This window comes from Stenella coeruleoalba, assembly GCF_951394435.1.
Source record: "Stenella coeruleoalba genome assembly, chromosome: 12".
NCBI lineage: Eukaryota > Metazoa > Chordata > Mammalia > Artiodactyla > Delphinidae > Stenella > Stenella coeruleoalba.
The window spans coordinates 82,839,196-82,909,609 of record NC_137158.1 but is presented as its reverse complement, the minus strand read 5'-3'; the positions used below and the strand labels follow the sequence as shown (position 1 = coordinate 82,909,609).

Sequence of the window (70,414 nt, the reverse complement as noted above, 5' to 3'; positions counted from 1 at the left end):
TGCAGGGGACACGGGTTCGTGCCCCAGTCCGGGAAGATCCCACATGCAGCGGGGCAGCTGGGCCCGTGAGCCATGGCCGCTGAGCATGCGCGTCCGGAGACTGTGCTCCGCAGCAGGAGAGGCCACAACAGTGAGAGGCCCGCGTTCCACAAAAAAAAAAAGAAAAAAAGATTACCTGAGGGACTTCCCTGCTGGCGCAGTGGTTAAGAATCTACCTGCCAATGCAGAGGACATGGGTTCGAGCCCTGTTCCAGGAAGATCCCACATGCCGTGGAGCAACTAAGCCCGTGTGTCACAACTACTGAGCCCATGCTCTAGAGCTTGTGAGCCACGACTACTGAGCCCACACGCCACAACTACTAAAGCCCACGCACCTAGAGTCCCGTGTTCCGCAGCAAGAGAAGGCTCCGCAATGAGAAGCCCACGCACCGCACCGAAGAGCTGTCCCCGCTCACCGCAACTACAGAAAGCCCGCGCGCAGCAATGAAGACCCAACGCAGCCAAAAGTAAATAAATAAAATACAATTTTTAAAAACTCTATAAAAAAGATTACCTGAGACCAGAATAGAGGAGTGCAAGCCCTGCACACACCCTAATCCTATCAGCCATCCCACCCTTGAACCGTTGCTGTAAAGCTCCTCATCAAATCCTCCCCAGTTGGGACACATAGTTTTTCGAGGGCAGGAGCCAGCTCTGTCCCCCTTCGCCTGGCAAAGCAATAAAGCTATTCTTTTCTACTTCACCCAAAACTCTGTCTCTGAGACTTGATTCGGCACCGGTGCACAGAGGCTGAGCTTTCGGCGTCAGAGCCAAGACACAACCAAGCTACAGAGCAGGAGAAGGAAGGATTTGTTACTTGCAACAACCAAGGGAAACACCGGGGTCTTTCCCAAAGCAGTGCTTCTCTGAACAGCAAAACTGGGGGAGCTTTAAGCGAAGGGTATACGCACATTCATGAAGGAGCTTGGGTGGCTGACTAAGTCCAGGCTTCAGTTGACTGAAGTCATGAGTGTCAGAAAAGGTCAACATCGTCATCCACTAGGTTCCAGTGGATCTGGTGGTTGAGTGCTTCCGGCTAATCTGTATCATTGAAACAGAACTGGGAGCCTTTACAACTGATAATGTTATCTTTGCTATTGTTACTTCCCTTGCCTGATGACAGTCGTACATTTCTTCATTCTTTTGTTCCCTCAAGATCAATGATAACTGAGACCTGTTCAAGGACAAGTATTGTGGCCATGCTTAGACCCCATAATGGCTTGGGCCAAAAATGTCTTCTCTTATGTCAAGAAAGCCATGCTTGGTTCTCTTTCTCCAGAGACTCCGTATCCTATCTGCTTACACACAAATCATTTTATTTTCATAGATCTTGCTAAAGTGATCTGTTTACTGAAGAACCCGTGGAAGTTAACATATGTTGTGATTCTAGATTCTATCTCCCAGGGCTCAGTCTCTCTGTCTGTAAAATGGGTCAGTTAAATCACGGTGCAGGTACATGACAACTTTTGCTGATTTGCGTCAAAATGGGGAAGGGATATGAGAACAATGCTATTCGATTCTTTTTTTTTTTTCTTTTTTCTTTTTTTTTGGCAGTACACGGGCCTCTCACTGTTGTGGCCTCTCCCGTTGCGGAGCACAGGCTCTGGACGCGCAGGCTCAGCGGCCATGGCTCACGGGCCCAGCCGCTCCGCGGCATGTGAGATCTTCCTGGACCAGGGCATGAACCCGTGTCCCCTGCATGGGCAGGCGGACTCTCAACCACTGCACCACCAGGGAAGCCCTATTCAATTCTTTTAAAGCTACCTTTTTTCTATGTCTAAATTCTGAGATGATTCCAACAATTTCTGGTAGCCATATCTTCCTTTTTTAAATCAGACTAATAGGAGATAATTTTGTTCTTGTTTATTTGGTTTGTTTTTTGCTTTTGAGTATCTTGCTAGCTACACTATGTCAATCATCATAGTCTGAAATTTATTTTCTTTGTCCATGAAGTACAACCAACTGGAACTGATAGACAAGCAGATTTCTTGTTCAAGTCCACAGTTCTTGTTTCCAAAAAGTCTGCATGTATCTATTTTAGCAAGTAAAGCATTTTTACCATGACCTTAGCCTCTTAGTCTTTCTCTTGTCACCCAAACCCCAGCACCCACTCTTCATCCCACCCACCACTCCTCCAAGGCACCAGATAAGCTAATCCCTGCCTGGAACATCCCTCCTATTCCGGGTCAGGCTCCTCCTTTCCCTGTAAATTCAGGACTTGCCTACTTTACAAACATTTCCTGAATTGTTCCACCCTATTCCAGTCACTGTAATCTAAGTGATTATAGCCTGATAGCATGAACACAGAGAAATGATTCCAATGCATATTACAAAGCATAGACTGTTGAACATGTGTTTCTCTTTTTCTCATCAGCAAAGCCTCTGTCCACCTAATACCCTGTAACTACCTCCCCAAAGTTAATAAATCAGAGCATTTAGGACTGGAAGAAGTCTTGGCAGCTAAGTGACTTGCCCAAGGTCACAAAGCTGGTTCCAGGAAGAACAGCCTCCTGCCTCTTCCTGTCAGGGTCGGTGACATTGACCACACCCCCATCCCATCAGGAATTCCTGGGAGAACCTCTGCTGGCTTTAATATCAACTTAACGCTTACTGGCTGATTTCAGAATCTAACCAGGAGACACTTGGCACTCAGATAAAGAGCTCTCTTAGAGATTGGCTACAGCAGTTTCCTAGAAATCGCTGTGCCCAGAATTAATCATATCTCTCTGAACTAGCCATTTCCAAGGCATGGTCTTGGCTAAGACCTTGAAATCACCACCCTCCCGACTCCATAGCTGTTAATGGTCTGCCTTATAGATAGGACTTTGATGTCTAGTAATTTCAGAAGCACATTAATCCATTTCAGCACGCTTATTTTGAACCACAGTGCCTCAGGTGCACACACTTCTCACCGTAAACATCTTATTCCTTTATATGCTCTGACTTCCACCACCAAACATGGATTTTATTTTAGTTACTTCAATTTGAGATAAAGTGCAACTTTGTTTAGACTGTAAAATACATCAAAATTGGCCTTTAGAGATTAACTTTTTTTAAACATCTTTATTGGAGTATAATTGTTTTACAGTAGTGTGTCAGTTTCTGCTTTATAACAAACTGAATCAGCTATACATATACATATATCCCCATACCTCCTCCCTCTTGCGTTTCTCTCCCACCCTCCCTATCCCACCCCTCTAGGTGGTCACAAAGCACCGAGCTGATCCAATAGAGATTAGCTTTAATGATGAATTTAGTAACTCTTTCAAAGAAAAGACCTCAAAAATGCCAGTGTGACTCTGTCTCTGCAGGGTGAGTGGGTCTCAGCTGTCCTCATCCATCGCTGGCTGGGGGTGGGGTGGTGGGGGTGGGCAGCAGCTGGTCAGATGCTGGATACCCGGCCACTGCCCTCACAGCACAGGGAAGGGGCTAGAACCCACAGGACCCCGGCAGTGAGGTTGCTCATGACCCCTCCTTCCTCCAGTCACTAGTCCGCACTCTGCAATTCCACCAGCGGCGTTTATCACATGTCCCAGCTGCACCTGAGAGCTCCCTGAGCCAACTGCTTAAGCTAAACCCTTAGGAGCCCATGAGACATGGGGGTTACTCAGCTGGCCAACATGTAGTCACCCTCCGCCTTGATGGGAAGAGAAAGCATGAAGAAGATCTCCTCCCCTCTTCCCATGGCTGCCATAGTGCTCACCCCACCCCCTTGACGGGAAAGCTGGACACTGGATGACTTTGCAAATAACTGAAGATAGGAGGATTTTGCTTGTGCACCTAGATTCCCAGCGGAGCCCCAGGATGGTGAGGAGGATTTTCAGGGAATGAGGCCTCTGTGATGTGTAAAGATAATGGAACAAAGCTACTCCTTCTCTCTGTGCCCACCCGGCTAAGCCCCATCTGTGTACAGCACACCTGACCCCTAGGGAGCTACTCTCTAGCAGGCGGAGCGGGGAACCCCAAGCCCACTTCCCAGGCTAAGATCAATTGCTGAGGCACGCGGTAAGTTTCCGGTGCTCAGTGCTGCAGGGATTTGACACACACGAGGCGTCAGGCGCTAGGCACCTGGCTGTTCCCAGGGCAAGAGATAAGTGTGGCTGCAGCAGCCAGGGACCGCTGCACACACCAGGCGTTTGAAAGGTGGCTTTTGCTCGGGAGAAGGGCGAGGGTGGTGCCGGAGGGAAAGCACGAGGCTGGAAGGAGCCGGGCCGGCGGAGGGAGCTACTGGAGCAGGTGGGGTCCCTGCATCCCCGGTGGAGGGTGTGCTCTCTGACTGCCCATACGGGCCACGCTCCCTGTCACCTGTTTCCTTTGTGGGACACGCCCTGCCTTTCCTTTGCCCTGCTGGGATCTACCTGATCTCCGAGACCAGGGTCATAGCTCACCCCTCTGGGAAGCCCTTGCCTCGCCTCCCTCCCTGCGCACCCCCACGTCTGAACTGCCCCTGCCTGTGTCCCCAGGGCTCTCGGCATACGCGATGACAAGGACTGGCTTGCTGGTCGACCTCCCTACTAGGTCGTGAGCGCTGTCGGGCGGCACCCCGGGGGCAGCAGAGAGTCAGCATTCAAGTCCGCTGAACATGGAGCCCGATGAGGAGGGAGGAGGGGCTGAATTATGAAAGCTGAGGGGATGGGGTTCGCTCCGCCCCCTTATGGGGACCTACAAGGATTGAAAGGGAGTTTCTTGACTGGTATGGTTACTCGAGAAGAATACGCCTGCATTCCCTGGGTTCACCTGAAACCCGCCAGGGCTCCAGGGCTACCAAGGATGTCAGATGCCTCTCAGCACCTCGGTTTCCTCGTGTCAAGAGACAGTTTCTCAGGGATTGTCACAGGGTTGCTGGACATTGTTAAAGTCTTTACCTTTGACCCAGCAATCCCACCCCTGGGATCCTGTCCCATAGAAATAAGCATAAAACCCAGTCCACAGGCACACACAAGGATGCTTATTGCAGCTTTGTTTGTGGCGGTAAAACACCGAAACAAAGGGACGCCAACGAGGGGCACGTGGGCTGTTATGACGCACCCGTGCCATGCAAGGGGGAACGCCCACCTCCACGAAGTGACATGGAGTGATTTGCCCGGGATCCTGCCCAGGGAGGGTCGCAGACATGGCCCTCCCTTCCCTTGCCCTTCTCGTCCTTTCCAGAAGAACTCATCCACTTTGTGTGTGCAGGGCAGGCAACCACACCCGGGCTGCTGGGGCCAGTCAGGGTGAGAGGGCAGCTTGCAGGACAAGTCAGATTCTGAGCAGGGCATGGAGGGGGAAGCCTAGAGGCACGCTGGCCCAGGGGGAGGGTCAGGGCCTGGGTGAGCGAGGAGAGCATCTGCTTAGAGGGGATGCCCGGCGAGGGGTATCAGAGGCCCAGCCGAGAGGAGGGTCCTATGGGGGCCTGGGCTGGGGCTCAGAGCCCTGGCAGGGTGAGGCGAGAATTCCAGGAGGGCTGAGGGGGAGTCTGCCTGGGGGAACAGCCCAGATGCCTCACTGTCAGAGTTGGGAGGTACAGATAAGGACAACTCGGAACTTGGATAAACTCTTTGGGGTTAAATGGGAAGGGGAGGTACCAGTGTGAATTCATGGTCGTCAATATACATAATAAGTAAAGATTCAGATGTGTGTATGTATAGATGCGTGTGTACACGTATATACATATGTGTGTGAATATGTATACGTAGGTGTAGTTATATATGTGTGTGCGTACGTGGGTATAGATGTGAGTGTGTGCATATGTCTGTATAATCTGTAACTCTGTTGACTGGAAGCAGCCACCTCCTGCCCTTGCCGTCCCCCCATAGCAATGAGTGCATCCAATGCCCGAATCTTGGCTTTTAAATATCATTCTCTGCAAAAGGAAGAGAAGCTCCTTAGAGAAATGGCCAATTCCAGTGCCGGGGCAGGGAAAGCACAGGTGAGCCTGTAACATCGGGTATCAGAAAGCAAGAAAGTGTTCAGGTAATGAGGGGGACATGTCCAAAGGACACAGACGTGGACATCAAAGTCAATCATGAGAGTTAACAAATGATAAGCCATTACATACAAAAGGGATCTATGAGTCCGTCTAATATAAATAAATGAGTGAACTGAAAGTTGAAGAACAAGATGCTTGCATAGTGTCAACTATTTATTAACTACAAGGAGAAAAAGTGACTGCTAAAACAGATACTGGCAGCACCACTTGACCAGCCATCAAACTGTGTGTCATCAGCAACGATGAGTAGAACCTGAGCACCACCGATAGGCTCCCACGGGAAGAGCCCATCATTTCTGTACTATTCCTGCCAAAGATGACAAGGAAGCACACTCCGAAGTGTTCAGAGCCGATGGTACATCACGTTGGCAATTTTTGTCTCAAATGGATCAAAGTTTCAAAAAAAAAAATAATGAACAGGTATTTTGCATCGTACTTGCAACTTTTCCATAAGATTTAAGGAGTGATGCAAAGCAAGACGTTGAAAACCCGTGAAATATGATCCTAATTGTGTAGAGCAATGACAGCCCCTCACCTCTGTACGTGCGTGTGTCTCTCTTTGACTACACGAGTACAGAGAGAAATAAGAACTCCCACGAAGTACGTTGTACACAGTGACCTTGGGTGGAGCCAGGAGCAGAGAGAGGGAGTCAAGCATAAGGAGAATAAGGAAAAGACTAACTTAAAAATGATAAAAACCTTTCAGTCATTCACTTAATGTAAAATAATGTGTGTATCGATCTGCCGGGGCGGCCAAAGCAAAATTCCACAGACTGCGTGGCTTAAACCACAGACTTATTTTCTCGCAATTCTGGGGGTCAGAAGTCCAAGGTCACGGTGTGGGCAGGGTGGGTTTCACTCTGAGACCTCTCCTGGACTTGCAGACGGCCACCTTCTCGCTGGGTCCTCCCTCGCATGGTCTTCCTTAGACGTGCACACATGCGCATCCCTGGACTCTCTTTAAGTGTCCAGATTTCCTCTTCTGAGAACACCAGTCACACTGGATTAGGGACCACGCTAACAGCCTCATTTTAACTTCATTGCTTTTTTAAAGGCTCCGTCTCCAAGTACAGTCACATCCTGAGCTACTAAGGTTAGCAATTTGGGAGGGACTTGATCCAGCCCATGTCAGCGTGAACATATACGTGTGCACACGTGTGTATATGTATATGTGTATACGTTTGTGGACGTATATGTAAAAGCCTAGACCGATCATCCTGTGTGTTCCCAGTCGCAGCAAACATCCACTGTGACTTGTTCTGAATTTCTTGTTGAGGACATTTGGTGACCCTTGCTCTTTAAAAAAATATTTTTATAGGGTTGTGTGTTTCCTGAGTTTTCTTAATTCCAGTCAAAAGCAATTCTGTTGCTTCATTTTAGGTTAACCCAGTCTTGGGAAATGACATGGGTTCGGGTAATCCTCTCTGATAACAGGATGTTTATGAAATGCTACACAGAGTCCTCTTCCCTTTGGGGTCAAATGATCAGAGATCAAACTGTCTTTTCAAGACAGTTCCACTTCTCATGGAGTATATATGTTTGTCCCTATCATTTCTTTGTCTCATATACTGTTCTGTGGCTTCATCAAGACATTTCATCTCCCCACCCGCAGTGGGGAAGTTCCCCACTTCCTTTTCTTTCCCTTACACTTTTTGGTTTCAGCTAATTCAGTCTATGCATTTGGAATTGTCTTCTCTCATAACGAAGACCCACATACCCATATTGAATGAACAGTCCAACACCACCTCAAGAAAGAAAAGACACACCATCTCCAGAGCCTGGTTTCGAAAAAGAACAACCTGCATTTTCTTTGGAACATCCATTGCGCATTTGGTGCTGTGGCTTCTCAATTCCCGTGTTGTCAGGCCTACAGAGATGTGGGAAGTGCTTTGCTTGCTCTAGAAATACCTCAAATAAACCTTCAGGTCTCTTCTTTTTCTTTTTTCCAATCAATCTAGATGGGCTGTCAAACCACGAAGTGGACAGAAATAAGCTCCCCTTCATGGTCTGCTAGATGGAGCGAGCTGTACCAGTCATACGTGGTGTCTTTCCTCAAATCAGACACTGGGGTTGCAGGGACATAGAACAGCAGGCACCGCTGGATTCTGGGAGTTCAGCCCCTGTGGAGGGCGCAGAGCGTGCTGGCCTTGGGTTAGTGCCACTCCGCTGTTCACTCGCTACTGACCTCACCTGTCTGCCTTCTCACCTGTGTCATGGACAAGGACACTCCTCTTCTGTATTCACTGGACAGCCTGTTAGGTTCTAGGTCACATATGACTGGGCTCCGTAATGGCAGAGCCCCGTGTACATGGAAGGCAAGAGGCAGCATGTGTGTAGCAGAGATGAGGGGTTGGCTGGGAGGTGGGAGATCTGGGTGACATGTCTCCCTCGGAAGCTCCCTCTGAACCTCAGATTACTCACTGGGAAAATGGGGGTTCACGAGCCAACCTCACAGCTGTCTGCTCCACAGTTAGACCATCCAGGGGCATTCAGACAGCATTTTCCCAGAACCCTTTATTATCCTATTTCAGGGAGTAATAAGGCCATCTGCCTAGGGTTGCTGCTGTCTGCGGTGGGATGACGGGAGCAGAGCCCACCGTGCCTGGGAGGTTCGGAGCCCAGCTTTCGGAGCCCACGGATGCTCTCAGGGGCTCATTCAAGCCCCAGCCCTGCCGCACCTGAATGGCCGGCGCTGGGCTGCCGGCTCCTCTCTGCTTCGCACCAGGTGGGTGAGTACTCTGCAGACACCACCAGGTGGAGTCAACGACTCAGTCTCCCTCAGGGAGCGGATCTTCGGGACCTCTGCCCCTAAGCTGAGTGCAAGCTCCCTGCCAAGCGTGATTGTCTCGTTCAGCACGCTCCAGAAAGTGGGGGGCAGGGAGTCCCGTCCCACTGGCCCATCAGCCCAGATCAAGTTTGCAAAGCTGTGGTAGCCAGCAGTGAAGTGTCTTCACCGGCTCACAGTGGACAGTGCATGTGCTATGAATTTCTTCAATGTTCTTCTCATGCTAGGGATTCGCTCTCTCAATCATTCAAACTTTTACTGAAATCTACCCTACACTCAGCTCAGTGCTGGGGACTGTGCTCCCACAGACAAATAAGACACCGTCCTTGTCCTTAGAGAGTCCATGTTCTAGTGAGGGGTGAGCACACAGAAGGCATGGGTATCCAATAAATACTTGATTGATGTGCAGATAGAAGAGCACAGCCCACACTTTGCATGCCCCTCCCTGTTAATGTGGAATACTGACCTATTCATTAAAAAAACTTTTAGAGGCTACAGAGTGTAGCTATGGAATAATCCAGTCCAACGGACCTAAATGGGGAGCCAATCCTTGACCTTGATCCCTTGAAGCCAGGTTTCTGATCCTCTATGAGACAAGTCACTAAAGTTTTAAAACTTGTAGGTAGAAGGGCTGAATACTGGTTGTGACTGAAACTCACATTTTGGGTTCTTTTTTCTCATTGGAAAATACTTTCTTTCCCCTCTGCTCAACAAGTGAAGCCGGTAATGGCACAGATGACCATATACCTGTAGATCTTTCTGCAACACCTGTGTGCCTGAGGCCTTTGTAACAAACCCGTCACCAGGACGCCAACTTCACCTTGGAGGGCTGCGGGCTTGCGTTGCTACCCAAAAAGGAAACAGAAAGGCACCTGGTGAGAGTCTATGTCTCAGGGTTCCTACTGGCTCTGCCCCTTTCAGCTACCCCAGAAACCACCTCTTCCAGCAAGTCTTCCTGGGTCTCCTTACATAACCCGTCAGGGCCTCTTGGATTGCACGCACGTGGTTTGTATGTGCCATGAGCGTTCAAAATCATATGGGTGGTAAGAGCAGAGATTCCAGCCTCGGTGTTCTGATATATCCCATTGGTTTTTGCCTCTTTAAACTTCACGATATATATAAGGGCCCCTGTACTCATTACAATATACTCCCTTCAAACTATTCTATGTGCTTCGTATCCAGCGTGATGCTTGACTCTTGTGGGTGAAAATAGCAAAGACTGTCTTGGACATGGGGGTCTCTCCCTCCTTGCTACCCACACTTAGGTGATGCTCTCCCTGATGCTGAGACCAGGTCTTCAGCAGCCTTTGTAACTCAAAGTCTGGGGCACGCAACAAACTCCCTCTGTATTTGTTGACTAAATTCATGAATGTTTTCTATGAAGCTGGAGATTTGGTCCCCATCCCCTTTGAAGTGAGCTTTGGAGGTGATGCTGCAAAAATGGGTGGTCCTCAGCTGTCTAGGGAACTTGGCTGCACATGACCTTGGCGTCAAGCTCATTTCTTCCCCCGGGGAATTGCTCTCAGAGGGCTTTCCAGCCACAACAGAAGCAGAGATGGCAGGAGGCAGGGCAGGATTATTCCAGACTGGTGACAAATGATGAGAAAGGTCTGTGTTGTCTCTGATTTCAGGGTTGCATCAGCCTCTGATGGAGGGCTGGCTCCCTCCAGGGGATTTAGATAATGGCCCATCTTCCAAGGCAAATAAGTGGTGTGTGTTTGCAGAGCTCCTTAAAGCATTTTTTGGTGGCTTTAAGCATGCAAGTTCCCACCAGGGTCTGTCTCCGTGGAGCTGCCCTGAGTTCCAAGCATCCCTGCGTCTCCCCAGATACACAAGACTCTAAAGCAGTGAGCTTCCACTTGGAGGTTCACAGTTTGTTTGCATTGGCCATTCACACTTCCGGAGATGCGGCCAGTGCATGCCTCTTCCCATGACTTGCTGTGTGCTTAGAAACCAGCTTAGAAAGACAGCCTGGGGGAGTGGGTGGAGCGTTCTTTTCTGCCTCTGCTATGATATAAAATGTGCCATTTTGAAACAAAACGGAGCGATGCTGATACCACTTATGGGGAAAATGACAGGTAATGAAAGTGTAAAATTAGCAGAATACTGAAATTGATGACTGCTCATTATAACATGGTCACGAATGTTTCTTTCCCCTCTCCAACAGCATCTAACATTACAACAGTGACATAGCAGAGACTGTTTTATTCTCTGTACATGAAAGAATTAGATTTGTTACACCTAAAGTTCTACTCATCTCTAAGGAATTCTAGAATTTTATAGCAAAATACATTAGATAGTGAGGATATCTTAGAAGTGTGGGATTAGTATTGTTTCCTCGCCAACTCAGCATTTCATAGCGCTTCCTGGTATTCATTAAACAGAATCATAATCAAGAGAATATTAAGAGTTTCAAGTGAAACTCTTTCTATTGATTTAAATACAAACCAACTGAAAACTACAGGAAACATTTAAAAGAGACCAATGGAAAGTGTAGAGACATCAATATCTTTTCTATCAACTAGCAAAACTCAGTTATAAAGTCCGGTGTTCCCATCACAACGTCAGTAACAACAAAAACAAATAACTTGGGGAAAAACTTATTAAAAATGCACAGGGAATATATGTCTATCTCAGTAAATATGTAAATATTTACATATTTACTGAGTGACATAATTGAGTTGCATAAATTGAGAGAGAAAATATTTCTGGATGGTAAGATTGAAGAGATTAAAGTACTGTAAAACTGGCAGTTCTTCTCCCAAAGAATTGAGACGTTCTATTTGATCTCAAAGGAAATTTTAATGGTGGTTGTTTATTTTTTTTTGGAACTTGAAAAAGTTAACATAAAGTTTATCTGGAACATGGACTGAATAAATAAGAACAGTCAGTGAATAAGAATAGTGTAGGTCTTATCTACAGAAGACCCTTTCTATGATTTAGAGTAGGCTTATAGAAGTATAAACAGAAAAAATAAACAGAAGAGAGCTAAGAACCCACAACAGCTCTTAGTACACATAAGAACTCTATATTTTATGAAAGTGGCATCACAAATCAATGGTGATGGACAGTTTTTAAAGTAATGGTGCTGGCAAAATTTCTTGACATTTTGGAAAAAATAATGTTGGCTTCTTACTCACATCCCTAATAAATTCCATATGAATTAAATGATAATACAGGGAAGATAACCCCATAAAAATCACATATTTTAAAACTTTATACCCTCTCAGTAATGAGAGTCAAGGCATAAAAGCAATGGAAGAAGTAAAAGAAAAAAATCTATTTGAGTTTTGAGCACCTTTGTAGGTTAAAAGTTCTTAAAATAAAAAGGCCAAAAATAAACTGGGAAAAAATTGTTGGCACAAGTTTCCACCTTCCTAAAATGCACTGGCTTTGCCTTGGCTCTCCATTCCAAGAGAGAACAGGCTATTTCTGTGTTGGTGTGTGCTGTACTGTTCTTATTTCTGCTTTCAAGACCTCTGTGCCCATCCATCAGAGACATGGGAACACCTCGTGTGGAAATTCCACTGTTTACTTTCCGAACATCTATGTAAAATAGCTCAATACTTCTATGCTTAAGAAACTCATCATGGTAAGTGTATTCTTATAAGTGTATTACTTTAGATTTAGATTTTAAAACTAGAAATGTGACATTGTCCCTTTAAGAAAGTTTGGTTCATAAAATTCTCAGGAGGCAAAAAGTGGATTTTGAAGGAGTGAACTTCACCAAACTTCAAGTGGATACTTGATGGGAGCAAAGGACTTCATTGGGAAGGGGATATGACTCCCTTGATAGGACAAGAGGTCCCTGAACGCACATCGGTGACAGGAAGATAAGTGAGGGCAGGATTCTCCAACTTCATCAGTACCTGGCAGATATGACTTACCTAGCAAACAAAATCCATGGATAATTCATCTGTTCAGCTCCAATATAAAACCAGGATTAATTTTACTTACAGCAAATATTTATTGCATGTATATAATATAAAATCATAGCCACACGCATACATGCTTGTTAAAAGGAAATAAAATCTAGTTAATTTGTAACTTCAGCTTCTGATCAAGACGGAGTAAGAGATTTACCCTTCTGCCTGAAACAATCATTAAAAACCAAGTAAAACACATCAAACCACCATTTTCAAGGTACTGGACATCAGGCAGTGAAGAATAGTAATCCTAAGAGATGGGAAATAGGCCATGTGAGCCCTCTGATGACCCCACCTTCCTGCCATGAGAGAGTTTTCAGGCCATGGTGCAGGAACAGGGAATCCAGGTGGTGCCCAGTGGACTTCCTTAGTCAACAGAGCTCTATTAAATCAACAGAGCTGAGAGTATGGGAGAACAGGGTGCCTAGAGTTTGCAGAATAAAATACTAGAAGGAAAGTCGCATGGAGAGAGAATTCCTGAGGTCTATGGAAGGTCCTCTCAAGAATGCAGCAGAGTACTGCTAGGCACATGCACATGAGGAAACTGTGAGGCTGGGTAAAGACCTGTCTGAAAGGATGAGTGAGAAGGGTGCCTGCTACTCACACCGGGCGAGAAAGAGTGCCTGTCCCACAACAAGACAGGAAAGCATCATAATTAATGCGTCATTTTGTAGGACACTCAAAGTCATATTTTTTCAGTAACGTGGAATAATTAGCCTGAGACTAAATGCTGCTCTGTTTCAACTAAATTCTTAAAGCAAGACCTGAAAGGATGAAACTTTTTCCAAGTGAGTTAACTGCATCCCAAAACAAAGCTCAAGAATACTTAGATATGGAAAAATATTCAGCACCAAACAAAGTAAAATTCACCAAGCATGCAAAGAAACAGGACAATATCTATGAGGAGAAAAATCAACCACTCACAACCAACCCAGAACTGATTAAATGTTAGAATTAGCAAACAAGGACATAAAACAGTTATTATACCTGTACAATTGTATTTTAGATGTTCAAGAAATATTATAACTGTATAACTGTATTCTAGATGTCCAAATCAAACATTTAGAGACAAAACTACAATTATTAGATAGAAATATATGGGATGTGATTAATAACAGATTAGACATTGTAGAATAAAAGATAGTGACTTTGAAAACAGAGTGATAAAAGCTATCCAAAATAAAATACAAAAAAAAACCTCACAAAACCTTAAAAAGATGACAAAATCATCAGCAAAATATAGGACGACTTCAAATGACCGACTATATGTATATTTAGAGTCTTGCAAGAAAAGTATAAAGGGGGACACCAGAAAAACTATTTTAAAGAAATAATGAATGATATTTTTCCAAATTTGGTGAAGAGTATAAACCCATAGATCCAAAATGCTTGATCGAATATGCCTGAGCACAAAACATGAAAAAGATCACACTGGGTTACTTCATAATCAAATTTCACAAGCCACTGATAAAGAAAAAATCAGAAAAGCAGCTGGAGAAAAAAGACATGGTGTATATAGAGAGGAGCAAAGGTAAGGATGACAGCAGATTTCTTTTTGGAAACAGTGCAAGCAAGAAGATAGTGGAGCAACATCTTCAAAGTACAGGCACATCTAGGAGATATTGCAGATTCTGTTCCAGACCACCACAATAAAGCAAATCACACTAATTTTTCAGTTTCCTGGTGCATATAAATGTTATGTTTACACTACATTGTAATCTATTAAGTGTGCAATAGCAATAGTCTAAAAGAACAATGTACATACCTTAATTAAAAAATACTTTATTGCTAAAAAATGCTGTCATCTAAGGCTTCAGCAAGTTGTAATCTTTTTTGAATAGTAACATTAAAGATCACTGATCACAGATGACTCTAACAAATATAATAATAATGAAAATATTTAAAATATTGTGAGAATTACAAAAATATGACACACAGACATGAAGTGAGCAAAAGCTGTTGGAAAAATGGTGCCAATAGACTTGCTTGACATAGGGTTGCCACAAACCTTCTATTTGTAGAAAACAAAAAAACAAAAACAAAACAACAACAACAAAAAAACCCCTGCAGTATCTGCAAAGTACAATAAAGCAATAAAACGAGATATGCCTGGACTGAAAGAGAAAAAAAAAAACCTCAAGCTAAAATTCTATTTCCCAAAAAATGCCTTTCCAAAATGAAGGCAAAATTAAAACAAAAATTCTAAGTTGAAAAATTCACCTTCAGAGCCACATTACGAGAAATTTTAATGAAATCTCTTCAGGCAAAAGGAAAGTGAAAGCAAATGGAAATACAGATTCACACCAGTGTCTTTTCAAGCTTGGCACTGTTGACATTTGGAGCTGGATAATTCTTTGTTGTGGGGAAGCTTTCCTGTGCACTGTAGGATGTTTGTCAACATCCCTGGCCTCTACCCTCTAGATGCTTAATAGTAGCCTCCCTCAGTGTTGATAACCAAAAAATGTGTCCAGACATTGCCAAATGTCCCAGAGGCAAAAATTACACCCAGTAGAGAAAGGAATAAAGGGTACCAATAATAATATTACATTGGTAAATATGTAAAACTGTTATCTTATTATTTAAGTCTGTGTAAAATATTATTGACATTTTAAGCAAAAGTAATTTATCTTTAACTTTTAAAATAAACTTTTTAACTTTTAAAACTTTTAAACAAACAAAAAAATTGTTGATTTTACAAGATGTGGAGTTTAAGTAAAAATGTGTATTAACAATAGCATGAAAGCAAGGGGTTCTAATATTGTACATGCTTATGCTATATGGAAGTCATATAATAACACTTGACATATGTATACTATAAACCCTAAAGCAACCACAAAATAGCAAAGCAAAAAGTTTTAGCTAATAAGTCAACAAAAGAGACTAAATGGAATAACAACAAGCAATTAATTCAAGAGAAGGGAGAACACAGGAAAAAGGGAATAAAAAACAGATGGGATAAATAGCAAGGTGACAGACTTAAATCTAGTCATATAAATTATCACATTAAATGTAAATTATCTAAAGATCTCAGTTAAAAGGCACAGATTGTCAGGGTGCATAAATAAAGCAAAATCCAATTAAATGTTGCTTATAAGAAACACACCCTATATATAAAGAAAAAAATTGGTTAAAAGGAAAAGTATGGGTGATTTGCTAACCCTAGTCAAAAAAAAAGCTGGAGTGGATATTAATATCAAACAAAGTAAATTATAGAGCATATATATTACCAGAGGTAAAAGGGTAATTTCAATAAGATAAAGAGTTAACTTATCAAGAGAATGATCCTAAAAGTTTATGTACCTAACAATAGAACTTCAAAAAAATAAAAATGAAGAAAAAGGATAGATGTGGAAGGAGAAATACAGAAATCTACAATAATAGTAGAGATTTAAGTAGTACTTTCTCAATAATTGAACAAGTAAACAGAAACAAAATGATATTATTTAGGCACTATAGCCTTTCATTATGAACATTATCAACCAAACTGACCTAATTGTCATTTTTAGAACACTCTGCCCAACAATAGCAGACTACACATTCCTGTGTATACAAAGTGTATACAAAGTGTATACAAAGCATTTACCAAGATAGTCACATTCTGTGCCATAAAATACGTCTTGATAAATTTAAAAGAATTCAAGTCAAAGTATTTTCTCTGATCACAATGAAATTAAATTAGAAATCAATAACAAAAAGATCACTGGAAAATACCCAAATATTTGGAAATTAAATAATACATTTCTAAATATTCCATGATTCAATGAAGAAGAAACTGAAAGGAAAGTTAGGAATTATTTTGAACTGAATGAAAATGAAAGCATAATAGTCCAAATTCTGTAGAGTGACATTAAAACTGTATTTCTAGGAAAATTTGTAGCACTGAACATCTATATTTAAAAGGACATAAGGTCTCAAATCAATGACCTCAGATCGCATCTTAAGAAACCAGAAAAAGAAGAGCAAATTAAACCCAAAGTAAGCAGAAAATAGAAAATAATTTAAAAATCAGGGCAAAATCAATGAAATAGAAAACAGTAAAAGAATAGAGAAAACTAATGAAACCAAAAGCTGGTTCTCAGAGAAAATTAATAAAACTGATAAACATCTATCCAGACTGATTGGGCAAAAAGAAAAGAAAAAACACAAAGTCCAATATCAGCAGTGAGAGAGGGGACAGCACTACAGAGTCAACAGGTATTAAAAAGATAATAAAAGACTACAGTATTATGAACAACTTCATGCTTATAAATTCTGCAACTTAGATGAAATGGACAAATTCTTTGAAAGACATATAAAACCAAAACTCACTCAAGAAGAAATAAATAACCTGAATAGCCTTATATCTGTTTTTAAAATTGAATTTGTAGTTAAAACTGTCTCAATACAATTTTCAGGTCCAGGTGTTTTCACTGATGCATTCTACCAAATATTTAAGAAAGAAATAATGAAAACTGTACACAAGTTTTTCCAGAAATTCAAAAAGGAATACTTGTCAATCTATCCTATGAGACCAGCATTACCCTAATACCAAAAACATACAATGATATCACAAGAAAACTATAGATCAATATCCCACATGAATATAGATGCAAAAATTCAAAACAAAATTTTAATAAACAAAATTTGACCACCTAGCAGAAAAGATAACATATCATGACTAAGGGGAATTCATTCAAGGAATTTTTGCTTGGTTTAATATTCAAAAATCAATCAATGTAATTTACCATGTTAACAAACTAAAATTGAAAAATCTTATGATCATCTCAATAGAGGCAGAAAATCATTTAACAAAATCCAACATCCATTTGTGATTTAAAAAAAAACTCTTAGCAAATTAAGAATAGAAGGGAACTTTCTTAATCTGATAATGAGGGTCTATGAATAACCTGCGGTTATATCATAATTAATTGTGAAACACTAATTGCTTTACTCCTAAGATTAGTAACAAAACAAGATGTCTCCTCTATCCACTTCTATTCAGAATTGTACTGGAGATTCTATCCAGCTCAATCAAGCAAGAAAAAGAAATAAAAAACTACCAGACTGGAAAAGAAAAAGTAAACTTTTTATTTGCAGATGATTTGGTTGTCTATGATAGAATCTACAATTTTTTAAAACAAAACCTACTAAATTGGACTTCCCTGGTGGTACAGTGGTTAAGAATCCACCTTCCAGGGCTTCCCTGGTGGCGCAGTGGTTAAGAATCCACCTGCCAATGCAGGGGACATGGTTTCGAGCCCTGGTCCTGGAAGATCCCACATGCCCGCGGAGCAACTAAGCCCGTGCGCTACAACTACTGAGCCTGCGCTCTAGAGTCTGTGAGCCACAACTACTGAGCCCACGTGCCACAACTACTGAGCCCGTGTGCCACAACTATTGAAGCCCGCACGCCTAGAGCCCCTGCTCCACAACAAGAGAAGCCACCGCAATGAGAAGCCTGTGCACCGCAACGAAGAGTAGCCCCTGCTCACCGCAACTAGAGAAAGCCCTCGAGCAGCAACGAAGACCCAACGGAGCCAAAAATAAATAAATTAAAAAAAAAAAAAAGAATCTGCCTCTCAGTGCAGGGACACAGATTCGAGCCCTGGTCCGGGAAGATCCCACATGTCATGGAGCAACTCAGGCTGTGTACCACAACTACTGAGCCCGCATGCCACAAATACTGAAGCCAGTGCGCCTAGAGCCCATGCTCTGCAGCAAGAGAAGCAACTGCAATGAGGAAAGCCCTTGCACAGCAACGAAGACCCAACAGAGCCAAAAATAAATAAATAAATTTTTAAAAATAATTGAAGATATATACACAAACACAGAAATAAACCATTAAAAATAGCTACTAAAACTAATAACGGATTTTATCATTGTTGCAAGACACAGGATAAATATGCAAAATATGTTTATATACTAGCACCAATCAACAATTACATTTTTTTTTGGTCTTTATACATATCCTTTAATGCATCTGTGCAAGGGTTTTTCTAGGTGAGATATAACAATTGAAATTAAACATCTTTTAAAATAGCACCAACAATAAGAAATATTTAGAGAAAAATTTGACAAAAGATATGCAAGACCTCTATATTGAGAGCTTGCAAAAGAATGATGAGAAAAATTAAAGAAGACCTAAGAGAGAGAGATGCCCTTTTCGTACATTGGAAGACAATATTGTTAAAATTTTAACTTGTGCTAAATTGATCCTCAGATTCAACACAATCTCTATCAAAATTCCAGACGGCTTTTCTGTAGAATTTCACAAGCGAATTCTAGCACTCATATGGAAATGTCGAGGACCTAGAATAGGCGAAGATCTTTGAAAACGAACAAAGTTGGAGAACTAACACTACTTAATTTCAAGATCATTATACAGAATTCCCTGGAGGTCCAGTGGTTAGGACTCCACGCTTTCACTGCCGAGGGCCCGGGGTTCAATCCCTGGTCAGGGAACTAGGATCCCACAAGCCGTGTGGCATGGCCAAAAAAAAAAAAAAAAAAAATTTTATTATAAAGCTACACTAATCAAGGCAATGTGGTATTGGCATAGAGATAGCCAAATAGATCAATGGAAGAGTCCAGTGTCCAGAAATAGACCCATACACTTATGGACTACAGATTGTGACAAAGGTGGAAAGGCATTTCAGTAGAGAAAGCAGAGACTTTTCAACAAATGATGTTGGAGCAATAGGATATATCCATTTGCCAAGAAATTAACTTTGACACATACTTCACATTGGATGTAAAAATTAGCTCAAAAAGAATCATGGATTCGGTCTACACATTATCACACAGTAGATATATGACCAAAACCTAAGATTACAAAATTTGTAGAAGAAATCATCAGAGGAAATCTTTGTGATCTTGGGTAGGGCAAATATTTCTTAGATATGACATCAAAATCACCATCTATAAAAGAAAAAATTGATAAGTTGGACTTTATCAAAAATAAAAATTTCTGCTCTTTAAAAGATATTATTAAGAGAATGAGACCTGGAGAACATATTTGCAAATCATAGCTGATTAAGAACTTGCATCCAGAATGTGAAAAGAACTCCCAAAACTGAACAATAAGAAAACAAGTGATAAAAGATGGGCAAAATATTTGACCAGACACTTCGCAAAAGGAGGTAGATGGATAGCTGATAAGCAAATAAAAAGGTACAAGATTAATGTGCACTTCTGTCGGTTTTCCAGCTGAAGCAAGGTCCTGCAGGGGGCGCTGGAGAGCAGAGAGCGGGTCAGTGAGGAAAGTAGGGGATAGTGTGCGCGAGTGTGGGGTAAGGTGGGGAGACCCGAAGGTCTTATTCTAGAGCAAGAAGTAGAGCCGTGGAGGAGGAATGGTATCCCTTTGTTTGCCGGGTCGGAAATAGATTGTAAAGGGCCCTGGGGAAGTAGTGAAACCAGGTAGAGGAGCCTCGCCACAATCCCCGTGAGAAAGCATGGTGGCTTGGGCCAGGGCGGTGGCAGGGAAGGTGGTGAGAAGTGTCAGCTTCTGCTCATTTTGCCAGCTGGAGCTAATGGGTTACCTGTGTGTGCAAAAGAAATAGGAGTGAAGACTGACGTTAAGGTTTCTTGGCCTGAACAACAGGAATAAAGGACTTGCCATTAACTCAGAGCTCAGGAGTCTTAGCTTGCAAGCTTGCTTCAAAATTCCTTTCAAAACGTTGACAATGTGAGCCCGTTTTAAAAAGACTGTTAATAGAGATATTTCAAGCTTAAAACTAAAATGACTTCACTTGCTACTTGATTAGTTGTCTGTTTGAAAATTGGTAGCAGCCAAAGAAATATAAGATTAAAAAATTTGCTAGAGAAAAAAAATTGAAAATGAAACGCTCCTTTCTGGTTAATAACAGAGGGGTGGGTGGGAGAGACAGAGTCCGGTTTTAGCTGCAACTAAAATAGATCCAGTCTGGGCAAAAAGAGTGTTTTTCGGGGAGGAAACTTTAAGAAGTTCTGCATTATATAATTTAATATTCATTCAGTTGTGGCTTCTGCCACCCTGTAAATTGGTAAGCAGAGCTGCAGAGAAAAATAAGCTGGACCATCTCTGGGTCCTGACATGGGCAGCAAAGAGAAGGAGCATGGGGGTGAGAGCAGCCACCTTCGAGGGGGAAGATGCCTAAGAAGCAGAGAGCTTGGCCAGGTGCTACAGAGCTGCTGATGCCCAGTAGGCAGAGGCTGGGGCAGGGGGCTCTTTAAGGTGTGGAAGAAAAGGAGGTGCAGGAGCGAACTCCCTGCCTGTCAAGGATTCGTAGGACATGAGCTTTACTGTCCACCTGCCCCTCCCTGACCCCCAGCTACTGAGCTACTTACCCAGACTTATAAACCTGTCAGAGTCTGAATGGACTCCTCATCTTTATTTATTTTTTTAACATCTTTATTGGAGTATAATTGCTTTACAATGTCGTGTTAGTTTCTGCTTTAAAACAAAGTGAATCAGCTATACGTATACATATATCCCCATATCCCCCCCCTCTTGCGTCTCCCTCCAACCCTCCCTATCCCACCCCTCTAGGTGGTCGCAAAGCACCAACCTGATCTCACTGTGCTATGCAGCAGCTTCCCACTAGCTATCTGTTTTACATCTGGTAGTGTATATATGTCACTGCTAATCGCTCACTTCGTCCCAGCTTACCCTTCCCCCTCCCGGTGTCCTCAAGTCCATTCTCTATGTCTGCGTCTTTATTCCTGTCCTGCCCCTAGGTTCATGAGAACCATTTTTTTTTTAGATTCCATATAAATGCATTAGCATACGGTATTTGATTTTCTCTTTCTGACTTACTTTACTCTGTATGACAGACTCTAGCTCCATCCACCTCACTACAAATAACTCAATTTCATTTCATTTTATGGCTGAGTAATATTCCATTGTATATATGTGCCACATCTTCTTTATCCATTCATCTGTCGATGGACACTTAGGTTGCTTCCATGTCCTGGCTATTGTAAACAGTGCTGCAATGAACATTGTGGTATATGTCTGTTTTTGAATTATGGTTTTCTCAGGGTATATGCCCAGTAGTCGGATTGCTGGGTCATATGGTAGCTCTATTTTCAGTTTTTTTAAGGAACCTCCATACTGTTCTCCACAGTGGCTGTATCAATTTACATTCCCACCAACAGTGCAAGAGGGTTCCCTTTTCTCCACACCCGCTCCAGCATTCATTGTTTGTAGATTTTTTGATGATGGCCATTATGACCAGTGTGAGGTAATACCTCATTGTGGTTTTGATTTGCATTTCTTTAATGATTAATGACGTTGAGTATCCTTTCATATGTTTGTTGACAATTTGTATATCTTCTTTGGAGAAAAGTCTATTTAGGTCTTCCACCCATTTTTGGATTGGGTTGTTTGATTTTTTTTTTTTTTTTTTTTTGTGGTACGCGGGCCTCTCACTGCTGTGGCCTCTCCCGTTGCGGAGCACAGGCTCCGGACGCGCAGGCTCAGCGGCCATGGCTCACGGGCCCAGCTGCTCCGCGGCATGTGGGATCCTCCCGGACCAGGGCACGAACCCGCGTCCCCTGCATCGGCAGGCGGACTCCCAACCACTGCGCCACCAGGGAAGCCCTTTTTTGATATTGAGCTGCATGAGCTGCTTGTATATTTTGGAGATTAATTTTTTGTCAATTGCTTCATTGGCAAATATTGTCTCCCATTCTGAGGGTTGTCTTTTTGTCTTGTTTATGGTTTCCTTTGCTGTGGGAGAGCTTTTAAGTTTCATTAGGTCCCATTTTTTTGTTTGTTTGTTTTTAATTTTTAAATTTATTTTTTGGCTGCATTGGGTCTTTGTTGCTGCACGCAGGCTTTCTCTAGTTGTGGCGAGCAGGAGCTACTCTTTGTTGCGGTGTGTGGCCTTCTCATTGAGGTAGCTTCTCTTGTTGCGGAGCACAGGCTCTCGGTGCATGGGCTTCAGTAGTTGCGGCATGTGGGCTCAGTAGTTGTGGCTCGTGGGCTCTAGAGCGCAGGCTTGCTAGTTGTGGCGCACGGGCTTAGTTGCTCCATGGCATGTGGGATCTTCCCGGACCAGGGCTTCACCCCCTGTCCCCTGCAGTGGCAAGTGGATTCTTAACCACTGCGTCACCAGGGAAGTCCCCCATTTGTTTATTTTTGTTTTTATTTCCATTTCTCTAGGAAGTGGGTCAAAAAGGCTCTTGCTGTGATTTATGTCAGAGAGTGTTCTGCCTGTGTTGTCCTCTAAGAGTTTTATAGTGTCTGGCCTTACACTTAGGTCTTTAATCCATTTTGAGTTTATTTTAGTGTATGGTGTTAGGGAGTGTTCTAATTTCATTCTTTTACATGTAGCTGTCCACTTTTCCCAGCACCACTTATTGAAGAGGCTGTCTTTTCTCCATTGTATACACTTGCCTCCTTTATCAAAGATAAGGTGACCATTGTGCATGGGTTTACCTCTGGGCTTTCTATCCTGTTCCAGTGATCTGTATTTCTGTTTTTGTGCCAGTACCATACTGTCTTGATTACTGTAGCTTTGTAGTGTAGTCTGAAGTCTAGGAGCCTGATTCCTCCAGCTCCACTTTTCTTTCTCAAGATTGCTCTGGCTATTTGGAGTCTTTGTGTTTCCATACAAATTGTAAAATTTTTTGTTCTAGTTCTGTGAAAAATGCCATTGGTAATTTGATAGGGATTGCATTGAATCTGTAGATTGCTTTGGGTAGTATAGTCATTTTCACAATGTTGATTCTTGTAATCCAAGAACATGGTATATCTCTCCATCTGTTTGTATCATCTTTAATTTCTTACATCAGTGTCTTATAGTTTTCTGCATACAGGTCTCTTGTTTCCTTAGGTAGGTTTATTCCTAGGTATTTTATTCTTTTTGTTGCAATGGTAAAGGGGAGTGTTTCCTTAATTTCTCTTTCATATTTTTCATCGTTAGTGTATAGGAATGCAAGAGACTTCTATGCATTAATTTTGTATCCTGCTACTTTACCAAATTCATTGATTAGCTATAGTAGTTTTCTGGTAGCATCTTTAGGATTCTCTATGTATAGTATCATGTCATCTGCAAACAGTGACAGTTTTACTTCTTCTTTTCTGATTTGGATTCCTGTTATTTCTTTTTCTTCACTGATTGCCATGGCTAAAATTTCAAAAACTATGTTGAATAATAGTGGTGAGAGTGGGCAACCTTGTATTGTTCCTGATCTTAGAGGAAACGGTTTCAGTTTTTCACCATTGAGAACAATGTTGGCTGTGGGTTTGTCATATATGGTCTTTATTATGTTGAGGTAGGTTCCCTCTATGCCTACTTTCTGGAGGGTTTTTATCATAAATAGTTGTTGAATTTTGTTGAAAGCTTTTTCTGCATCTGTTGAGATGATCAAATTGTTTTAATCCTTCAGTTTGTTAATATGGTGTATCACATTGATTAATTTGCATATATTAAAGAATCCTTGCATTCCTGGGATAAACCCCACTTGATAATGGTGTATGATCCTTTTAATGTGCTGTTGGATTCTGTTTGCTAGTATTTTGTTGAGGATTTTTACATCTATGTTCATCAGTGATATTGGCCTGTAGTTTTCTTTTTTTGTGACATCTTTGGTTTTGGTATCAGGGTGATGGTAGCCTCATAGAATGAGTGTGGGTGTGTTCCTCCCTCTGCTATACTTTGGAAGAGTTTGAGAAAGATAGGTGTTAGCTCTTCTCTAAATGTTTGATAGAATTTGCCTGAGAAGCCATCTTGTTCTGGGCTTTTGATTGTTGGAAGATTTTTAATCACAGTTTCAATTTCAGTGCTTGTGATTGGTCTGTTCATATTTTCTGTTCCTTCCTGGTTCAGTCTGGGAAGGTTGTACTTTTCTAAGAATTTGTCCATTTCTTTCAGGTTGTCCATTTTATTGGCATAGAGTTGCTTGTAGTTATCGCTCATGATCTTTTGTATTCCTGCAGTGTCAGTTGTTACTTCTCCTTTTGCATTTCTAACTCTGTTGATTTGAGTCTTCTCCCTTTTTTTCTTAATGAGTCTGGCTAATGGTTTATCAATTTTGTTTATCCTCTCAAAGAACCAGCTTTTACTTTTGTTGATCTTTGCTACTGTTTCATTCATTTTTTTTCATTTATTTCTGATTTGATCTTTTTTCTAATCAATTATTTTAATTTTTTTTGGCTGCGTTGGGTTTTCATTGCTATGCGCAGGCTTTCTCTAGTTGGGGTGAGCGGGGGCTACTCTTCGTTGTGGTGCGTGGGCTTCTTATTGTCATGGCTTCTCATTGTGGATCATTGGCTCTAGGTGCGCAGGGTTCAATAGTTGTGGCATGTGAGCTCAGTAGTTGTGGCATGTGGGCTCTAGAGCTCAGGCTCAGTAGTTGTGGCATATGGGCTTAGTTGCTCTGTGGCACGTGGTATCTTCCTGGGCCAGGGCACGAAACTGTGTCCCTTGCATTGGCAGGCAGATTCTTAACCACTGCACCACCAAGGAAGCCCTGATTTGATCTTTATGATTTCTTTCCTTCTTCTAACTTTGGGGGGTGTTTTTTTTTTGTTGTTGTTCTTCTTCTTTCTCTAATTGCTTTAGGTGTGAGGTTACATTGCTTATTGGATATTTTTCTTGTTTCTTGAGGTAGGGTTGTACTGCTGTAAACTTCCCTTTTAGAACAGCTTTTGCTGCATCCCATAGGTTTTGGGTCATTGTGTTTTCATTGTCATTTGTTTCTAGGTATTTTTTTACTTCCTCTTTGATTTCTTCAGTGATCTCTAGGTTATTTAGTAGTGTATTGTTTACCCTCCATGTGTTTGTATTTTTTACAGGTTTTTTCCTGTAATTGATATCTAGTCTCACAGCGTTGTGGTCGGAAAAGATACTTGATGCAATTTCAATTTTCTTAAATTTACCAAGGCTTGATTTGTGACTCAAGATATGATTTCTCCTGGAGAATGTTCCATGAGCACTTGAGAAGAAAGTGTATTCTGCTGCTTTTGGATGGAATGTCCTATAAATATCAATTAAGTTCCTCTGGTCTGATGTGTCATTTAAAGATTGTGTTTCTGTATTTATTTTCATTTTGGATGATCTGTCCATTGGTGAAAGTGGGGTGTTAAAGTCCCTTCTGACTATTGTGTTACTGTCATTTTCCCCTTTTATGGCTGTTAGCATTTGCCTTATGTATTGAGGTGCTCCTATGTTCGGTGCATAAATATTTACAATTGTTATATCTTCTTCTTGGATCGATTCCTTGATCATAATGTAGTGTCCTTCTTTGTCTCTTGTAATCATCTTTATTTTAAAGTCTATTTTGTCTGATATGAGTATTGCTACTCCAGCTTTCTTTTCATTTCCATTTGCATGGAATATCTTTTTCTATCCCCTCACTTTCTGTCTGTATGTGCCCCTAGGTTTGAAGTGGGTCGCTTGTAGACAGTATATATATGGGTCTTGTTTTTGCATCCATTCAGCCAGTCTATGTCTTTTGGTTGGAGCATTTAATCCATTTGCATTTAAGGTAGTTATCGATATGTATGTTCCTATTACCATTTTCTTAATTGTTTTGGGTTTCTTATTGTAGGTCTTTTCCTTCTTTCGTATTTCCTGCCTAGAGAAGTTCCTTTAGCATTTGTTGTAAAGCTGGTTTGGTGGTGCTGAATTCTCTTAACTTTTGCTTATCTGTGAAGGTTTTAATTTCTCCATCGAATCTGAATGAAATCCTTGCTGGGTAGAGTAATCTTGGTTGTAGGTTTTTCCCTTTCTTCCTTTTAAATATGTCCTGCCACTCCCTTCTGGCTTGCAGAGTTTCTGCTGAAAGATCAGCTGTTAACCTTATGGGGATTCCCTTCTATGTTATTTGTTGCTTTTCCCTTACTGCTTTTAATATTTTTTCTTTGTATTTAATTTTTGATAGTGATTAATATGTGTCTTGGCGTGTTTCTCCTTGGATTTATCCTGTAAGGGACTTTCTGTGCTTCCTGGACTTGACTGACTATTTCCTTTCCCATATTAGGGAAGTTTTCAACTATAATCTCTTCAAATATTTTCTCAGACCCTCTCTTTTTCTCTTCTTCTTCTGGGTCCCCTATTATTTGAATGTTGGTCCATTTAATCTTGTCCCAGAGGCCTCTGGGACTGTCCTCAATTATTTTCATTCTTTTATCTTTTTTCTGCTCTGTGGCAGTTATTTCCACTATTCTGTCTTCCAGCTCCCTTATTCGTTCTTTTGCCTCAGTTTACTGCTATTGATTCCTGCTAGAGAATTTTTGATTTCATTTATTGTGTTGTTCATCATTGTTTGTTTGCTCTTTAGTTCTTCTAGGTCCTTGTTAAAGGTTTCTTGTATTTTCTCCATTGTATTTCCAAGATTCTGGATCATCTTTACTCTCATTACTCTGAATTCTTTTTCAGGTAGACTGCCTATTTCCTCTTCATTTGTTTGGTCTGGTGGAGTTTTACCTTGCTCCTTCATCTGCTGCATATTTCTCTGTTTTTTCACTTTGTTTAACTTACTGTGTTTGGGGTCTCCTTTTTGGAGGCTGCAGGTTCGTAGTTCCTGTTGTTTTTGGCCGCCAGAGGGTGAGTTTGGTTCAGTGGTTTACGTAGGCTTCCTGGTTGAGGGGACTGGTACCCGTATTCTGGTGAGTGGGGTTGGATCTTGTTCTTCTTGTAGGCAGGGCCACATCTGGTGGTGTGTTTTGGGGTGTCTGTGAACTTAATATGACTTTAGGCAGCCTCTCTGGTAATGGGTGGGGTTGTGTTCCTGTCTTGCTAGTTCTTTGGCATGAGGCGTCCAGCACTCCACTGGGTGGAGCTGGGTCTTAGCGTTCAGACAGAGATCTCTGGGAGAGGTCTCACTGATTGATATTACATGGGGCTGGGAGGTCTCTGGTGGTCTAATGTGCTGGACTTGGCTCTCCCACCCCAGAGGCTCAGGCCTAACACCCGGCCAGAGCACCAAGACCCTGCCAGCCACACGGCTCAGAAGAAAAGGAAGAAAAGAAAAGAAAAAAAAACTGAACAGTTAGAGCCACAAACCAAATGGTAAAAGCAAAACTAAACAGACAAAATCACACAAAGAAACATACACATACATACTCACAAAAAGGAAAAAAGTAAAATAAAATTTTAACATATATAAAAAAATAATAAAAATTTAAAAAAACAATAAAAAAATAAAAAGAGAAGAGAGCAACCAAACCAATAAACAAATCCACCAATGATAACAAGCACTAAAAACTAAACTAAGATAAACATAAAAACCGGGCACAAATCAGATGCAGAAAAACAAACCCCCCAAGACAACAGCTGCTCCCAAAGTCCACCGCCTCAATTTTGGGAATATTCTTTGTCTATTCAGGTATTCCACAGATGCAGCATTCATCAAGTTGATTGTGGGGATTTAATCTTCTGCTCCTGAGGCTGCTGGAAGAGATTTTCCTTTCTCTTCTTTGTTCGCACAGATCCTGGGGTTCAGCTTTGGTTTTGGCCCCGCCTCTGCATGTAGGTTGCCCACAGGCATCTGTTCCCACCCAGACAGGAGGGGGTTAAAGCAGCAGCTGATTAGGGCTCTCTTGCTCACTCAGGCCAGGGAGAGGGAGGGCTACAGTAGTCATAATTGGAATGTGGGGCGAGCCTGCAGCGGCAGAGGCTGGCTTGACATTGCAACAGCCTGAGGCACACCATGTGTTCTCCCTGGGAAGCTGTCCCTGGATCTCGGGACCCTGGCAGTGGCGGGCTGCACAGGCTCCTGGGGAGGTGTGGGTAGTGACCTGTGCTTGCACACAGGCTTCTTGCTTGCAGTGGCGGCAGCGTTAGCATTTCATGCCCATCTCTGTGATCTGATATGATAGCCGTGGTTCACGCCCATCTCTGGAGCTCATTTAGGCGGTGCTCTGAATCCCCCCTCCTTGAGCATCCTGAAACAGTGGTCTCTTGCCTCTTCAGCAGCTCCAGACATTTTCCCGGACTCCCTCCCAGCTAGCTGTGGTGCACTAGCCCCCTCAGGCTGTGTTCACACAGCCAACCCCAGTCCTCTCCCTGGGATCCGACCTCCGAAGCCGGAGCCTCAGCTCCCAGCCCCCACCCGCCCCGGCAGGAGAGCAGACAAGCCTCTCGGGCTTGTGAGTGCTGGTCAGCACCGATCCTCTGTGTGGGAATCCCTCCACTTTGCCCTCTGTACCCCTGTTGCTGCGCTCTCCTCCGTGGCTCTGAAGCTTCCCTCTCTGCCACCCGCAGTCTCCACCCACGAAGGGGCTTCCTAGTGTGTGGAAACATTTCCTCCTTCCCAGCTCCCTCCCAGAGGCGCAGGTCCTGTCCCTATTCTTTTGTCTCTGTTTTTTCTTTTGCCCTGCCCAGATACTTGGGGGTTTTCTTGCCTTTTGGGATGTCTGAGTTCTTCTGCCAGCATTCAGTAGGTGTTCTATAGGAGTTGTTCCACAAGTAGATGTAATTTTTTAAAATTTATTTATTTAATTTATTTTATTTTTGACTGCATTGGGTCTTTGTTGCTGCGAGCGGGCTTTCTCTAGTTGTGGAGAGCGGGGGCTACTCTTCGTTGTGGTGCATGGACCTCTCATTGCAGTGGCTTCTCTTGTTGCGGAGCACGGGCTCTAGGTGCACGGGCTTCAGTAGTTGCGGCACGCAGGCTCAGAAGTTGTGGCATGCGGGCTTAGTTGATCCATGGCATGTGGGATCTTCCCAGACCAGGGCTCAAAACCATGTCCCCTGCACTGGCAGGTGGATTCTTAACCACTGCACCACTAGGGAAGCCCCAATATGTACATGTATTTTTGATGTATTTGTGGGGAGGAAGGTGATCTCCACATCTTACTCTTCTGCCGTCTTGAAGGACCCTGACTCGTGATCTTTAGACCCTCCTTGGTCAGTGCTCGTTCTGCTATCCCATGCTGCCACATCCGGCATAGTGCTGTGCACGAAAAGGGACCAGGAGATAGTCCTTGCCTACTTGGACTTAATCACAGAAAGATTCAGTTCACAATGCAGAAGATGTAGTAATTCAGGGGAAAGAGATCAGTGGTATGTAGGGCCTCCACGCGCCCTGACCATGAAGCACTGACCCGATTATTTTCCACCCCCAGTTTTCAATCTGACTGTGGATATCTCTGGCTCCTGCACAAAAGCCAACTCAAAATTCATCACCTGGTACCATGAGGACGTCTCCCAGTACGGAAACATATTTCCTCTTACCAACTGGCAGAGTGGCAGTGTAAGCAAGTAGAGGTGCTGAGCTCTCGGGTGGCGTTAGCAGCATTCCTGAGCCATCTCCCAGAGCTGTGGGCATTTCAACAACGAGCAAGAAGCAGCACCTGCTGTGGCTGCTGGCACTGGCTGTCGGCAAGGATTTTCCCCATCAGATGCTCAGCAGTGCCGAGGGAGACTTGTGAATTTCATCACTGGCACACTGACATAAATTGGAGTTGAGCTTGAATTTCACTGGCCGTTTTCTGGCTCGGGTGGTCTTTTCCAACCACAAGCTGCTAGACTTCAAAGACAACAGCTCTGCAGAGTCAGAATCCAAGCCAGGCCTGCCAGTGACCCCAAGCAACCTGTAATTAAGGGAGCATCTCACCAGCCAGGAAGGGCTGAGTCATGGTGGTACAGTCCCCAAGGAAGAACATTCTGGGGCCTGGTTTCACTCACCCTCTGCTGTCTCACTTATTTGTCAACATGGTGAATAAGAGGCTAAAAAATGGGACCACAGGGTTTCAAACTGGATTATCTGGTTTTTTCCTTAGGTATCTGAATGTACTGACCAGAAGAAAAGATCCCAGGTAAAACTGGATGTTTTCAAGAAGTGAACTTTAACTTTGCATATATTACAACCAATTATGAAATGAACAAAAGCTGTGTAAGGATTTGCTTACCGTTTGGCAAGCATGTGGTCATCCAATCACCAGCACCATGGAAAATGATCAAACACGCAATCCTCTGGGCTTGGCTCAAGGCATTTATTTTTTCACAGGTGAAGGAGATGGAGAGAGAAATAGGTACTTTCTTAAAAAGAGAATGTGAGCTTGGAAGGAACATGTTGGTTACTTAGAATCAGCTCAATGAGTATCATTGAAATTTCCCAAAAATCTTGGTTCTTAAGTGCATTGGGGACGACTCAAAGAGTACAAGCTTGCCAAGCTGGAGTCAGTAGAAGCTACATTATTTTGAGGGTCTGAGCCCAGGCCTCTCTTGCAAGCAGGACTGAGCAGTCAACTAATACTAGCCTGGAGGTTTTACTGCAGTTTCTGTGAAAGAGCCCGAGAAGAGGCAGCAGGAGACCAGGGATGCTATTGCAGGGACTGTCTCTAACTAGCTGTGTAGCATAACATCATTTTCTCTCAGGGCCTCCACTTCTCATCTCTAAAGGAAAGGGTGTGGACCAGTAGTTCTCATCTGGGGACATTTAGCAACGTCGGGGACATTTGATCATGACTTGGAGTGGGAGGGGTGCTACTGGCATCTAGGGAGTAGGGACTAGTGATGCTGCTATGTGAGAAACCTGGTTTCCATTAGATCGGACTGGATTTCCAACAAGGCGATATGTAGCTCAAACATCTTATGGGTCTATAAATAGTTCACTATATTTCTTCCATTCCAGATCCCTTGTTTTTAAGTTGTCCCAGATTATTTATCTTCAATATAAGTAATAATTTTCATATGTTACCAAAAATATGCAGGTAAGTAGCACTTTTTTAATGCTTAAAAAAAGCAACAATAGAATAAAGGCTCCCAAGTCATTGGGAACAGCCTCCTAATCAATATTTACAATGGCAGTTGACAATGATTCCACATCTTTCCAGGGTATCATCTATGTCCCAGCAGTAAAATTAATCTTTTGAGCAGCTACCTTAATAGCTGTTTGGATGCTGTTTGCTGAATAGATGATTCATCAAATAATGTCTCTGGTGTTGAAAGAAACATGAAGCTTGGGAAAGTCCTAAACTGTGGGAACCAGCGAGGCAAGGACTTCAGCGTATGACTGTCATTGTTGGGCCCACGCACAGATTTTTAAAATAAAATAAAGCCAAAAACCTTTTCCCTACAAAATCATTTTTTCCAATAGAGCCTTTGTTTAGAAGGGCACACATTTCTTCACAGACTCCCAACCTTTCCTAAAGCCTGAGTCAGATGCACCCTCCTTGGTGTTTCTATAGAATCCCATGTAGCATTGAAATTCTTGTATTTTATTATAAATGTTTCATCTGTCTCTCTGGCCCTCTGGACTCTAGTTTCCCTGAAGAAAAGGCCTGTGCCTTGCTCATTTGTCATCCTCATCACCTAGCTACAGGAGGTATACAGTAGACACATCATAAATATTAGTTGACACTGGCCAACATGGCAGACTTAGTAGATCTCCTCCATGACGCTCCTACACAGGGATATGCTGGATAGCACCATTGCCGGTTAGAGAGCCAAGCTCCAAAGCAAGAAAGGGATCTCCCTAGAGGCTAGAGTCATAGAAGGAACTCAGAATCAGAGAGGTGGTCCTTGAGATTCGGCATGAGTTGAGTCCACAGAATGCCATAAACCCCTTGGTGCTGGGGTTTAATGCTAAGGAAGAACAGAAGTCATGGATACAAGCCCTGGAGGTGATGAGCAGCTGAAACTGAGCTCCCCAAATAAAGTTAAGGGTTGGAGAAAATTCACTCCCAGAAACACAAAAATAAGGAAATCTAAAAAATATTTTTAAATGAGTAGACTTTTACAGTTTTAAAGGTTTTAAAAGTATGGAAAGGAAGTATTTGATTGTGTGGTGCAAGAATACAGAATTACATTAAAAAAAAAAAACCAAGGAGATTGAAAAGCCGCCAAATAGAAATTCAGCCATTTAAATAAAATGCCTCAGACAAATTAAACTGCAGGGTAAGCACAGCAGAGGAGAAATACATCTGGGAACATAACAGAGACCTCAACACAGAGAAATAAAGAGATGGAAAATGTAGGCAAAAGTTAAAAGAAATGGAGGAAAGAATGAAAAACTCCAGCTTACTTATGAAGAATCCCCTTGACAGACAGCCGAGAGAATGGAGCAGAAATATATTTGAAGGAAAACTAGAGAATCTTCTTGAATAAGAACTCCTACGAGACTTCTCCCCTCACGTTGGTGGAGCTGTTGTTCTCTGACCAGGTAAGTCTGCTTGCTGATGGCGTTACTACAGTCTCAGAGACCTAGCCTAGGAGATTCTGGAAGAGAGTGGTCTACAAGGCAAATTCTCCCTGCTCCGAGACCACACCCCCAAACGTGATGTCATGTCTTATCATTCTCCGGGACTGTTCCCATCATGCTGTTATGTCTCCGACCAAGCACCCATGTAACATTAAAAGGTGTGGTTTGGTTTCTTTGCAGAGAGTAGTTAAAGCTTCTTCAGACACATGACTAGCTTGTGAGAGACGGAACAGATACACAGTAGTGGCCGGACTGTATAAAGACAGAACTTCTTCAGCCGTCAGTTCAGGGAGCCAAATAACAGCCTGCAGCAGCTGAACCAAAACAACCAGAACTTGATTAATAACCGATGGCATCTCTGTTTAGGACCCACGACAGAAAATGAAATCTGCAGCCCTAACCGATCACACGGTCGCCCTGCTTCTGGTCAGCTGCCTCCAGCTTCCCCGTGCCCGCAGCCTCCATCAGGGCATGCCTGGAGCTGTGCCTTTCTCCACTAAGAAGGCTTCCCACTCCTCTGCCTGCCCTTGAGTCTCTGCCAAAATGCAAGGGGCTGACTCCCTTGGTACAGCGAGCTCTGAGTAGAGAGCCTTTTCTTTGTCCTCCATTGCATGGATTTTGCTCATTTCCACACTTGCTCATTTTAGCTTTTCGCACAGATGAATTTTTTCCTCTAAAAATGAATTATTTCACCCTCTAAAATTAATATGAAGAAAAGAGGTAAATTCTTCAATTTAATTCTCGGTTATACACGATTTTCTTCACGCTGTGTTCCTTTCCTGCGTGCTCTGGGTAAATGAATATGGCTTGTAGGTCCCCCAATTTACTTCCAGTCCTATGAAAACCACGACCTTAAGCTGTCTGTTCTTTCTATTCCTGAATCAAAGGAACCTAAATTCTGAGACTCGATCTTGAGGAAATCTCAAATATAAACGACACTTTGATCACTTGCCATCATCTTTCATTTCAACCAGAAGTCGACAAGCCTTTCCTTCATCTTCTACTTGAAGTTGTCTTTCTTGGGAAGATGAAGAATTTCTAGAGGAATTAATTCTGTTGGAGATGTACTCGATAACTTTTCTCTTAATAAATGAGGGTCATAACCCAAAGAGATGAAAAGGACATAGATAGTAGTTGATCCAGGAACCATATACCTCACACAGCCCAGCTTGGCTCTACCTGTATTAATGTGGAAGGTTGAGAGAAAGAGGGGAGAGTTTATACGTGTTTATGCTGTGGTGATAGATCTCTAGCATACTAAGTGTTATGAGGGTCTTTGTGCATGACACAGAAGACTTTGGATTTACAGCTAGCAAATCACTAAGTCCTTAAATTATGATGTTTAAAGGTCCCTAGAGATTTAGTCTGTTCCCTTCTATTTATGGATGGGGAAATTTAGGTGGTGTCAGCCTTACCCCTCCAATATAGAATTTCTCATCGTCATTTCACCTAACGAATTTAGAGTGTATTAAAGATTGATGCCTAGATTATTTCATGAGATTAAAAAAATCATTATGAGCCAATAGATTTTTAAAATACACATGTGTTTCAATGCATTGCAGTTACGATTCTTGTTGGTGCCCCGATTGTCATGTTGTAGGTCAAAGGGAGCATCTTTACGGGGTTCCTTTGCCCTTTCGGCATGACCAGTACTCTCTTATTTTCCGACCTGACAGGATGTCCCAGCTCATCATGTTGATTTACTCCCCCGATCTGGAATCAGCAGTTTTTCCAAGGAGATGCCCCTCCCTTTCATCTGCTGCACCCCTGCTCTGAGCTGAAGTGACAAGAAAGTTAAGACGTCCTGGGCCTGTCCTCTCTAACCAGAGTTCTTTGAACCTCAGGCACAACAAAGCTTACGGCTTTGCTGTGAATTAAAAGCTCTGTTTCTGACACTTTTTTTAAAAAAGTCAGCTTGGGATTAATTGACATCAGCATTATTTATTCCCTTCGACTCTGGCACACATACCTGTGTGGAAATCCCCACCTCGTAAGCATACGAGAGGATGACAGGCAGTGTTACCCTCAGTGCTCTGGATAAGTGGTCTTAAGAAATAATAACTCGGGGGCTTCCCTAGTGACACAATGGTTGGGAATCCACCTGCCAATGCAGGGGACACAGGTTCAATCCCTGGTCCGGGAAGATCCCACATGCCGCAGAGCAACTAAGCCTGTGCGCCACAACTACTGAGCCTGTGCTCTAGAGCCTGCGAGCCACAACTACTGAAGCCCGTGCACCTAGAGCCCGCGCTCAGCAACAAGACAGGCCACAGCAATGAGAAGCCTGCACACCACAACAGAGTATCTCCCGCTCGCTGCAACTAGAGAAAGCCCGCGCACAGCAACAAAGACCCAATGCAACTGAAAAAAAAAGAAAAAAAACAAATAATAAGTCAGTTGAGGAGGAAATTGATCACTAATCCAAACTTCAAAAAAAAAAAAAGCTGAGAATTATGGAAATGAAAATTCTTAGAGATTTTTCTCTTCTCGCTCTCCAGTGGCACCCATGTAACATTAAAAGGTGTGCCTTCTAGCCAGACCAGGTTCACTATCCCTTTGAAGAAAGCAGTCCAATCAAGTTGACTCGCTCCTGGGTCTTGGTTAAATGCCCATGAAAGTTCGATTGTATTGGGTTGGCCAAAAGGTTTGTTTGTTTGTTTCCATAAGATGGGTCTAGTAGCACTCGGTTGTCTTTAAGTTCATTCAAAACAATTTTGTTAGATAGTATGTGACAGCTGTCATATCAGCGTGCATTTAAAAAAAGACATCAAAACCGGTGAATTTTTGTATAGCCATTTTAATATTGAAGATGGAAGAAAAAAAGCAACATTTTGGGCATATTATGCTTTGTTATTTCAAGAAAGGTAGAAATGCAACCAAAACACACAAAAAGATTTGTGCAGTGTACGGAGAAGGTGCTGTGACTGATCAAATGTGTCAAAAGTGATTTGCGAAGTTTTGTGCAGGAGATTTCTCGCTGGACGATGCTCCACGGTTCGGTAGACCAGTTGATCACAATCAAATCGAGACATTAATTGAGAACAATCAACGTTATACCACAAGGGATATAGCCGACAGACTCAAAATACCCAAATGAAGAGCTGAAAATCATCTGCACCAGCTTGGTTATGTTCATTGCTTTGATGTTTGGGTTCCACATAAATTAAGCAAAAAAAACCTTCTTGACCATATTTCTGCATGCGATTCAATGTAATGAAAAGGCTCTGTTTTTAAAACAAATTGTGACGGACGATGAAAAGCAGATACTGTACAATAGTGTGGAATGGAAGAGATGCTGGGGCGAGTGAAATGAACCACCACCAGCCACGCCAAAGGCCGGTCTTCATCCAAAGAAGGTGAAGTTGTATATATGGTGGGATTAGGAGTCCTCTATTATGAGCTCCTTCCGGAAAACCAAGCCATTAATTCCAACAAGCACGGCTCCCAGTTAGACCAACTGAAAGCAGGACTCGAAGAAAAGTGTCCAGAATGAGTCAACAGAAAACGCATAATCTTCCATCAGGATAACACAAGACCACATGTTTCTTTGACGACCAGGCAAAAACTGTTACAGCTTGGCTGGGGACTTCTGATTTATCCACCATTTTCACCAAACACTGTACCTTAGGATTTCCATTTATTTAGGTCTTTACAAAATCCTCTTAATGGAAAAAATTTCAATTCCCTGGAAGACTATAAAAGGCACCTGGAACAGTTCTTTGCTCAAAAAGATAAAAAGTGTTAGGAGGATGGGATTATGAAGTTGCCTGCAAAATGGCAGAAGGTAGTGGAACAAAAGGGTGAATACATTGTTCAATAAAGTTCTTGGTGAAAATGAAAAATGTGCCTTTTATTTTTACTGAAAAACTGAAGGCACTTTTTGGCCAACCCAATATTTGGACATTAATACGGAGTTTGCTTTGGCAAACAAAACCACATAAAAGTCGAGCTACCAGATTAGAGAGCTCGGGGCCTGTCCGAGCTGCAGGCTCACCCCGACTCAGAAACCAAAGGCCAAAACCAAATTCTCTGCACTATTTACATAGGAAATAGCAGTCTTTAAAGACAAGTGGTGTCTGTGAAGAAGGAAACTGTAGTTGTTAACTGCCTGAGTGTTTTAGACATTCCTTTTCCCTGAAGCGCTTCAAATGAAACCTGCGAAGTCAGCCAGGCTGCCTCGTGGTTTGGTATCAGGCACGTGTCTTGTATCTTAACATGCAGCGTTCAGGCCTTTTGGGGCCCCCAGAGCTGCCGAGAGCTGAGCTAAGAGGAGAGAGAAGGTGCTACAGGAAGGAGGGACCCCCAAAACCTCAGTCACCCCCCTCGTTCCTGCCCCTTCTAAGAAGCCACCTTGATGTCATGGCCAGTCTAACTCCACCTTCCTGGCTTAAAGGGAATAAGAACAGGACCACCATTTTGTGGGGAAAGCAGAACCAATAAGGATAAACAAGATAAGAGATTTCATCGATGAAGGAAGCCCAGGGAGAGCCGATCAGCCCTTCCTCCACGGGATGGTAACTGCAGCACGTTGACGGAGGAGCTGCCTGTCTGCTGGTGTCGGCCCACCCCGGCTTGAGAGGGTGGCATCCAGCTCTCCAGCACCCAGGGGAATCCCACCTGGAGTGGTGCTCTGGGACCCGGACTCTGCAAGTTAAGGGGAAACCAGAGCACACATCAGGATCGTCCCTGGTGGTGAGGAGAATAGAACACCTGTCACCTGCGGAGCGGGGGATGTTTACTCTGGAAAGAGAAGATTCTGAGGTCAAAGAAAGCCATCTTCCAATACAAGAATTTCTGTGTAAGAGGGTTTTATCCTAACCTATCTGACCCCAAAAGAAAGAATAATGTCCAAGTGCGTGGAAGATTCTGGAAGCCGACTCCTGATGCGTGATGAGGAAGATCTTTCCAGCAATCGGTAATGCCTAACAGCGGAGTGGGCTCACCTGCACAGGACGTGTGTGTGAAACCATGTGGGGCAGATGTTTCTGAGATATCAAAGTGTCAGTTCTGATGTCCTCTGAGGTCCCTCTATCCAGAGGTTCTACAAGTTCATGATTCTGGGTCAAAGCAGATCTCCTGCCGCTGTGGCCAATATACGCAGGTGGGCAGCAGGGCACTGAGGAGGACCGAGGCCAGTGCAGGATGGGGCGGGGAGAGCGAGGAGGGAGAAGGCGGAAGGGAGGGGGGTAAGGAATGTCTTGTGGGTGAGGCTGGCGGCAGGGAGCCACGGCACTGGGGGTCCTGAGCGTTCCCGCTCGTCAGCTCTCTGACTCGAGTATAGTCAACAGCTTACAAGTTAGGAGCCAGCCCAGTCTCACGGATGCTCTAGGGCAAGGCTGGGCGCACTCTGGTTGTGTGGACTCTCCCTTCCTGATCCGCCCGGTCTGCTGCCATTACCCCTGTGACTTGCCTGGAGAACACACAGCCCTCCCCACCTTGAGACAACCTGCTTCCAGTCATCCTGGTCTCAGGTGGGCTCCAGGTTTCCTACGTACGGGGCGCCACTGACCGGAGGCCACATCGTACTTTTTCTCTAAGTCATGTGTCTACCGCCTAAACGCTAGCTTGTTCCTGGGTGGGACTCACAGTTCTAGCTGCCCACCTGTCCTCCGGTGGGGAGAGCTCAGAAGTCAGTCTGGGCACAACTGGCCTTCCTTGGTGCTTCCAGAACATAGCATCTGGGGACAATATTTATTTACATTACAAAAGAACCTGATAAAAGATTGAGAAATACTTCCAACGCTCATTACAATGAATCATCCGATTATATGGATGAAGTGATCGTTCAGCATTGGATCAGATTAGCCTCTCGCCACACTCCTGAGTGTGTAAGCGGCCCCACAAAGGAAGTGGTCGGTGCACAGGAGACCAGACTCAGGTTGTAAGCCTGGAGGTTCCCCTCCGCTCCATCCCCTCCCTCTCTGGGGTTTTTCACTCTCCGCCTGTGCGGCTTTGCTGTAGGGTCTGTCACCTCAGGAGGATGGGTTTTATTGTGGCCGTGCTGTGGGCTTTGCTCCTGTGCTGGTATTTCAATGCAAAAGTGTCAAATGACCAGGCAACCGATTGCCGTAAGTGATCTGAGGTCTTGCCTTCTCCTTATCTGATCATTTACTGTAAGTAATTCACAGTGAGTTTCAACATCACTTCTCCCTGGCAAACGACACTCTTCTTGCCCCTCACCTGGTGCTCTCTTGCTGATGGCATTGAAGATCTGGTGTCTTGAAGTGGACCGTTTCAACGAGTCAAATCCAGGGTGCAGGTGTTTATACAATTTCCTAGTAAGGGGCAGTGAGGACCACCTGGGTCCCTGGAATAGGTGTTTTAGGACCTGGGTCACTTTTTAACTCGCCTCGTCCCACATCACTTCTGGCCAATGCCAGAAGGCAGGGGAGGTTTGGGGACACCCCTGCCTCAGGTCTGACTCATCCTTAGCTGGCTGGCTGACACTGAGGAGGTCCCTAAACCACTCTGACCCTCAAGTGTCCTCTTCTGTAAATAGGGGCACTCACACCTGCCCCATAGGGATGGTCTCTGGATTACAGGAGAGACACGGCTCCTCCAAGGCTCCCTGGAGCAGAATACACGCTCAGCAGACGTGAGTCGCCTTCTTTCCTCCTTTCCTCCCTGTCACGGTCTCTGCCACCTGCCGGTCCTCCTCTGGTTCCCGCCATAGGCACCTGGGATCAGAGAAGAGGCTGGAGGTGGAGGTCAGGGAGTAAGACCGAAGCCCCAGCTGGCCATGCTGGACTCCTGGAAGGAAACATAGACCGCCCCAGTCTCCCCGCGTCAGCCACAGCAATGCACAGACCTCTATTGTGTGATGGGGTGTCACCTCGGGCAGTCAGGAGTCTTGTTCTGGTAGTTCTGGAGGCAAGAACTAGGCCATTAGGTTGAGAGCACGTGGACAGGCATATAGAAGATGAATTTGTCCATCAACAGGGAATGTCGGGCAGTGAAGCTGGCAGCCTCCCAGGTCCAGTGGCTGTGCGTTGAGGATCCTGTCGAGGGATCCACACATTTGACAGAGGTGGGATGAGGTGATACCTGGTCCTGCCGATTGTTTCCAACTGGGGAATAATGTCCAGGGTGCTCAGCAACCTTGTTCAGAGGACAAAATCACACTGCGGAATCGCAGACAGCAACTCTTAAGGCAGTGTCTCGTCTTACGGAGCTATGGGATTATTTTAAGAGACAATGTGATTTGGGGCTAACAAGAGACTGATAAAAAAGAAAAAACCTTAAGAAAAGAGGAACGAGACATCCATTAGGGTCACTGAAAAGCTTCAGCTTATCCCTGGGACTCTCGAGAGAGCAGGCTTTCGTTGGGACTTTTGATGGTATTTTGTTGGGACCACTGGTATTTCTGGCTTGCTGCTTCTCCAGCACCCAGTGTGGGTTGTGAGCAGGAAAACTGCCCACTGTGTCACTCTCTGGGCCCAGAGGTCCCCGCCCAGTCTTCCTTGTCTCCACTCTTCAGTGTGTCCTGGCAATTGTCTTATATGCAGCATGCTGGGGTTTTAGTTGTGCTCAGTGGGAAGAAAAAGGAGAAGGCCATCTATTCCATTTTCCTGGAAATGGAAGTTAAAGGTATGTTTTTCTTGCTTGATATCACCATATCTTTTTGCTAGTTGGCATTATTTATCTGTCCTTCATGTTATTAATGATTTTTCATCTTTATTTGAAAAATCTCTCTGCCTCTAGAGAGCTCCAGAGCAAAGAACCGGAACTCGTCTTCAGATTCAGGGAACCGGCCGTGGCCTCATCTCTCTGGAAATCCTTCCTGTTACCTGCTACCCAAGATGGCTGTGGGACGAGCCACAGCTTTCGGGGGCTGGCGTTTTTAGTCTGTGACAGTTTATTATCTCAGAAGCCGAGACCCCTGCTCACCACGGCCCACACTTGGCCTTGGCCAGTCCTGGTACAGTCAGCAATTTAATCCAGTTCTCATTTATTTTGTTTTGTTTTAGCCCACTGAATAGTCAGCAGGTAGAATTGCATGCATGACTCTGTGCCAGAAATACTCCCCCAGCTCCTGGTTCTATAGAATCTGAACCCATGAACTCAAACTGGGGCTGGGGGGCAGCAGGAGTCCCCCCACGCTGCTACCACCAAGCAGAGAACCTCCAGGAGCCTGATAGAGCCCAGAAGAGGTTGACAAGGTCCCCAGAGGCACCCTGGTTCTTGCTTTTTTAAGAAAACAAAGTTTGCAGCTGCAATGGGGAGGAAGACTTCTGTGGGTCACTACTTTTCAACCCATGCTGTTCTACCCACAGGAAAACAGACCCCAACGGAAAAAAAGAAGAAAACAGGATTAAATTTCTGGTATTTTAATATGCAGATATATCAGCAGGCCACCTTCCTGATGTGACAGCTGCCCACCGCAGTGAGGATCCTTTCCCCACCAGGGAAGATGTTTGCCTGTTTCCCTTGTGTTTGGACGCAGCCAATACCATCCTAAAGAGCCCCTCCACCCCTGACCACAGGCAGAAATGACTAAGACCAAAAAACAGCAGAATGAGACCACTCCTGCCTGCATTGCACTTGACCTACATGTGTGGAGAACATTTTATTCTTGCCTCACAAACAGGTCAAGGGGTTCCAGGGTTCAAAGGCAAGAATGTCAAATTGTCATTCTTTAAAGAGCAGAATTATAAAATCCTGGAAAAATCAAAACAAACAGCCCCAGCACGTACCCCGCGTGCCCTGACTGTTGTTTGTAGAAAAAGCACAACGATAGAATTTGCAAACCATCTTGAATCCAGACAAGAGCTCTGACCGGGAGACCACGATTCGCATCGTACTCGGCAAGCGAGGCCAACATTGTGTGCGTTTCCCCGCGACACCTTAGCTAAAAGGTTGGCTGTGTGAGTGAGATATGAATATATTCATTTCCTGGACACTCAGTTTACTACAGAAGATCAACAGGGCTGTGATACGTGAAAGTGCTCGGATTTCTCCCCGTGTGGTACAGAGGGAGGGTTGTTGTGGGGCCAGCGTGAGGCAGGGACCCCCTCACTGGAGGGATGTCACAATAAATACAGCATCTTGCCCTGTGACTTGCTCGGGGATCTCGGCGTGGACGGGGAAGTGCATGGCTGGGAGTTGGTCTGACCAGTTAAGGTCTGGACCAAAGGCTGGTCGCTTTCTAAAATAAACTCACCCTTTGACTTTTGGTCGGGGTTGTGCTGAGCTGGGCCCAACCTTGCTCAGTGGCGTCTGAGCAGCGCAGGAGACAGCACTGGGACTTCTCTCCCCAGAATAATGCCGACGATGGACGACATCCTAGAACACATAGGGGAATTCAACTTTTTCCAGAAACAAACATTTCTCTTCCTCGCTCTGCTCTCTGCCGCCTTCACCCCCATCTACGTGGGCATCGTCTTCCTGGCCTTCACCCCGGACCACCGCTGCCGGAGCCCCGGGGTGCCCGAGCTGAGCCGTCGATGCGGCTGGAGCCTGGCCGAGGAGCTCAACTACACGGTGCCGGGCCCCGGGCCCGAGGGCCAGGCCTTCCCCCGCCAGTGCCGCCGCTATGAGGTGGACTGGAACCAGAGCGCCCTCGGCTGCGTGGACCCGCTGGCCGGCCTGGCCGCCAACAGCAGCCTCCTGCCTCTGGGCCCCTGTCGGTACGGCTGGGTGTACGACACGCCCGGCTCCTCCATCGTGACCGAGGTAGGCGATCGTGGGACTTAGAAGGGATGGAGAAAGCAGAGGGTGCAGTTTTTCTTAAGGATGAACCCAGGGAGGGCCAGGTGTGCTCTTTGGACTCAAAGTATCTTATAAAAAATAAACAAACAAATTAATTAATTAAATAAAATAAAATCCTAGTTTTCAAGAAAACATACAGCCTCTTATCTGTCTGGAGTTTGAGCAGGTGAGTTTAAGCTTCAAATTCTAACAATAATGATTGTAGTGTATGCAAGTCTCAGCGGTAAGAAGCAAGCAAAAACATCAGAATTCCTGGGAATTATGCCAGGAAAGGGAACATTTTCACGCCTCCTCTTTTTCTGGAGGCCCTGACTTCCCCTCCACTCTGCCATGGTACAGATGGACACCCGACACCTCATGGAACTCACCTGAATGGGTGCCTTACTGTGATACAGTGTACTTTTCTCTCGATGGCTAATTGTTTTCTCTTCAATTTGCTCGAAGTATCCGTATCAAACCATCTGGGGTTGGAACTTATGCTATGGTACTATTATTTTATTAAAAACTACACTTGGCATTAACATCTAATCATGAGGCCTCTTTTCAATGGATAGAAAGAAAAAATGGAGACTTGCTGTTTTAAAATGTTTTCTTGGAATATAGTTGATCTACAATGTTGTGTGAGTTTCAGGTGTACAGCAAAGTGAATCAGTTATACATATACATATATCCACTCTTTTTTACATTCATTCTTTTCCCATATGGGCCATTATTACAGAGTATTGAGTAGCGTTCCCTGTGCTATACAGTAGGTCCTTATTAGTTGTCTATTTTATGTATAGTAGTAAGACTTGCTTTTATTGGAGACAAAGCAAAATGGGGGGATAAAATTATTCTGCAAATACAAAGAGAGCCAGGTGCCTGGCTTAACTTAAAAGGACCGCTTGGATGACGTGAAGATATTCTGTACAGGTGTTAAGGTAGAAGAGCCATTTGAAGGATCTAAAACGGTCTGATAGTTACATGAAATGTGGAGGAGTGAAGATTTAACACCATAAAATTTTTTTTTTTCTTCTACACTGATTCTTTATTTCCAGCCTCCATTGGCTTAGCATGCCTGTGATTTTTGATTAAACAAAATCATTAAAAAGTAGAAATAGGGCTTCCCTGGTGGCGCAGTGGTTGAGAGTCCGCCTGCCGATGCAGGGGACACGGGTTCGTGCCCTGGTCTGGGAAGATCCCACATGCCGCGGAGCAGCTGGGCCCGTGAGCCATGGCCGCTGAGCCTGCGCATCCGCAGCCTGTGCTCCGCAACGGGAGAGGCCACAACAGTGAGAGGCCCGCGTACTGCACAAAAAAAAAAAAAAAAAAAAAAAGTAGAAATAATGTTTAACCAAGTATCTGGGCATCCTGTGATTCAGTCAAGTTGACCCATGAAATTAACCATCACAGGAAGCCACCTGCTTCTTAAGGCCTGGACCCAGAAAATAGCAAAGTATAACTTCCAGCACATTCTGTTGGTCAAGTACCATCAACTTTTAAGAGGCTTTTGCAGCGTGGTTCATCTCATTGTTCATACAGAGATAGGAGACTGAGGCCCAGAGCAGAGAAAAATTTTGCCCAAGGCCACAAAGTGAGAAAGTTCGTCCTTAGCCCTAGAAAGGGGTTTTCTCCCGACCTCCAGGCCAGCACCTGTGGCTCCCCAGCATCACCTCCTGTTCCAGGTGAGGACAAAGGTAACAGCCATTAGCAAGATGCTAATTTAAAGAGACACTGAACAGCCTGGCTCCCTTAGGGCAATGCTTGTATGTGTCCACACACCTATTTAATAAAATTACAGAAAGAAATGGTTGGTGCACAAGTAATTACCCAATTTCAGCTCATTTAGCCAAAACAGAGTTCAGCCTGATGACATACTGCCAGATGGAATGCTAAACAGACTGCAGGACAAATCTTCGGGGTTGTGTAAAGAAAATTAACACAAGCAAGAAAAGAGTTGGTTTATTGTCATCCAGTCACATCAGTGCCATGCAAGGAATACCTCCTGAGTTCCCTGGGTTGAGCTGTGTCTAACAGAATTTTGTTTTCTTTCCCTCCCAACCCGGGACACCCCTGGCCCCTCGCAGTTTAACCTAGTGTGTACCAACTCCTGGATGCTGGACCTGTTTCAGTCGGCTGTGAATGTAGGATTTTTTATCGGCTCTGTGGGTATCGGCTACATAGCAGACAGGTAGGTACAGTACAAAAGTGGTGGAATGTAAGCCGTCCAAGGAGAACGCTTGGGTTCACCTGCCCCGGCTTGAATACCCTCCATTCCCAGAGCACACAGGCCACACTTTCCTGAATTGTCGTGACGGTCTTAGATTTCCTTTACAGCTTTGATAAGCATGACCAATGTCTTTATTTTCTAATTCTCTTGGGTCGCAGAGGGATGTTTCAACACTGGGCAGCAGTGTTTCCTTGTGGGCTATCCAGAAGCTTAGAGTTAGAAGGGAGAGTGATAGAGGATTTGATCCCTTTTGTAATCCCAATTCTTTCTTTGGCCTCATGCCATCCACCTGGTCATGCGTCTTCAGGGCCTCTGAGCTCTGTCCCGTCCTCCGCTTGCCTCTCCTGTGCTGGAACCAGGTAGACTCTCCCTTCTGTTCTTACCTGAGCCTGTGGCGTTGCAGGATTCCTGAACTGGGGCCCTGGGGCCAGATGTAATTATATGTATGGAATCTAAGATATAATTTGGTGAAAGGGAAACAGGGTCTCCACACTGGCAGAGGTAACTATCCACTTCCATACTGTCACGTCCCTGGAGAGAGATTAGGAGAGACCCCTCCACATGGAATGTACAGCAGGTGGTCCTCGTACATGGGTCCGTGTCTCCGGGAGCTAGTTTTCAGTGACTCATACTGATCGACCTGTTCCTATGTCTTTTGGTTATCCACTATTTTGTAATTCCAGGTTCACTGTGCTGGAAGTTCCTCATAAGGTGCCTCTTTACTCTGTTGATGATCCATTAGGCATTGTTAGGAGTCCCCCAAAGGGAAAGGAACAGAAAAGTTGGCTTTATACTTGATAAGCACCTTAGGTAATTTGGCCATCAGTGCTAATTATTTAATATTCCTAATATTGGCTGTCTATTGAGTATTTCCCATGTTTCAGGCACCGTGTGCAACATTTGGGACAGTTTCCTCCTCTTTAACCATTAGTCACCTAGTGAGATAGTACCATATAACTCTATAATAAATATACAATCTTCTATAGTTTATTATACGCTATAACTATATGTATTTAATTCTGAAATAAGTGGTAAAGTAAATACACGCTATGCTTGTTCCTTCCCCAGCTATATCTTTGATACAGGTAAACCAAAGGCCGTGAGCTTAATCTGAGATGTAGACAGAACATTTTCTCTGATGATACTACAGTCTGGATTAAAACTTGCAAGTGCGTTAAAGATTAATAAGGATGGCTGACTCAATCACACCCTCAGGGGCGTCTGAACTGTCACAGCCGGGGCCCCCTGTGGCAGCAGGAGGGAGGGAAGGTGACAGTGAAGGCGCTGGGTCACGAGGCGGCCCCGTGCGTCACATCACTTCTGTAACTGTCTACTCAGCCTCCCTTCAAAGGCTCCTTCCGGGACGCTGTGTGGCAAAGAGGCTTGTGAGGTGCAGAGGAAGGCCGTTCGCTTTTACCTTTATTGCCACAGAACTGGCAATAAGGACGGTGGTTTGGAAATGACCCCTGAAGTCTTGAGAGGTGGCCTGACGAGGGTGGTCGGGAGTCCGCCCCGCCCCCTGCGTGTGGCGGTCTGGACCCCTGGCTCCCGGTTCCCTCTCCACTGGCTCTTCCAACGTAAGGAGCAGATTCTAACACTCAACTCGCCAGCACAGAAGTGAGCGAACAGGGGACTGAGCTTCACAGCTGGTTAAATGAATGAGTTGATTATTCCCATCCCGCTCAGAGTAGGAGACCAGTTATCATCCTCTTCCTGACTTAAAATCCCCGGTCAATTATCCACCTTCTTAGATGACCTCATTATTTTGTTCCTATTGTTGAAATCTCCCATGTAAAGTTGACTACTCATTATTCTTCCCCCCAAAGCTGTGTACATCCCTCTATTTCTTTTTCTTAAACTGTCTGAAGTCTGGTTGGTTGCTGCCCGCTTCTCTTCGGTTTGTGTATGCAGGTAAGGGTGCGTAATAAGACAACCACCCTACGGCTCCAGAAAGGACACTATCTATTGCACGTTTAATGCCTATTACTGAATAATTGTCAGGTTTTATAGAATGGAACAAGAATCTCATGGAAACCCATCTGCTGCTACAGATTAAACCAACACTAAATAAAACAGATTGTCAGCTAGGAGGAATTTAAAATATATTGTTACTGAGCCCAAGCTCACTCTGCTTGCCGCTTGACAGGCCAATAAATCGGACACAAAGGAACACGACTTCAACACGACTTCATTCGGAAAGCCAGCAGACCGAGAAGATGGCGGGCGAGGGTCCCCAGAATAACCATCTTATCGGGGTTTGGATGCCAGTTTCTTTTATAGAACAGAGAGGGGGAGGAGATGGGGAAGTAAAGTAAAAACACCATAAGTTTTGCAAATGTCCCCTGGAATGGTCAGCCTCAGGGAGGGGATGTGTTCATTTCTTCTTCCTTGCAGCCATCGGCAGGTGGACAGGGTCCGGATGTTTCCCTGAACAAAGGCACTTTGGTTTAACATTCAGGCAGAGGGGCAGGGTTCCCTGAGGCAGGCTGTTGTGTATAGACAGGATCCTTTTAGTGGACAAAAACAGCAGAAAGCAAAGGTTAAAGTAGAAGAAACAGATCCAACATGTAGTCAGACCTGGTTCTCTCCTGTAACAATATGACCTAACAGCTGATGAAGGTGTCTTTTAGAAGAAAGCCAGGAGCACATTATGAGCAGGTTATAATAAGAATACCGAGCCTTACACCAAGTCAACTTTCAGAAGGTCATCTTTGCAAGTAGAAGGAGGGAGAGACGGGGGATATATGCTAGAGATTTTGAAGGTAAACCTTTTGTAAGATGTCTAATTTGTTTCATCATTCAAACCTCCTAAAGAATGATTTTCAGAATCACCTGACTCCAAAACAGTAATCTCTCACCAATTCAAGGTTTTTTTACTCTAATGGTCAGTAATTTAGTGTCAGGCTTGTAAATGTTTAACAACTGACTCTCTGAAGGAAAAAGCCTCAGTTTGCAGGGTTTGTTGATCTCCGTGTTGTCAAGGCTCCCACGGTGGTCCATTTCAAGCTACCAAAGTGAGGTCACTGAACACAGAGTTGGCTAGAAAGATGCGCCATTCTATGGTATTTCCACCATACAACTACAACAGGTAGACATAAAAAACTTCCTGAGCATAGACAATGGTCAAACACAGTAAAATAATTAGGAAGAGATAAGTTTTGCATATTTATTACACGTGCTTTTAACATAATTTACTTTATTGTAAGTGTGTGCTTTCATTTTTAATAATGGCTGTGTTTAACAGTCAGCTCACAAATTTTCTGAAAGTCTATCAATCAGCTCGCAGGAGCCAGAACTGCACTGCCCAGATTTCACAGCGGACCGAGATCAAGGCAGAATCAAAGTCCCAGCGGGTCGCAGTCAAACTTACTCAACTCTGTGGAATCTTTCAAAACTAGCTCTCCCCTACCTGCTATGCGCCAGTCATTTTACTGGGCATCCCTGTGTGTTACATTTCACTTAGGATCATAACAGCCTTTGAAAGGAGAGTGGATTATCCCGTTTGCAGATGAGGAAACGGAGGCTCAGTGAAATGAAAGCAGTGCTTCCCAAATGGTAACGTCCATAGTAACCACCTGGGGGTTTTGTTAGAATTATGATTCTGATCCAGTGGGTCTGGAGTGGGCCTGAGAGTCTGCATTTCTAACCACTCGACGGTGATGCTGAGAGCCCCAGACCTCAGTCTCAGTAGCAGGTAACTAAAGGACTTCTGAAGCCAGCAGTCCTGGAGTTCACCCCATTCTCTTTTATTTGCTCTTCGTCTTTCATTTAACCACTTAAGTGGTTCTGTTGTGGGAGGGTAGGAAGGGGGGGAAGGTTCTCGAACCACTCTCCCAAATCTCCAAAATTTCTTCCAGCCCTGCCTCAGTGTGTTTTTAATTTAATTTAATTTAATTAATTTATTTATTTATTTTTGGCTGTGTTGGGTCTTTGTTGCTGCGCACAGGCTTTCTCTGGTTGCGGCGAGCAGGGGCTCCTCTTCGTTGTGGTGCACGGGCTTCTCATTGCGGTGGCTTCTCTCGTTGCGGAGCACGGGCTCTAGGTGTGCGGGCTTCAGTAGTTGTGGCACACGGGCTCAGTAGTTGTGGCTTGCGGGCTCTAGAGCACAGGCTCAGTAGTTGTGATGCACGGGCTTAGTTGCTCCTCACATGTGGGATCTTCCCGGACCAGGGTTCGAACCCGTGTCCCCTGCATTGGCAAGCGAATTCTTAACGACTGCGCCACCAGGGAAGTCCCTGCCTTATTGTTTTAATAGCACTGTGTCTTTATGTGAACATGTCCCCTAGTGAAGCTGCTCTGCATTGGTAGATTTGATTCTCTGAAGGCTTCCACGCACTGAGTTTCAGATGGTGAATGTTCCCTCTCATCCACCATGGGATTTTGTCCATATACTGGAACATGATTATGGTGCTTTGGGATTTGACTGAGTCAACTTTGGAAGTTGAAGAATTATCACTCCAGCACATACTTATAAATTCTTTGAGGGTAAAGGGAGAGGTTCAGGAAGAAAGGCTAAAACATTGTGCTGATATGACTTTGGAAGGCTGTGGATAAAAGTCCAGGGGGTACATGTTTACAGTGGGGAACCACTGACTGAGAATTTTACAATGATGTGGTCAAAACAGGGTTTTAAGAAGTTTAGCAGTTTCCATTAATTACTAATGAGACTGCTTGATCTTTAAATTTCAGATTTAGAGCATTAATAATCCCAAGTAATTGTTAACAATGTTGGGGATTCTTTTCAAGTGGTCAGTTAGCATTGAAATGGTCACTAGAGCACAAATTGCCTAAAGGAAGAGCGGCAATTAACAAATGTCCAGCCGCATCAAACGTGCACTGCTAATGACGTGGCAGCGCTACTGACCTGCAGTTTGAAGTGGATAAACAAACAAAAATGAAAGAAAACATCGCTTTGCATGAAGAATTTTTAAAATATCCACTAACAGCTAGTTAGGGCGTCTTTTAGAACAAAACCAAGAGGACATGAAGAAATGTGGAAAAAAAGAGACTGAACTTCAAGTCAGCTTTCTGAGAGGCAGCTTCGCAAAGGGAGGGAGGGAGGGAGGGAGGGAGGAGGGCTGGGTGCGAAGCTCTTTAGGTGTAATACCGCACTGAATCCCCTGGTCAGGCTGGGTCAGATAGCTCTTCTCCAGATGAAGAAACAGAAAGGCCGCATAACTCGCCCGACATCCCAGTCAGCGGTAAGGCCGAGGTTAAACCCAGGTTCCCACGATTCCGTCTACTCTGTGCACTGAGACACTCCCCAGGTCCCTAAACCGATGGGACCCAAGTCTCAAATAAAATGTGCGGGAGCAATCCTGCTAAGGTACTCCATGGCAAAGGCCTATGGGATGGCAACAGGTGAGATGATGACAGCGCCACACAAAAGACCGTTGCCATGGAGACACACAAATACCATGAAGTCCAAAGGCAGTGTTGAAAATGGATGGGGAAATACATTGAACACGGAATTTTGTTTTTTCTAAAGCAAAAGCTCCTCAGTGGGCAGCTAGCTGAGACTGTTGGTGCAAAGGCCCAGCTCATGTGAAGACAGAAGCCCTAGACGGGCCCTTGGGGCATTCAGCGCTAGGTGGCCTGAAGAATCACCCCCTCCCCACGTACCCTCCACAGTGCGGGGGCTGAGAGGTGCTCCAGCCCAGGGTGAATGGGCCTCACTGGGCTTCAAGTTTATACATAGTGCCCTGGTGCAAAGTCCTGATGGAACTGACCTGAAGCCAGGGATTCTCTTGGTGGGTATCCGTCTGTACCTCCTGAATGTCCATCATTCAGAGATAACCTCCACTTTAGTTTAGAGTTCCATAACTTCCGTGAATTTTCTACAACCCTCATGAATCTAATCTAATTCCATTCCGTCTCTTTGTTTTCTCCCTGCAGGTTTGGCCGTAAGCTCTGCCTCTTGATTACAATCCTCATAAATGCTTCATCTGGAGTTCTCATGGCTATTTCCCCAAACTATACATGGATGCTAATTTTTCGCTTGATCCAAGGACTGGTCAGCAAGGCAGGCTGGTTAATAGGGTACATCCTGAGTAAGAACGCTTGTGATTCTAGCTGTGGGGGACACTGCTGGCAAAACATAGTCAGTCACGTGAGGGTAGCTGCCCAGGAAAATGGACTCAGCTTCAAGACAATGTTGAAAGATTTTTTTTCTGTATCAAAAGAATTTCTGAAATCTTTTCAGTAAACTCATTCTGCATTCCTCCTAGAAAGAAAACAATGAAGCAGGAATGAGAGTAAACATCATGCCATCCAAACTCTTATATAACTCTTCAGGAATTTTTGTTTTCTGTGCCCTGGGGTGTACCGTAGAGAGGAAATCCAGCCCACCAGGCTTTACAGAGAGAAAATTCATTGATGAGAATATATTAGATTTATAAGGGGCTTTATTAATTTGAGTACATCCATTCTAGCAAACCACAGTTATCCTCGATGTATATGCAAGGAAACCAAGGATAGAAGTACTGTGGTCAATCCCGGTTCCTCAGCGAGCCATTTGTAGGACCAGGAATATCATTTACATCCTACTCATTAGGAACCAGGGTTATGCTTAAGCTCCATGGATTATAAGAGAATATTTGAATTATAACAGCAGAGTATCTGTAAATTAATATTAAGGAGAATTACCACCATAATTAGGTCTTGGGAATTCACTCCATCGTTGCTTGCCCTTCTGCTACATTCAAATAGCAACCACACCAAGGGAAATGGACACTGAAATTAAAAGAATATTAATCAACCTTTCATTTCACACAGGAGAACTAGAATATGTGTGCTTAAAATTTGACCCAGTAAAGTTAATTTGGGGGATTCTATGAGATGAAGAGGAGATGGTGCCTAACACTCTCAGGTGCCTGTCACGGTCGTCACCTGATCTATGTCTGGGCAACAAAGGAGTTAATGTACGCAGTTATTCGATGAGAAATTTGGTTTCTCATACACGTGACATGGAGAAATTTGAATTTAAGTTTCATCCTCCCATTAATTTCTTCTCCAGTCCCTCTGGATGTCCTTAAGGTGCACCTGTCATTCACCTGCTACCCCAAGACCTCATCCATGACCCCAACCACTTTGAAAGACAGACATTTCTATTTATTAAGCATGTACATAATTTTGTCTGTCTTTTTTTAATGCTTTTGGATAATTCACAGTGATTTATAGAAATAATTTTCGGGTGCACTTCTATTTGGTTTACAAATAGTTGAAGTCTTTCACATGATTACCAAACATTTAAAGCAAAACTCTGTGGTTCATGGAATATCTAGAATCTCAATTCTAGAATGTCTGTAATATAAAAATGACTATTTCGTAAATCCGTGTATCCCAGACTTCATACTCCTGCCATGCTGTAGTCATGGGATTGGATAAGGCTGTTTACTATACCATGTGCCGTGTTATGCTCATATACCAGCTCCTGGAAAATAAAAAGCCTGATTCATAGTGTTTTCCAATTTCTAAGTTGTAAATACTCCCACCATGACTGCTTTTAAGATACCAATGGGTTAAAAACCAGCTTGCAAAATTCCTGAAAATTTAAAAATCAGTTCTTGCAAGCCAGTACTAGCTGACTCCAGTCAGCTTGGAACCCCACCACCAGGTTTCCAAGCCATTTAAACACATTAACAGGATTGCCAAGAAAATGTTTAACTCATGGAAGAGGGCAAGTTATATTGAGCTATTCATTTACGTGAAAATCATCTCTGCTCTAAAGTCAATGTTTACCCCATGTAATATGGGATTATAAGATTTTACATTAATTAACACAACAGCAGTAATTATAATAAAATAGGTCCCAAAGAACATTTAAAAGTTTTCAGAGAGCTGTATAGAAAATTCTAGAACTTGGACTACTTTTTGTGTTGGCATTCTAGTTTCCCCATAGTTAGACAGCTAACTCCCTGTTGTACTGACTTGCGTTGACCCTTTGGGTTGTCTCTGCAGTTACAGAATTTGTTGGGCTGAGCTACCGGAGAACAGTGGGGATTCTTTACCAAGTGGCCTTCACGGTTGGGCTCCTGGTGCTTGCTGGGGTGGCATACGTACTTCCGCACTGGAGGTGGCTGCAGTTCACAGTGACTCTGCCCAACTTCTGCTTCTTGCTCTATTACTGGTAAGTCCCTGTGGAACCAAGAGGAGATAGACTGAAATATTTCATTTAGCTAAAAAGACTGTCTTCCCCAATGCACGCCATCCTTCGAATCTAAGATATCCTTCACTCTTCTGTTTCACAGGAAACCCAGGTCCGTGTTTCAGGGATAAAAATCATAAGCTTTAATCTGTCTTCCCCTCTGGAAATCAGATGTTCTTTCACTTTGAACTTAAGAGTTTTATGACTTGGATCTCACATTTTTCACTTTATTTTTGTGGTGTTTAAAGTAGCTTCCAGTAGCCATGATACCCTTTAAAGAGACTGACAATACTATTGTTCTGATTCTGCCCCCCCCCAGAAGAAACTTCAGGATAGAGAAGAGGAAGTATGGCACTTCTGTCACCACTTCCAATACCATGCCCAAAGCAGACATCCCCAATCAATCACAGCAGTCTTTACCCCAGATAAGGCCAAAATGGAACCCCAGAGAGACCATACCAATCAATCAGAGTTACCAGGGCAAGTGAAATATGTTTGTCACCCCTGCCCAAGGGAAACATGGAACACAGTAAAAACAGAAGAAACTATCAGAAACTCCTAATGCAAGCTTACCTGAGATAAAGCAAGAGGGATGCTAGATTATCAACCACATCTCTCTCCTATGAAAAAACCCACCTATTTAGCTCCTGGACATATCTACCTGTTCTTCCCATAGCTGTCTTGTCTAAGAATTAAACATCTCAACCCTTCCCAGGAAGCCTATTTCTCCTCCAAAAGCCATTAAAACTCTGAGAGTGATCCTTAGTTTCATCCCTATATCCTTTCTACCCCCTTTATGTCTCTGAAACCATCCCTCTTTTCCCCTGTTCTCATTAGGAATCCATTATGTCTTGCCTGGATTTCTGGGTAGACTCATAACTGGTCTCTTTGGCATCAGCTTTCCCATCCTCTAATCCATGTTTCACGCCGCATTGTAAAACTCCAGGCCCACCCCGTTACTCTCCTGCTTAAACGTCTTTCAGTAGTTTGATTCCCTTCAGAATAAAGACCTAGTGCTTTAGCATGACACAGAAGGCCCACCTATTATCCACGTTCTGACTATTTCTGAAGCACTTCTTGCCACTTTCACTCAATAGAGTCAAATTTAATTTTCTTACAATTCTACAAGCTCCACAGAAGAGTAGAAAATAGGTATTTGGGGTGTTCTGTTTTCTTCAGATAAATATTCAGAAGTGGGATTTCTGGATCATACAGTAGTTCTAATTTTTTTAGGGAACCTCCATACTGTTCTCCGTAGTGGCCACACCCATTTACGTTCCCACCAATAGTGCACGAGGATTCCCTTTTCTCTACATCCTTGCCAACACTTATTTCTTGTCTTTTTGATAACAGCCATTCGGACAGGTGTGAGGTGATATCTTGTAGTTTTGATTTGCTTTTCCCTGATGATTAGTGATGTTGAGCATCTTTTCATGTGTTTGTTGGCCATCTGTTTGTCTTCTTTGGAAAAATGTCTATTCAGATACTCTGCCCATTTTTAAATTGAATTGCTTGGTTTTCTGCTATTGGATTGCATGAGTTCTTTATATATTTTGGATATTAACCCTCTATCAGATACATGGTTTGCAAATATTCTCTCCCGTTCAGTAGGCTGCTTTTTCATTTTGTGGATGGTTCCCTTGGCTGTGTAGCCCCTGCACAGTTTTATTTCCTTTGTAGATCCAACCAAACCTCACTGTGTACGATCCCTCACAGAAATCTGCTGTGACCCCTGGGGGTGGGTGTTCAGTAAGATTTTCCCTCCACTTAACAGCATTGATGACACTTTTTCTGTGCCCTAGGTGTGTACCTGAGTCTCCTAGGTGGTTGATCTCCCAGAACAAAGACGCTAAAGCCATGAAAATCATTAAGCACATAGCAAAGAAAAATGGAAAATCTCTGCCTACCTCTCTTCAGGTGAGCCAGCAGCTGAGGTATCAAATCAGGGAACAGTGAAAAGGAAGATTTGGGAAAACCGTGCATTGTCTCAATGGGGAGTGGCAGAAGCGGCCCACCCACCTTGTGCAACAGGACATTTCTGTTGTACTCAGATTTGTGGTTCCCTGGTAGAATATTTTAAACAGATGGAAAACAAAACTAAAGGAAGCCAAAAGCCTTTTAAAAGTCAAATGAGGAGCTTCTATCTTGTTCATCTCTCGACCATGTTGCCCCTTAGGCCCCGGTACTCGAAGTCTTGTTTGCCTGTGTGTCCATCAACATCCTCAGGGAGGGAGGTTTTCTCCAGAGGGAAGCTTCTTCAAACACAAATAATTTCTTAGAATTTTTAAAATGTTGGATAGAAGTTATCCCAAAATATTTTAAGCAACCCCTGCCTTCCTGAATAGAACAAATGACTGAAGTGTTCATTTTCTCTGCATTTAGTGTTTCGCCTTTAGCGGACCTCATCACGTTTAATTTAAACCTTTCCATCTGACAAGGCTTGGAAAAGAGAATATCAAGCTTATTAGGAATTTATACTGAAATAAGAGTAAGTCATTTCTGATGAGGCTCTAAGATGAGTGACCTGTAAGAATTTGAGATTGACGTGGCATTTAGAGTGAGGATGTGGGAGCTCAGAGCTCTTTTTTCTTCATTTCCTCTCTGGTTTCTGGGTGTTTGGAATATGTATTTTTTCCCAAGAATGACAGGCATAGCCCTGATTCTTGGATTTCAGATCCTCTCAGAAACTGGCCAGGGAATAAGGCACATGTGGGTCACTGTCTCGCTCAAGGTCAGAGTTCACGTGAGGGTGGTAAGTCTGGTCACTGCTGGTCTCCTGGAGACTTCTTCCCCTTCTTCCTGGGTCTTTCACACAACATCACGTGTTGCTCCAGGAAGGAGACAGAGGGGAGTGGGTCTCACAAGGGTTCTGCTGCCTGAACCTTGGAGATGAAATGTCCCCTCCACCACCTACTGTGTCACCTAGAGTAGGACTTCTCAATTCTGTGCACGGGATCACCTCGGGACCTTGTGAACATGCAGATTCAGGTTCCATCTGTCTGGGCTGGGGCCTGAGATCTTTCATTCTAACGAGCTCCAGGTGATTCCATTGCTGGACTGAGTGCCAGGGTCCCAGATCACTCTCCTGACCTTTGGGCCACACACCAGTCCAGGTGTGCAGAGAGGGCGTGTCAATGCCCTCAGCCCTCAGGGCCACTGGGCTGGGCCTTGATTTTACTCCACCCGCTTTGCCAGCAGTATCCCTTTATATACGTGCTGAGTTACCTCACTTCTCTGTAGCCCAGCTTCCTCTTCTGTGAAATGGGGTGAAAAACGTAGACCTAACTTGTAGGGTAGTTGTAATGATTAAACAAGCTAATGTGCGTGGAGGGCTTAGCTAGTCCTGGGCACGTTAAAAGCACTCAGCAAGTGTAAGGCATTATGTTCCCTGGATGACCCTGGGACGCCATCATGAAATATACAAAGCTGTTCCTATTTCTTCTATTCTTAGAGCCTCGGATCTGATGAGGAAGTTGGCGAGAAGTTGAATCCTTCATTTCTCGACTTGGTCAGAACCCCTCAGATAAGGAAACACACTTTGATCTTGATGTACAACTGGTAAAGATTATTTTTCACTTTAAAATCCCTCCAAATTCTTTTAATCTGAATCATCCACATAAAGGGAGGGACCAAGAGTACCTTCAAAACATAGCCTGGGGGCTTCCCTGGTGGCGCAGTGGTTGAGAGTCCGCCTGCCGATGCAGGGGACGCGGGTTCGTGCCCCGGTCCGGGAAGATCCCACATGCCGCGGAGCGGCTGGGCCCGTGAGCCATGGCCGCTGAGCCTGCGCGTCCGGAGCCTGTGCTCCGCAACGGGAGAGGCCACAGCAGTGAGAGGCCCGCGTACCGCAAAAAAAAAAACACAGCCTGGGTCTAGTTAGCATCAACAGTGGTTTGCAAGTAGTCTCATTTATAGGTGGTTTTCCTGAAATCATTTTTCTCAGGCAGATGTTGAAATCGGCTTACAGTCCCAACGCATAGATCACTACATTCTCAACCTTGGCTTTCCCTTAAGAATCACCTGGGAGATAGTAAAATGCCAAGGCCAGACCCCTCCCCGACAAGGATATGGATTTAATTGGTCGAGGGAAGGGCCCAGGAACCAATACTTTCAAAATCCTCCAGGTGATTCTAATATATAGCCAAACTGAGAACTATTGGTATAGATTAATTTTTTTCAATTGAAGTATAATTGATTTACAATATCGTGTTAGTTTCAGGTGTACAGCACAGCAATTCAGATATATATATGTGTATATATGTACATGTATATATTCTTCTTCAGATTCTCTTCCCTTATAGGTTATTACAAAATATTGAGTACAGTTCCCTGTGCTATACAGTAGGTCCTTGTGGTATAGATTAATTGATGATGAGTGTACATCTCTCCTGATTGTACAAGACCTTTTATTTTTCTTTTCTACCTGGAGAAAATAAATGAGTAAACTTCCCGAACAAGAATAAACCACAGGAACAGATGAACCGGTTTGCAGGGCAGAAATAGAGACACAGATGTAGAGGACAAATGTATGGATATCAAGGGGGGAAAGTGGCAGGGGGTGGTGGTGGTGTGATGAATTGGGAGATTGGGATTGACATATATACACTAATATGTATAAAATGGATAACTCATAAGAACCTGCTGTATAAAAAAATAAAACAAAGTTCAAAAATTAAAAAAAAAAAAAACGAATAAACCACAGGAATAATCCACTGGCTCCACAATCCACTAGCAAGCCTGAGCGTCCTCACCGCCTGCAGGCTGCCCCAGAGCCCTGTGCCGTGGGCCCTGCAACAGCCTCCTTTGCTGCAGCAGGCTTCCCTCCACCGGGCGGCATCGCTGGGACGACTCACATCAGCTAAAGGAAGCGTCACGGTCACTGACAAAAGCTAAGCTCATCAGGAATTAGTCTAGCAACCTTCACAGTATTGCATGTAAAACGCATCAGGGACATTTGGCTGCATTATCCTTTCTTTTTCTGAGTAATTGTGATTCTTGCTAATCATCCTCATATTTTCCATTACAGACAACGAACATTTTTAGCCAACAAAACTAGATCAAAATGTTGCTGTATCACGTCAGAAGATGTATCATCCAAAGTGGGCCTGTACCCATTTGGGAATTTGGTACCCATTTGGTCTCCTGGGTTCCTAATATTTGGATTAAGTAGTCAATCCCTGCGATTTCGACTGCATTAGAAGGCCACAAAGAGAAAAAAATAATTAACAACCACTAAGAGCTCGATACAGTTTACTAAATAAATCACTCTAGTAAGACATTTCTTCTTGCCTTTCAATTTGGTCAAGGAATGTTAGCCTAATTCTCCCCCTTTCCTGGTTCTGGGGTCACAGCCAGCCCCCGCAGTGGGTCAGATGGTGTTAAAGCAATGGAAGAGAGGGAAAAGCAATAATAAGAGGACAAAAACAGGTGACCTACGATCAACCTTTCAGGGACCTGCTCCTGGCGCCCGGCTTGACCTGAGCTCTCCTCTTTGCTCAGGTTCACGAGCTCTGTCCTCTACCAGGGTCTCATCATGTACATGGGCCTCGCCGGGAGCAACATCTACCTGGACTTCCTCTACTCTGCCCTGGTCGAATTCCCGGCCGCCCTTATCATCCTCGTCACGATTGACCGCGTGGGTCGCCGTCATCCATGGGCGGCATCAAATATGGTGGCAGGGGCAGCCTGTTTGGCCTCGGTTTTTATCCCTGAGGGTAAGTGTCAGGCCAAGCTGGGGTCTTGTCTTCCAAGGCCCTGAGAAGAGGGGGTATTACAGCCCTTTGAGAGAAAGACCCTGTCATTTAACATCCAAGTCAATTTGGAAAGAATGAACAAAATATCTGGGACCTTCCTGAGTGAACTCTTGTGGCAACTCTGCCTTTAAGAACAGTGGCACCCAGTGGTTGCCTGATGTAATATAATAACACCCAGTGGTTCTTTGATGTAATATAACAAGAGAGGCTAGGAGGACCCATGCCACAGGCCATCGAGCTGGCCCAGAGCAGGGGTTAGAAGACCACAGAGAGAAAAATGCTATTTTGGGGGGGTGTATGCTATTTCTTTTGGGTGACTTCTATAGACTGAAGTTGGTGCAACTTTGGAAGCTGGTATAATTGTGTTGTCATTAATGACTGGGATCTAAAGTGAAGAGAGCATCAGAATTGTGTCTGAGGCTAAAACAAACAGACATGGGGACTTTTGCTGAATTGTCCTGAGTCTATAGAAGAACCGATTGCGCATTCTTGTCTCATTCTGGAGGGGGCACTTTCTCCTTGCAAACGCCCCTGGGGCACTGTTGGGAGACCAGGGAGTGAGCGCAGCATGTGTCAGCGGTGTGCTTTCCCCTTCAGATCTACGCTGGCTAAGAGTTACCGTCGTATGCTTGGGTAGAATGGGGATTACAATGGCCTATGAAATGGTCTGCCTGGTCAATGCGGAACTGTACCCCACATGCATCAGGTGAGCCCATTTCCTTCAGCATGAAGAAAGCAGCTGGGACATTTGTTTACTGGTGAGAACGACCACAGGTGCCGGCAGAGGACACCGTACTTTTTTCTTCAATTTATTTTATTGAAGCACAGTTGATTTACAATGTTATGTTAACTTCTGCTGTACAACAAAGTGATTCAGTCATTTTATATATAGATATAGATATAGATATAGATATAGATATAGATATAGATATATACACATACATACACACATTCTTTTTCATATTCTTTTCCTTTATGGTTTATCATAGGATATTGAATCTAGTTCCCTGTGTCCCTGTGCTATACAGTAGGACCTTGTTGTTTCTCCATCCTATATATACTAGCTTGCATCTGCTAATCCCAAACTCCCAATCCAGCCCTCTCCTGCCACCCCCTCCCCCTTGGCAACTACAAGTCTGTTCTCTATGCCTGCGAGTCTTTTTCTGTTTTGTAGATAAGTTGATTTGTGTCGTAGTTTAGATTCCACGTATAAGTGATGTCATATGGTATTTATCTTCCTCTTTCTGACTTACTTAGTATGATTATCTCTAGGGAGGCAGCTTACCTTTCAAAATGCAGGGTAAGAGAGGTTGACGCCATTTCAAGGCAGTATGCAGGTCACACCTCACACTTACAGGATAGGGCAAAACCCAGAAACCATGTGATGAGAACAGAAGCTATTGAATTGCCAGAGACGGATGACCAAACGTCAACAGGAGGGAGAGTAGCCCAAGCAGGACCATAGAACAGAGCAGGGGAGACAGTGATGAAATTAAAACATGAAAATTGTCCCCAACACTAGTTAAAAATCTTCAAGAAAGTTCATATAAAACAAGTACAACATGGGCTTCCCTGGTGGCGCAGCGGTTGAGAGTCCGCCTGCCGATGCAGGGGACACGGGTTCGTGCCCCGGTCCGGGAAGATCCCACATGCCGCGGAGCGGCTGCGCCCGTGAGCCATGGCCACTGAGCCTGCGCGACCGGAGCCGGGAGATGCCACAACAGTGAGAGGCCCGCGTACTGCAAAAAACAAACAAACAAAAAAACAAGTGCAACAGAATATGAATGGAATTATGTACCATGTATCATTTATGTGCATTGACAATAACATGTACACTTTCAGTTCACACACACATTTTGATGATGTGGGGAAGTATTTATCTGGGGGGTGGGGGTGGGAGATAACCACTGTCCTCTGATAAGTCAAAGGATGCATCCGTGTCCTGTGTTTCAGGAACCTTGGGGTCCTCGTCTGCTCTTCCATGTGTGACATCGGGGGCATCATCACGCCGTTCCTGGTCTACCGGCTCACCAGCATCTGGCATGAGCTTCCACTGGTGGTTTTCGGTAAGAAATCCTCAGAGGTGTCTTTGAATGAAAACTTATTTTTAAGAGACCTCCATGTTTCTACCTCGAAACAAGTGCTATGTTTGCAAGTGACTACTAAGTATGACTAGTCATTGGTACTACCAGTAGTGTAGTAATACTAGTATTACTAATAGTATTAGCAGCTGCCAGCACTCAAGTCTGGGAGCCCACGAGGACTTACGCCCATAGTCAAGGGAGAGTGAGGTGGAGTTTCCCCTGAAGAAGACCCTTCTCTCCTCACTGGTTTCCACCCCTTTGTCCAAGAGCTCACTCTTTCCGCCTCCTCTATGCCCAGATGTAGAAAAATACAAATGCTTTTACTTCGTTATTTCAAAAAAGGCAGTTAAAATTTTGCAAAGGGCAATTTCAAAACCCAGGGGAAACAAAGACCAAGAAAATGCGTTAGAATAACAGGAACACCTGTGTGCGTGCTGGGCACCCCGGTCCTCAGATTCCTCGGCAATTAGATTTAAGGAGCATGGGCACAGCTCTTCCCTCTGACCCTGAGCCTGCCTCTCCCTGACCAGCCCACAGGAGAGAAGGGAAGAGAAAAACCTAGTTATCAGCACATGCTGAACGCGAGTCTGCAGACCGTGAAAGGGGCTGGGAATCCTGGGCCTTCCCATCGTCTTTCCCCACCGCGGTAGACGGAGGGACAGGTCCTCTCCTTCTATGCGTCCACGCAGACACAGCTCCAGAGCCATACACGTTAACACTCACCTTGTCAGTGTTAGCCCCAAGGTCTTGGTGGACACATTTCAATCTTCTTTCAGACGCATTCTGAGTCTTTATTTATTTATTTACTTAATTTTGGCTGCGTTGGGTCTTCGTTGCTGCAGGCAGTCTTTCTCTAGTTGCGGCGAGCGGGGGCTACTCTTCGTTGCGGTGCGCGGGCTTCTCACTGCGGTGGCTTCTCTCGTTGCGGAGCATGGGCTCTAGGTGTGTGGGCTTCAGTAGTTGTGGCACGTGGGCTCAGTAGCTGTGGCTTGCGGGCTCTAGAGCGCAGGCTCAGTAGTTGTGGCGCACAGGCTTAGTTGCTCCGCGGCATGTGGGATCTTCCTGGACCAGGGCTCGAACCCGTGTCCCCTGCATTGGCAGGGGGATTCTTAACCACTGCACCACCAGGGAAGTCCCTGAGTCTTTCTTTTAATTTGGCAGAAGTGTAACACTTTTCCCCAGGGGCATACAAGACTTAATCTGGGGGGAGGAAGGGAAAGCCCAGCTCGGGTGCACAGCAGGGGGATAGCGGACGGTTCTCCTCTTAGTGCCATGCGTTGTCACACACAAGTGTCTCTGCTCATTCCCTTCTTCTCAAGGGATTTGTGAAGGGGAAATTTTCTACTGCCATAGATCTGCCAGGAAAAGCTCCAAACCTTTGCTAGAACTCACCCTTGAAAGAGACCCAGTGAATGTCTCTGCGTTCCAACTTAATAACAGGATGGCCCAGGTTGATAGAACACGAGCTCTTTATCCTGAGATGACCAGCGTGGCTGGCCCTGCTCGGAGGCACATGCCCCAGATTCTTTCCTCGCCCAGCTCTGGCCAAGGGACCTGACCCCAGAGCCCCCTTTCCATCTTGGGGAAGCTCCCTCACACGCTCTGGATCCTTCCTTCCATCCCAATCTTGCCCACTCCCTTAGGTGGGCAGTGAGTGATGCATGGGTCAGCGGGACATTTCTGGGTAGAAAATAGATACTTCATTAGTATCTATTTTGTTTCTCTTAGTACCATTTAACCAAAAAATTGCTAAGTCCAGACCCAGAGGATCCCCCCATACCCAGACCCTCCCTCGGACCTTGCCTTTCCGTCTAAAGATAAAGGATTTTAACTGCATTTCAACATTGAAGTAAACTCAAAGACAATCCTCAATTTTATTTTGCTGGTAGTTTCCTTCTCTCACCAACCTTTAATAGCTAGCAGGAAGCAAAACTAACAGTTTTACACATTTTCTTTCTCTTTTCACACAATAATGGTGTGCCAATTGTGCTCTTGAAATAGCCAGAAATGGTCATCTAGAAGCCTGAAAACCAACAAATAAACACATTGGAAAATCCTGGTTGAAAGAGCACTGGAAAAATTGCTAAGTGATATCCTAGTTAATTAGGCCTATCTCTGCAAATATAAAGTACTAAATGGATGACAATTTGATTATCTAATATATTCTTCACAGTTCACTCACTTCAGAGAATCGAAGCCAGCTGAATATGTCTCTTGTTTGCATGAGTTACAACCAAGTGAATCTCTCGAGGTTTGGGGAGATCTTGAGAGGTTAACTATCTAGTTCATGCCATGTGCCAGGCACTCTTCTAAGCACTTAACAAATATGAATTCATTTCAGCCTCTAAACAAGCCTTTGTGGTGGAGATACCACCCCACTTTCTGTCGGGGAGTCTGGAGTATCAGGGGGATCATAGAACTTCCCAGGGCTCTGAGACCAGTACTCAGGGTGTCAGTACTAGACCCAGGTGCTCAGAGCTACAGCCGGTGCCCTGAACCACTACACACTGGAGGCCCGTATTTCTGCCAGTTTTAAGTGTGCAAAAAGTGGAGTCCAACAGGCATTTTTTGAAACCCCCCAGCTAGTGAAGAACCCACATCCTACTTCCTGCATTCAATGATGGAAAAACATATAAAGATGTAACCGTAAATCCTAAAATCTTAATGGGAATTTAGAGAAACAAAAACACCAACATCTGCAAAAAATTACAGCTGGAGACAAAGGAAAAAAGGAATAAGAGAAATTTATCCAATACCTGAATCAGAACAGAAAGGCCTAGCTATCTGAAAATGACTATATATATATATATATATATATATATATATATATATATGAATCACTTTGCTGTACACCTGAAACTAACACAACATTGTACATCAACTATACTTCAATTAAAAAAAATAAAAAGCAAAAGTAAATAAATAAAAATCCAATAAAAGGCCTGGCTATACTATTTAATGCTGTTATGAAATAATGCGGGATTCATTGCTTTTATTTGCTAGTAATGATTCAAGTTTCTGACTCGTTTTCGTTACCGAGCGCTTTATATTGGCAGAGCTATATTCTTTCTTTTCTTAGCGTTGGTTCTTTTTCAGAGTTATTTTCTGACTCCAAAGTATCTTAATATCATGGCAATTTCCTCTAGCCTAGAATAACCTTGACTCAAAATGTTAAGTATTTCATTTCCCTATAAGGAATTGTAATCCAGCAGAGTTTGGAATGGGCAAAATATTTATGATGGGGAATAGGGCAGTCAGAGATAGCAAAGGAATCTGTTAAGTATAGGAAATCAGCACAAAAACACACACACTTTTTTTAAAGAAATAAGGAGAGCTTTAATTATAGAGCCAGCATGGTTCAGTTCTGAATGTGATTTGCGTCTGTTGGTTTTCAGCTGTCGTTGGCCTGGTTGCTGGAGGACTGGTGTTATTGCTCCCAGAGACCAAAGGGAAGACTTTGCCTGAGACCATTGAGGAAGCTGAAAACATGCAGAGGTAGGGAGCTGGGATTCCTAAATGAACTATTCGATACACGCTTTGGGAAAACTCTGGAGCCAGTTGTAAAGAAAGATGAGGTTGGATCTATACCTCACACCATATACAGTGAGATCAATTCAAATGAAATCAAAGACCAGAATGCACCAAAAAGGAAACACTAAAAGAATGAAGACACTATGGGAGATACCTTTAGCCTTTCATAGTGGGGAAGGTCTTTAAAATTTGACCACAAATATCCAGGACCCATTACAAAAAGTTTGCCTTCATAAAAATTTAAAATTCTATGTTGAAGAACTACCATAAACTTCAAAAAATTAGCAAACTTAGAGAAAATATTCACTCCTTCATAAAGGGCTAATTTTCCAAATATATAAAGAGGTCTAACAAATCCATAAGAGCAGCCCCTCAACAGAAAAAATGGGCAAAGGACTTGAACAGACAATTTAGTGACAGAAAGAAAAAAAACAGTTCCAACATATATTAACCTATGCCAAATCTCTTTCATAATAAGAGAAGTGCAAAGTAACACCGCAGTAATAGCCACTGAGGTTGTTAAATATCAGACTGCTTGGCGGCATACAGGTGACCCTTGAACAATGCAGGGGTGAGGGGTGCCAACGCCCTGTGCAGTCAAAATCCACATGAAACTTTCAACTCCCCCAAACCTTAACTGCTAATAACGTGCTGTTGACCAGAAGCTTATGGATAACATAAATAGGTGATCAACACGTATTTTGTATGTTATATGTATTCCATACTGTATTCTTACAATAAAGTAAGCTAGAGAGAAGAAAATATTATGAAGAAAATCAAAAGGAAGAGAAAATACATTTACAGTACTAGACTGTATTTATCGATACTGTAAGCTTATATCACCAGTTTATAGACAAATTGTCAGTACCTGCATTAACATTGTCTTATATGATACAAAACACTGTAGATGTTATACGTATTACTAACACTAGACATCAAAAATGAAAAGATAATGTAAAAAAGAAGTCCATATTTATTAACAGATGTAGTGACCCAAGCATTGAAAATGAAGAAGCAGCAATATGATTGCTTTATGGTCGCCTAGTGTAATTGATAATACAATTGCTTCATGGTAGCCTAGCCCATGCACTAATGAATGAATTGATATAAAATGTTTACGTCATACAGTATTACAGTCATATTCATAATACATTATTGGAAACATTGTTACATTTTTTTAAACACCACTTACCTGCGATGATAGGCCGATACACAGTTTCTCCAATACGAGCGAGAAAGGCGTATTGTACGATAATGTAATTCTTTGAAACCAAAATTATAACACAGAAAATGAACACTTTAATTTTATATTAAATATCACTCACCTTATGCCTATGTAAGGATAGACTAATGTCTACATATACTTTATGCATTCATGACATGCTTAACTTTGTCTTAATTTTTTCAATATTTCTAGGTTACATGGTTCATCTGAGAGCTTTTTCAAATCATCACAAAATACCAAAAAATTTTCCAATATATTTATTGAAAGTGGACCACATAAGCGGACCCGTGCAGTTCAAACTCGTGCTGTTCAAGGGTCAGCTGTACAATGTTGGGAAAGGATGTGGGGAAATAGGCAGTATCCTACATCGCGAGTAGGAGTCAGATTTAAAACCTCTATGATGGGCAATATAACAATAGTATCAAAATTACAAATGTGCTTATCTTTTTACCTAGCAATTCCACGCTTCTAGGAATTTACATGTGCAAAATGGTGTATGTATAGGATTATTCATTCAAGCAATATTTTTTATGTGATGAAAGATTGGGAACTTTCAATGCCCATCGATTGGGAGACCAGTTAGATAAATTATGGTATGTTGTTCAATAAAATACTCCCTAGTCATCAAGAAGAATGAGGCAGCTTGATATACACTGATAAGGAAATTCTCCTACGGGTATTATTAATGAAGAAAAAGTAAAACATAGAAAAGTATAGAGTCTATCATTTGTGTACAAAGAGCAGAAAACATATATATACAATTTACTTGTATCTCTGGAAGAATATGCATAACATTGATTGTCTCTGGAATTGGGAGGCTATGGGATATCAGTTGGAGGGAGACTTTTCAGTGTATTAACTTTTTGTACTTTCTGAATACATATGAATCTATTTAAAAAGTAACCTTAAAAAATCTAAATAAAGAGAATCACATATGACACATTCCCCATGAATTTGTTTATGTGATATGCTTAGATATTACTGTTTATTTTAACCATATTCCATTTTTGGCACCATGAACTGAACTGAATTGTATCCATGCTACAAACCCTTCACATTTCGCATATTAAGCACTTGGGAAAGGTCACAGCAGAAGAATCACAGTGGTCTGAGGCTTTCCCTAGAACTTGGAAGAGGCTTTGAATCCAGCCAGATGTCATGCACTGGCAGCCCACAGGATACAAGGGTCTCAAGAGCTTCGCTTGGCCCCCATATTTTTTAAAGTGGGAAATCCACATAAGCCGAATTTCCAGGATCTGTTTTTTAAAAATCAGAGGATAGGGTAACACTGAACAGGCATTTCCTCCCGTTGACAATTTGCAGGAGCCGAGTGGTGACAGCTCAGCTCGTAGGAGGGCATGCTCGCTGGAGTCGGCCACAGACCCGCATTCCCTACATCCTGTGCCTAGGACACTTCTGTTTTCCACCTGGCGAGTGTAGACATTTGAGTTTGAGATCCTTGACCGTGATCAACCAGGCCCCATAGACCCCATCTCAGTGCAGCTTGTCATGCACGTGAGCGCCTCCCCTCGAGGACAGAGACTCTACCCCATTTACGGTCGTGTCCCTAGAGGTAAGCACAGAACCCGACACACACAGAGCAGGTGCTCCCCAAATATGTGTGGCATAACTGGAGAGCTCCTTCTACAGCATCCCCAAGTGACGTTCCCCCAGGCTTTTCCCAGCCAGCTCCAGCGTCAGGAAGGCAGTAACATGTGATGGCGAGGAACGGGCCAGGTCTGATGCCGAAAACTGGCCTCTGTGCACCGACACCAAACTGAATCTCAGAGACAGAGTTTTGGGTGAAGTAGAAAAGAATAGCTTTATTGCAGGTGCCAAGCTAGGAGTCCAGGGCAGCTGGTGCTTAAAAGACCCGAACTCCCCGAAGGCTTTCAGGGAAAAGTTTATAAAGACAGGGTGAGGGTGCGGGTTTTTATGGGGTGTGTGATCAGCTCATGGAATGGTATGTCATTCAATAAAAGACGCCAACCATTCCGATTGGTTGGATGGTGGTGAAATCGGGGGTCAGCATCATCAACCTTCTGGTTCCAACTGGTCTGTGGTCTACGTGCCTGTGGGCAGCATACAGTTAACTTCTTCCACCTGCTGGGGGTTTCAGTATCTGCAAAACAGCTCAAAGGACACAGCTCAGAATATTATCTATAGTCCTTAGGGAAGAAATAAATGTCCTTGACTTTGGTTACTGGCTAACGTATTATTATTTTTTCTTGCTTGACTGTGTTTCTCTCTGCATTTTCTCACTTGTCTGATTAAATTTATTCTTTGGCTAAAGTTCTTCTACAGACAAAAGGCAGGTAGAGGACATGGGTGGGAGTCTATTCTGGGAAGGCCTCATAGGGTCCTGCTGGGTTATAGGACATTTCCTATCGTGTGGCCTTAACTCCTCTAGGCCTCCATTTTTCTTCTGTAAATGGGGACAACTGTTCCTACTCGTTGGATTTTTGTAATGATTAAATGAGGTAATACATGTAAAGTGCCTGGCCCTTAGTAAATGTCCAGTAACCACCGGGAGTATTCATAGAAGTTTTCACAGCTGTTCTATAAAACAGGAAAATATGTACCCAGATGATTTATTGGAAGCCAAATTTTTAAATACATGCCGAATGGTTTTTGAGATAGGGAAGTGCAGCTCAGTGATATACACTTACACCTGTACTTGAAAGAGCTTTCCATTTTCATCAGGCTGGTTCAGAATAGGCTAAAGAGATATTTTAAAAGATTACTCGTGTTGTTATTTTATATTCTCACTAATTATGTGATCTACAGATACTTCTGCGAAGATTTGCACTTTCCTATTTTCTGTATCACATATAACCCAGTTCACTTTTCAAAGATAGAAGACAGACCTGTAAGCCTCGGGGCTTCTTTGTGGGAAGATGGGGGACTGAGGCAGAGGTGGGCAGAGACTCCCCCTGCAGAGAAAGGTGAGGAGGGGCAGCCTGCAGCGGGCAGAGGCGGCCAGGAGGGGGCGCCCGACCGCAGTTGGCCCCTGGGGTCAGGCAGGCTCCTAGCTCAGGAAAATCGACCCAGGCAGACCATCCCAGACACTGAGCGAGAGCGGAGAGAACAGGGAGGGCAGGAGCCCCACTACCACCCAAGTCATTCGGTCCCTGAGCCCATCCGAGGTACAAAGAGAGCTTTCTGGCTTACTAACGTATGCCTCATTTCACCCCTGCAGCCTGTTTCCTTTTCTGTAAAATGGGGTCACAGCAGCTAACATGTCCTAAGAGCTTTCACTAGTGCTTTGCAAGCCCTTTGCATGCATCACCTTATTTAATCCTTGCAGCAACCTATGCAATAGGTAGTATTATTAACCCCATTTGACAACAGAAAAACACAACAGGGCAAGAGAGATTTGCCTAAAGTCAGTAAGTGACAAAGCAAAGTTCTCGTTCTGGAAGCCCAGGGCCAGGGCTCATGGACATGCCTCACCTCAGAGGGCTGGGTTCACCCAAGGTGCCCGTGCCGAGCTGTGTTCAGCTACCAGTCACTGTGGCTGCTGTTGCTGCTGCTGCTGTTGCTGTTGTGGCTGCTGTTGCTGTTGCTGCTGTTGTTGCTGCTGCTGTTGCTGCTGCTGTTGCTGCTGCTGTTGCTGCTGCTGCTGCTGTTGCTGTTGTTGCTGCTGCTGTTGCTGCTGCTGCTGTTGCTGCAGCTGCTGTTGCTGCTGCTGTTGTTGCTGTTGCTGCTGTTGTTGCTGTTGTTGCTGCTGCTGTTGTTGCTGTTGCTGCTGCTGCTGCTGTTGCTGTTGCTGCTGCTGCTGTTGACATGGAGACCCTGGGAGCTCGGTTGATGAGCATGGGTCCCTGAATCTGGAGTCTGAGAGGACCAGTGATTTGGGTGAGCTTCTGCTCCTCTCCCCGTCTCAGATGGGTCCAGAGGCTGAGGCAAGACTAAGCGCCCCGAGTCAGGGGGATTCTGTGAGGAGCTGGGCCCCGGGAGCAGCCCCATGCCAGATTTCAGTATTATCAGCAGAAACATGTCAAGAGGGCTTGGCTGGGAACAGCACAGTGAAGAAAGCAGCATTTCTGCACTGAGTATCAGCAACATCCTGGTGTTCATAAGGACAAGATGACTGAGAAAAGTTGCGATTTGAACAAGTTTTTGAATTGGTTTTTTACTTATTTACTTTGACTGAAAAGTAAATAAACTTTGATAAAGATAATTTCTCAAGTCTTATTTGCAGAACTGATGATAACAGTGTCTATATTTTGCAGTCATCATTTTTAATTGATAGAGAATTAAATTTAGACATTTACCATGTTCTCTATTATGGAGAGGGGTGAAACACCTTAAATAAGGGACGTAGGCCAGTCCCACTACTGGGAGAGACTTTTAGGTGTGACTCCATCCACGTTACCTATTCACCACGCTCTGTCCATTTTCTTTTTGAGCATCACCACTGGGAACTCTCTGCAAGGCTGATCCTGGACAAAACTTATACCCATTGTTTGCTCCATTTACCTATTATCCTCTTTAGTTTGGTTTTCAGCTCCTCATAATCTCTTTCTCCCCTCTCCATTTTTGTTTTATTATTGCAGACCAAGAAAAAACAAAGAAAAGATGATTTACCTCCAAGTCAAGAAGCTAGACACTCCACTAAACTAAGAAGAGAGAGCTGCTCTGGTTTGCTTCGATTAAACAAGGCCAGAATCAGAGATTTCTACTCTCATCACGAAGCCCATACAACTCAACCTTACTTCTCTCTTCTCTTTGCTAACCTCGATCAATAACCAAATGGAGTTTGCTGTGCTACTGTATAAAATCTGCCTATGTGATGAGGTCCCGCACTCTTCCCTTGCTTGAACACTTTCAATGACCTCATCTTACGTAGGTACCCTAAGAGGGAATGCCTGTACGCCACTGGACCAGATATTTCCAAGGTAGATGCTAGAATGTCCCAA

At 43.9% G+C, this 70,414-nt stretch overlaps 1 protein-coding gene across 1 annotated transcript; it reads left to right on the top strand.

Annotated features, from left to right (window-relative positions):
- Positions 1–42,097: 42,097 nt before the first annotated feature.
- On the top strand, positions 42,098–70,118 carry SLC22A2 (solute carrier family 22 member 2; the record flags this gene model as incomplete). Its single annotated transcript, XM_079938651.1, has 11 exons — positions 42,098–42,508; positions 44,611–44,714; positions 50,649–50,803; positions 52,713–52,881; positions 54,702–54,816; positions 56,351–56,457; positions 58,399–58,613; positions 59,250–59,358; positions 60,606–60,718; positions 64,132–64,231; positions 70,052–70,118. 11 exons carry the CDS (start codon positions 42,098–42,100, stop codon positions 70,116–70,118), a joined length of 1,665 nt encoding a protein of 554 aa, XP_079794777.1.
- Between the last annotated feature and the right edge of the window lie 296 nt (positions 70,119–70,414).